Source organism: Martes martes, assembly GCF_963455335.1.
Source record: "Martes martes genome assembly, chromosome: 5".
Classification (NCBI taxonomy): Eukaryota; Metazoa; Chordata; class Mammalia; order Carnivora; family Mustelidae; genus Martes; species Martes martes.
In genome coordinates, this window is record NC_137892.1 from 119,251,137 (window position 1) to 119,323,225 (window position 72,089).

The window sequence follows — 72,089 nt, forward strand, 5'->3', positions numbered from 1 at the left end:
CTTTCTAATCATGAAAACCTTCCCTCTGTCTGTTTTTCTATCAAAAAAATATAGTTAGAATTCCTCCTAAAAACTTGCAAATAAACTGTTTATACAGGGAATTACTTATGGAAACACGGGTATTAACCAAACACAAAAGAGATCTTTTTTTAAGGGATTTCTTCCAGAAGATAAGTATCTTCAAGGAAAATAACCAGTAGAATCGCCAGAACAATTTGTAGCTGAAGGCAGAAATGGCTTCCCTTTATGTGAACAACATTTGTTTTCTTTTCTGTACAAGTTTACATGTTCTGTTCCAGGCATAATCACTGAGCAAACACGTCAGAGGACTGGCTACGTGGAAGAGGACACCGTGGTTATGGGTGAGCGAGTGAGTTCACAGGCAACCTCCTGAACCCAGTTCACATCAACCTGCTTTTTGCAAGTAACTTCACTTCTTGAAGCTTCAGTCTCCTCATCCGTGGAATGAAAATAACCATCCCCAACACCATCGGGTTGTTCTGAGGATTGAACGACGTGTACATCTATAAAGGACTCTGCCTACCAGTCGCGCAGCGGAAGCGTGCTGGGCCCATAAAGGACTCTGCCTAAAGCCTGATGAATAAATGCATGATGTCAAGAAGCCAACAGGCCTCTGGGAGAGGGGACGGTGGCAAAGAGACACCACCATAAATTATTAATTCAAAATAGAAAGCACTCTCCCTGCTAGGAATTAATCCTACAGATAACCCTTGCAAAAGTTCTCCAATATACACATTTAAGAGTATTTATAATAGATGCTATTTTTTTAAAAGATTTTATTTATTTATTTGTCAGAGAGAGAGAGATCATGCAGAAGCAGGCAGAGTGGCAGGCAGAGAGAGAAGCAGGCTCCCCACTGAACAAGGAACCCAATGCAGGACTTGATCCCAGGACCCCAGGATCACGACCTCAGTCAGAGGCAGCGGCTTAACCCACTGAGCCACTCAGGCCTCCCAACAGATGATATTTTTAATGGATTTTTTTTTCTTTTGAAAAGACCACAACTAGGAACAATTAACATATCCATTACGACTGGATCGGTTAATTAAATTATGGCGTGCCCATGTGAGTTGTTAGAATGCGGCTGTTAAAAATATGAAGCGAGCCCTTTAAAAACTAAGGAACAGTACAGCCCTCTTCCCGGCTCCCTCGATTTTCTCTAAGGCTTTAGTTTTATCTTTAATTAAGGAGGAAAAAAGGAATAGCATTCTTTGTTTATTCTTGAAAATCGTTGAATAAAGACATGCATATTAAAAAATGAGAAAGAGGTGTACATGCTCAGTTGATATTTAAACAGTATTAAACGGAAAGAGTGAAGAATAAAGTACTATGTACAACATAAATCCTCATGTCTATGAAAAATAAAAATAAGCACATAGAGTAGGTCACATCTAGTTGGAAAAATCAGGGACTATTTTGCAGGGAACTTGGGGGAACTGGAGATGGAGAACTTGGGAGGGGATGAATTGCAGGATAAGGAGAGAGCGGGCACATGGGCGTGGAGGTGGAAAGACACAAGGAGAGGTAAGTTTGTGGCTCCCGATGGCCAGAGTCAAAGAATGGGGCACAGGTGGCAGGATGTGAGACTGCAGATAAGAATCAGGCTGATTTGGGGCGCCTGGGTGGCTCAGTGGGTTAAAGCCTCTGCCTTTGGCTCAGGTCATGATCTCAGGGTCCTGGGATTGAGCCCCACATAGGGCTCTCTGCACAGTGGGGAGCCTGCTTCTCCCTTTCTCTCTGCCTGCCTCTCTGCCTACTTGTGATCTCTGTCAAATAAATAAAATCTTTAAAAAAAAAAAAAAGAATCAGGCTGATTGTGGGGGATTTTAAGTGGCATATCCAGGCATCTGGACTTTGTCTAGTAGGTGTTCAGATGTTGTAAAGATTTGGGAAGAAAGGAAGGAGAGGATCAGAGATGCGCATTAGGGATGGTCACGGTGAGGAGCATGCAAAGCATGAAATCAGGCATTTAGGAAGCTACAAGTTGCCCCAGCTTTCCCCTGCATTTTATAACTGCCCTATGGATACAGCTTTAGTTTTACTCCCTGATAACAATGTTTTTGCTGCTTTCATAGGAAATCAGTCACATGAGCGGAGTTGGTGACTCCTTTCCAAAATTCCGGACAGATGTTCCACACATCCAAAAATTACTCATCTCCATTCAATAATCAAATTCTGGGCAGATATTTTTCAAAGAAATGTGACTTTGCCTGTTTAATGAAAGGAAGTGAGATCATTAAAAGAGTTCCCTAAGTAATGCATTTTAAATGAAAGGCTTTTTTTAAGTCTTTGGGAAAAGAAATACCAAAAGTTAAATCGAAACACCCAGGAAAAGCTCAAATTAATATGTTAATTCTGTCAACATCCAAGGTTCTAAGTCCAAGCCCAGACGTAACAGAGCATATGGTGATTTACGGCTCCCGAGCTAAAATTTTAACTAAACTTATTGAAATCACAGAATAAATGTCAGAAGTGAAGTTTTCATCACTCCTTCAATGTGAAATATGCAAGTATTATAACTTCTCTGTTTTGTTTTAGAGAGTAGTTTATGATACCTGGAGCCATCAGTGATTTTCATTAAATGTGTCAAATAAGGATGAGCTAGGGAAATGGGTGATGGATTCATATGCAGTGTTTTGTCTTTACAGTGAAAAATTTAATGTCTCTCTGTGGGCATTATGTATTTCCCTGTCTGACAGATTTTTTTTTCCCATAAAAAAGACAATGAACCTTTGAATTATAGGTAAATTAAATTACATGGTTACAACTCGATGAAACTCTTGGAAATATTATGCAGCATCAAGTGCTAAAGATTTAAGTTTTCTGTTTATCTATAACCACTAGGGAAATTGCCATCAGTGCTTTGGGAAAAAAAAAGAAATTAATGTCTTCATATGAATGTTGAAGTAGATCCATAAAAAGGGAATTTTCGATGAGATGCAAAATTATACATATTCCAGTCTTCCTGAGGGTAAAGAGTTTTAAAATCTTTAAACATTAGCTTTGTGTCCAACATTTACTAGGTATATGCCAATCAAAACCACAATGAGATATCACCTTACGCCCATCAGAATGGCTAATATCAAAAAGGTAAGTAACAAGTGTTGACGAGGATGTGGAGAAAAAGTAACCCTTGTGCACTGTTGGTGGAAATGTGAATTGGTACAGCCAATATGGAACACAACATGGAGGTTCCTCAAAAAATCAAAAATAGGAATACCGTAAGATCTAAGAATTCTATCAATGGGTACTTACACAAAGGAAAAAAAAACATTAATTTGGAAAGGTATCTGCACCCCTATATTTATTGCAGCATTACTTTGATAGTCAAGATATGGAAACAACCTATACAGGCGTGTGCGCGCGCACACACACACACGCACACACACATACATATACACACACAGGAATATTACTCAACCATAAAAAAGGATGTGATCTTGCCATCTGTGACAACATGGATGGACCTGGAGGGTATTATGCTAAATGAAATAAGTCAAACAGAGAAAGACAAATACCATACAATTTCGCTTACATGTGGAATCTAAAAAAAAAAAAAAGAAAGAAAAAAAAAGAAATGAGCAAAGGCAGAAACAGACCCATAAACATAGAGAACTGGCTGTATATCTGAACTAATGTAACACTCTGTGTCAACTATACTTCAATTAATAAAAGAGAGACTGGTGCATTTGAGTACATAAAATAAAATTTTCATTTGTCAATTATATCTCAATAAAACTAGGGAAAGGTTTTCTCACGCAAAAACAAAACCATTCTAAGCAAAGTCAAAACACAAATGAAAAATTAGGAAAAGGTATTTCAATAATATTCTGTTACTATTTTTTAACATTTATAATTTTTAAACATTGAGGAAATATTAATAACGTTTATTTAAAGTGTCAGTGTTGGGTTGCCTGGGTGGCTCAGTAGGTTAAGCATCCGCCTTCGGCTCAGGTCATGATCCCAAGAGTCCTGGGATCAAGCCCCACATCAGGTTCCTTGCTCTGCAGGGAGCCTGCGCCTCCCACTCCCACTACCTGCTGCTCCCCCTACTTCTGCTCTCTCTCTCTTTGTCAAATAAATAAATAAATAATCTTAAAAAAATAAAGAGTGTCAATCAATGTTAACTTGGGAAAAAATCAGAGAATATCTCCTTTTTACTTCTAAAATTACATTATTTACCAAATAAACTCCTTATAGAAGAAAAAAAATTGAGGAAATGAAAAAAATTTACAGAGAAGGCAAAAGATACTTTACGAGATGATTTCAAAATGATTTTTAAACATACAAAAAGATGTTCAATTTCACTTTTACTAAGAGAAATGCAAATTTCTCAACCATAAGAATGGCAAAAATCCAACATGTAACATGGTAAATCCATGGGAAAGGGTCACTTTCGTATACTGATGGTGGAAATTCAGAGTAACCACCCCAACAGAGGAGAATATGCACATGTATTGTAAAACTCAATATGTGTTTGTTATTTGATCCAGCAATCATGTTTCTGAAAATACACCTGAACAAATATCTCCAACAATAGAAAAGCATATATGCACATGGTCATTCACTACAGCATGATGCGTAATTGCAAAATATTGACAGTTATCTAAGTGCCCATACAGGTGATTAGTTGAATAAGCTACGGTACTTACACAAATGGGGAACACAGTATCCATAAGGAAGATGAAAGTTCTCCACGAACTGCATGGAGAATAACTATCAAGATACATTTCAGTAAACAGAGCAAAGTAAAAGATTATAAATAATGTGCCACCTTTGTGTAAGAAACAAAGGAAAATAAGAAAACATACATGCACCCGCTTATTTTTCCAAAGAAAATAGAGGAGGAATAAACCAGAAAAAATAAATAACTGCTATCAAATATTGAACTATTTTTAGAAGGTTTGGTTTAACGGAGGTATGGTTCTGAAACTACATGGGCTGTAGAACTAAGCAAATTAGTGAATGTATTTATGATCGGATCAGAGTTCTCACTGTGAAAGAAGGGAGATTAAAATATGTGAAATATGAAAGTGTTCTAAGGACCCTGTTTTGCTTCAAAAATCAGTTTCTTGTACTAGAAGACATCAGTGATTTGTCAAAGTAAGAAACTTCTGGAACTGAACTGGTTTTGAATGGGCTTGAAAGCAATCATGCCTTAGGACCTCTGAGCCACCCAGAAGCCAGATTTTGTTTGTTAAATATCGTTCCCCAAACAGGACTCTTTGAAGAAATATCTGACTCCAGAGCTGGAACATCTGGTACCAGAATGCAGAAAAATATACACTCTGATTTCAAAAAAAATTCATGGAAATAAAGAAATACAACTTAATCGACTTTGCTGTCACAAACTTATCTGGGGGAAATAACAGTTAACTAGGTAGAATTATGTATCTCTTTCTAGAGTACCAACATCATTAACTACTTATGTTGCTGTGAATATTACCCATACATATTTTTCTCACAAGTGTAGTTACCAACTAACACCACACAATATTATTATAATACCATTGAGTGTATTCTTTAAGCTATATCCTTTAAGCCCATAACTTACACATATTCCCAGGTACTTTTAATAAGGTCTATTTTATATTTTTTCCAATTTCTGGGGTCAGCCTATAGTAAGAAACTTTATCATAAAGTATTTGATTGAAGAATTAACTATTACAGAAGAGAAGATAAATGCTTTAACCATTATAATTTATTTTTTTTCCAAAGGTTAAGACATGCACATGGTTCAAAATAATTTTGTAAAAAAGACATTGGTATAAAAATCTCACTACCACCTTTGTCTTCACTGGTTATTTGTCTGTCAACTGTGGGTAATTACTCTCTATATTCCTGAGGGCTATCTTTACAAAATTTCCTTGTCAAGAAATAAGTCAATATGTATATTATTTTCCCATTTTCTTCATAATGGTAGAATACTATATATGTATTTTTTGTACCTTGCTTTCTTTTGCCTAGCAATATATCATGAAGCTTTTTCATGATCACCGTATACATTTCCACCTCATTAAGAAACCATAGTGCTCAAAGAATGACAGACTATAACAAAAAGAACACAAGAATCACCTTCAACCGGTTCCAGCTGGTTGAGTCTGAGACAAATTTAGCATCAAAATGATTAAGATCACTGAGATACTTTAACCTACCAATTATTCTCATTAAATAAGAATCCAAGGGTCCACATTGAAAACAAATAGGTACATTAACAAATAAAAGTCAGGGCTCATCCTTCTGCTCCAGTACCAGCTAATAAATATGGAGGGGATGGGGTTCAGGAAATCACCGTTTGCAACTACATGAAGGTTGGTTCAGACCAGAATCATCAAAGATGAAGGTCTCGGAGTGTCCCTTTGAAGAACGTTTTCTAGGTGCAAGGGGAAAAGCACTGAATATGTAGTAGAGAAATGGATGATACTCTGACTGGTGCCACAATAAATATTAGCCATGAAAGGCAGGTGCACATCATGTGACCCCAATGTGATATGCTGGAAAGAACACATCACATCCATAGTATTCTCACTAGAAATGTATAACATGAATCTTTCTCATGAGGGACCATCTTCAAACCCCAAATACAGAACACTACAGAAAATAACTGTCTGTGTTCATCAAAGAATGTCAGTCGCATGAAAGCCGAAGAAAGACTAAAAGGGACTAAGCAGACAGGACAAATCCAACAATCCAGACTAGATTCTCTACTGCAGGAAAAAAAAAAAACTATAAACGATATTATTGGGACAATACTGGACAAATTGGGACAAATCTGAAAGAAGGAGTGTAGATTTGATAAAAAGGTTGTGTATGAAATTTCCTGAAGTTGATAAATTATATGCTATGATCATAAAAGAGAATATCCTTGTTCTTAGAAAGTAAACACTGAAATATTAAGGGGTGTGACATATACAATCTACCTTAAGTGAAAAATATAAATAATTTTTAAAAATCACATCATTTTCTCAAATAAAAAAGAATTAATAACACATGCAAATGGGTTATAAAGCAAATGGGGAAGTGCTAAAGAAAACTGAATCTGGGTAAAGGGCATACACTTCTTTGTCCAATTCTTACAACTTCCTAGAGATTTAAAATGATTTCAAATAAAAGAAAAAAAAAGATTGTATATTTCACTGAAAGAAATAAATAGTAAGACAAGCCAGAGAAGATTTGAAAGAACAGAGTAACAAGGAGAGTTACACTCTACCTGTATTGAATCTCATTCCAAGGTTCTAAAATATTAGTCTTGTAAAATATTAGTCTTGTACTACTGCAAGGATTGAGGAACAGATCAAAGAAAGGGACCTAACGGCCCCCAAAATGACGCTATAAATACATGTGTTGAGGTTGTAATTTCTATCTCTTGGCAAAGGATTCACACTTCTGATAAGTAATGTTGGAACAATTTTCTAAACAATTTTCTAAAACTGTTCCAGCATTTAGAAAAACAATTTGAGAAAAAAAAATCAAAGCAGGTCTTTTTCTCATAAAATAACCAAAACATATGTCAGGTGCAAACAAGTAAGCAGAAACAAATGACAACACACACACACATAAAATGGAAGAAAAAATACTAAAGAACAACTATCCAACTTAAGAATGAGCAATGTCTTTTAAAGAATGAAGGCAGATGATAAAACTATTAAGGAAAATATTCATCTGACATAGAAATAAGAGATTGTTGTCTATAAAAGAAATACCATAGGTAAAAATGTAAAGGGCAAATAAAAAACTGCAAAAAACCTATCAGTTATGGCTGACCAAAGTTTAGCCAATAGTGATATAATTCCTCATCATTAGATTGAAAAAATTTTTTTTAAATTTTTAAGATTTTATTTAAAACAGAAGGAGAGGGAGAAGCAAGCTCTCCATTGAACAAGGAGCCCAATGCAGGGCTCAGTCCTAGGACCCTAGGATCATGACTTCAGCCAAGGCAGACACCTGACTGAGCCACCCAGGTGCCCTAAATTGGCAAAAATTAAAAAGACAAACAGATAGTGTCTCACTTTTAAACACACTGAAGAGTAAGTTGACACAAAGTACCTTGAATAAAATTTCATATGTGTTAATAGCCTTAAAATATTCTAATCTCACTCTGATTTTAAATCAAACATGAAGGAAGACAGCAACATGTGAAAAACAGAAACGTCCAGCAATTGGGCAATGGAAAAGCACTGCATGGCCATCTACGTGTGGGAATACTATGAAGCTCTTAAAAATCAACTTTCATGTATACTGAATGATATGGAAAATACTCATGATCACTCCCGCCTACCCAGCCCTTGCCTGGCCCTCCCCCAATGTGACCATCATGGTGGCCTCACTTCTGCTGCAGTAAGGACAGTCTGGGGCTCTGAAGAATCAGGGAAGAAAGAATAGGGACTGCCACCGAATTCCAAGAAGGAAAGCCCACCAAAAAAGGTAGTGGAACCAAAGGAGAGAGGCAAACTACTAGCCACCCCAACAGTAGCTGAATTGTCTAAAAATTAGTCTTCAACCAGTTCTCACCCATCAGTTGTGAATCATGGCAAGATGGTAGCAAGCCCCAGCCCCAGTCCCAATGATAGCATGCTATTCACAGATGAAGGGGTTCCAGAATTTTTGTCAAGAAAGACTTTGATAGAATTTCTTCAAAAAGTTCTGCCTCCATTAAGAAAACAGTTCAAATTCAAACTTTTCAGAAGAGCAGGGGAGGGACAGAAGATTCATCGTCCTCTTTGTCCAGCTCCTCCGATTCGGAGTCTTACCAGGAGGGTGCCAGCTCCAAGGTCCATCCTTGGATGATGAGCAGGAATGAGGAGGGCTTCCAAAACTGCAGGCCTCCTGTTCCCTTGAAAATAGAGCTCCCCAATTTGCAGTGTCAGCAAAAGAGAAGACCTGGTCACAGCAGGAACAACCAGACCTCACCCCTTCAAAGAGGCCCTGTCAGGCAAAGAAGAAAGGGCCCACCATGAAGCCAATAGAGGACAGAAAAGACACTAAACCAAAAACCACAACACCCATGTTACAAGCAGACAAAGAATTTATGAAGCAAAATGTAAAGGAAAAAAAATGGAGAAAATACTCAGATCAAGTGAAAAAGATAAAGCCAAAAGCCACCTGAAGTTAAAAAAAAAATCTTACCTGACCATACAAAAGTCAGGTTTGTCTACACAGCCGGATGGCAGCCCAGCACCTGTGCAATTGTCAGAAAGAACCAGAGCAGCAGGACAGCTGCAAGCAACTCCTGAGACCAGAGAGAGACATTTGGAAAAACAAGTGCTGGAAAGTGGTGGGGAGGCAGCGTTTCCTTATTTGAGGAAGAAGGTAAAGGAAGGAATCCTGAAGGCTAAAGAGGACATTTTGGAAGATCAGGTACCAGTACAACATCTGAAGTCAGTTTCTGTTCCTAAGAAGGAGTTTTTGAGGAGAAGACCACGGGCCTGAAGCTTGAGGGAAAGGACAAGATGGCTGAAGAGTCGGTGCCTCACCAGGAACAGCAGAACGACACACAGAAGCCCTCTCACGCTGCCGGCCCCACCAAGCCTTTCGACAACACCATGTACAGGAACCTCCAGCACCATGACTACACCCTGTACACCTTCTTAGACCTCAGCCTGGACCTGTCCAAGTTTAGCATGCCTCAGCCCTCTTCAGCACAGGAGTCACCTCACCACTGAGCACTCCCTTGAGAGACTAAACCTTCCGGTGTCTGGGCAGCAGAAATAAAATCCACTCCAGTGATGAGGAAAAGAAAAAAAAAGAAAAAGAAAATGTTCATGCTCTATTGTCAACTTGAAGACTAAAACTCTTTCTTTATAGATAATAGTATAATTTTTAATACGTTACTTGATTTAAAAATGATTATCTGCCAAAAGAGTATACAACACCTGGAGAACCGTGGTAAAAGGAACAAAGAGAAATCAGACACAAATGTGTAAATAAAAGTATGAAATAGATATGGTTTTTATAACATACACAGTTGACAGCGACATCTCTGTCCTCCAAGTTCCTAATATTTCAGTAAACACTAAATAATTAAACTCCACTTCCTTGCAAGGTTAAATATATTTGAGAAGGATATGTTTTGTATCTATAATTTAAATGGAACCTATGCAGGGGTAGAGCTAGAGTTTATTATAAATGGGGCAATATTTTGAAAGTTACTAATAAGCTTTTGTCTTCTACCTTCCTGTGTATGTGACCTTCATACTAGTCAGTCCAAAGCAACTGCCTGGTGAGAAATCCAGATTTACAGGGAAAAAAAAAAAAAAAAGAATACAGAGAAGGATCTAAGTATTATTCAGATTTTACATATAAAAATCAAATTATGGAGATAAGTTCTCATTTAGTGTATCAGACACTACATCTAGAGAACTCAGCCTATGCATGCCCCTCATGGTAAGGACCAGGGTAGGGACTATTTCTTCGGTCCATGTAGTGGACATTCTGGTTTATGGGACACAGCCTCTGCTGCAACTGTTTGATTCTGCACCTTGAGGTGTGGAGCTATTTTAGGTAAGTTGAGATCTGTGCAGGGTGGTAGGGACAGAGGGCTCTGGCACTCCACTTAATATGATACATTTGAAAGAGATCCTTTGTGATTTCCCTGTAAAATCCTGAAATGTAGTTACATCAAATTAAACTTGTGGCTCAATGTGCTCGGAAGAAAAGTTTAGTTTGCCAGCTCAAAGCACCTTCAGTTCTCCAGTGGCATGAACGCTACGTTGAGAGTCAGTGAGAGGGCAAAATGCCTGCTCTTTTAGGCAAGAGTGAGTTGATAGAAGGCAGCATGGAGACCTGGGGGTCTTTAGCAAATAAGAGCCAACATGGGCCCATCCAGCCATAAAGCTTCACAAAATCTTTACCAAGGCAAGGGAGACCAGGATACAAATTACACTAACCAAAGACTCTAACGCCAAGCCCAGGTAAGTGACTCTAACACCACGCCCATCACAGCAAACCAATAAATAAGGAATTCTGCCTTCGAGACCAAGGGGACAGAGGACCTCTATTTACCTACACTGCATTCAGTCAAGCTAAGTCACTGCTCCTCAACGCATGGTCCATGGACCTGTAGCATCACCTGGGGGCTTATGAGAAATGCAACATCTCAGGCATGTCCCACACCTACTGATCTGTTTAATGCATCTTCACAGGATCCCAGGTGATCTGTAAGCATCTTAAAATTTGAGTACTGAAAGAGGCCACAACTCCTCAACTCCTACCTCCAAGCACTCTTTGAGAAAGAGAAAGGCGGGACAAGGTGATGAGACACGGAACACTATCACCCAAGAGAGATCAGAGCCATTACTGGTTAGATGCAGAAAATATTAACAAAATGTCTAATCTGATTTAAAGCCTATTCCATACTTGAAAGAATATGTTCATGCCCATATATCTCTGTGTTCTTCCAGGGCTGGCCTGTCAGCAAGAAAGGCACAGAGTGTGGTGCAGCACATACAGGTCAGGTCATCAGCAGAATTGGCAGAGATGAGCAAGACCTTGCACAATACTGATCTTGTGCTCACATCGCCGAATCCCCTGGAAAACCCAGACTGAGGGCTGGATTGGCTTAGCATCTCAGGGCCACAGGGCACGGCATTGGAGGAACCTATTAATTCTCCCTTCCGCATCCTGAAGGATATTTCCAAAAAGAGACCATGGCAATCAAATGGAGATTCTCACTTGAGCAAAATCTAGGTTCCAATTCTTCCTCCACTGTTGATGAGCCATGTGGCTGAAGCGTAAGCCACTGAAGCTGTCTCAGCCACAGTTTCCTGAGCTATGTGTGGAGAATACAAACCCACATCCCATCATCCACAATTCTGAAATCAAAAGCTCTAAAAAGAAAAGGTTTTCAGAACATATTTGGTGGCCAACCTGACCAGACATGAACTTGTCTCACTGTAAAACGTGACCTGAACCAACAATGGCACCAAGGATAGTCTTCATTTATTCCATTTACATATGTTTCCTGTGTTTTGTTGACATTAAAAAAGTACATGGTGGAACGACAGAGTGTTGCCCAAGATCCCACACTAGGATATGTATATTGTCTTACCTTTCTAAACAACAACAATAACAACAAATTCTACATTTTGAAACAGATGAAGGGTCTGGATAAGAGATCAAAGCTTGTAAGCCATTATAGGCATTAAAATGGAAAGTATCTAGTCCAATGTCTGGAATACAATAGATGCCGCAAATAAATTAATTTCCTTCCCTCTCCTTCATCCCTAAATCTCTTAAAAGAAAAAAAAAAAAAAGCCACCATGGTCAAGATGCATAAAGACGGATATTTTTGCTCATTACACTTTTAATGTCTTTCTAAAAGGGATTTTTTTTTAAGATTTTATTTATTTATTTGACAGATAGAGATCACAAGAGAGGCAGGCAGAGAGAGGAGGAAGCAGGCTCCCTGCTGAGCAGAGAGCCCTATATGGGGCTCGATCCCAGGACCCTGAGATCATGACCTGAGCCAAAGGCAGAGGCTTTAACCCACTGAGCCACCCAGGCACCCCTTAATGTCTTTCTCATAAGATATGCGGGATAATCATGATTCTGTTTGGTAAAGAAATGAAACACAGCAAAATGAAACTATGTGAATGAGTTACAAACAAAAAACTAGCCATAGCAATATATATCATGAACAGCATTTTCTGGAACGGGCAGTAATGAGTAATAGCTAAGAATATGAGATTTGGTATCAGGCAATTCTGGATTCAAGTCCAGGCTTTGTTTCGGACCATCTGCAGGAGAGCTGCAAGCTACTTTCATAATTAAACTAACCTCACAGAGCCTCAGTTTTCTCAACTATAAAATAGGCATTAAATTTGTACCTCCATCCCAACTTTGTGCCAAATATTAAATGAGATGCTGTTTGTACAGCACTTAGCACAATGCTTGTCAAATCCCTACATGGTAATAGTAATAACTTAACAATCGAAGCAATTGTTATTACAGATTAGAGCTACAGTTGACTAGATACTAAATCACCTAGATTCATTAGACATCAACAGTCTGAAAAATTCTTTCAGTTCCATATTTGATTCTACATTCAACAAAAATATATTTAAAGTTAATTTACACATTAATTGGGTTTTAACACTAACAGACAGGTTGCAAGAGCCGCCTAACATGTTTTGACATGCTAACAGCTACCGGGTATATTCTCACACTAAATTATAATTCTGTAAATATTTAGTTTGTCAAAAGCCACAAAATAATTACTGTATTAAATTTCCAACTGTTAAATCTTAACCTGAAGATTAATATGGTATGTAATAAACAGAGAATCTAATTGCTACTTTATGCAGAATTTTTACAACACCCCCAAAGTTATTGTAAGTACCAGTAATTCATTCCATCTAAACTTGGGAAAAATTAAGAAACCATTGGCGCACATTTGATTTTACACATTAGCACATTCTAATTAAATCTCTCAGAGTCTATAATAATGTATATGGGTCTAATTAACTAACTCATCAAGCTTCTAAGTGGACCAAAGAGTAAAATATTTGAACTTAAGCAAAGCAAAAATCATTAAAGAGGAAGATTTGCCAAAGTTTGAATCTGTAAGGAAAACTGGCCTTTTCGTCTATGCTGATTCTTGGCTTTCTGAAAATACGCATTCCTAGTTAGAGGAAGTGTGAGGATATTCATTTCAAAGGTAGCGGATTAACAATTTAGACAGTTGTTAGCCTATGAATAGACGATGATTCCAAAGTTCAAAGAGGTGTCAGAGCCATAACTCAGAGGATAGACTGGGCCAGTTCAGTTGAAGGGAGCAGTTAAGAGCCTGCCAAGAAGATGGCAATTCTTAGAGATCTATGTCAAAGACAAGAGTCTAAAGAAGCAAGTGGATTATTGCGGCATCTGCGTCAACCATAACCTCCTTGCTCCTTTATTCAAATAGTTATTGTGTCTCTAATGGGTACTGAACACTTTACTAGCAATGAATACCCAGGAGGTCTGGGAGCAGGGACTATGAAACCAAGCCACAGGAGCCAAAGACACAAGCATGAACCTCCCCCAAAGACTGGGAGGTAGGAGGCCAGTCATGAGAAATATAGTCCAGCAGCAGAGGAATAGGCTGGGGGCACCCATCCAAGGTACTATATATGTGCAGGTTCCTCGAACAGCAGAGTTCAGGCTAAATCAGCGTTCCCAGCCATGGAGACTGGAGGCTCAAGAGGCAGGGCAGTCTGGTAAGGCATTGCATTTTGTGAACTCCACTGGTTTGGAACCCACAAGGACATTTTACCTGTGAAAAATCCACAAACATATATATCCTATGATAAAACTTGCATAGTAAGCTGGTAATGTTGTTAATGAACCTTCCCTGTGTTTATAAGGGTTTTATTGGGGGTGGGGGGTATAAGTGGTATTGTGGGACACATCCTCTACTTCCTGCTGAAGAAACCTGACAGTGGGTTGGGGACATCTCTTCCTTCTCTCCAGTCACTGGTCAAGATCCAATATCCACAAGAGTTCCAGGCTGATCTCACACCCTCCCCTCATTCCAACATTCTTGTTAACCTCCAAAGATGGTCAAAGTACAGTTTCCAAATGTTAAAGATGTGATTCTCATATAGACATAGAATTAACATATACTAAAGGCATCATTTAACTCAGTAATGAGAGGACAAGCAAGATGGTTGCTATAGGTTGTTTCCTCTAAAATGATATCTTGAAGTCCAAACCCCAAGTACCTCAGGAGGTGACCTTCCTGGGAAACAGGGTCATTGCAGGTGTCATCAGTTAAAGTGAGACCATACTGTAGTAGGGGGAGCCCTTAATCTACTGTGACTAATGTCCTTAAAAGAAGGCAATCTGAAGGCAGAGGCGGAATGTCAAGCAACAATGGAGGCAAAGATTGGAGTGACATGGCTCAAGCCAAGAAACACCAAGGACTGCTGGGCACCCACCAGAAGCCAGTAGGAGGCAAGCAAGGCCTTCATGACAGGTTTCAGAAGGAGCATGACTCTGCTGACACCTTGATTTGAGACAATGAAAACATGATTTTGGTCTCCAGACAACAAAATTCTGTTGTGTTACGCCTCTCAAGTTTTGGTAATCTGTTATGGCAGCCCTAGGAAATGATCTATCAGATAGGCTGGTTCAAAGATCAATAGAGAAATTAACCATCATTTTGGAAAAAAAAAAAAATCTTGGAAAAGCATTGTAAAAGATACAAAATTGGAGGGCACCTGGGTGTCTTAGTCAGTTAAGTATACAACTCTTGATTTCAGCTCAGGTTATGATCTCAAGGGTGCTGGGATCAAGCCTGACATTGGGCCCTGCACTCAGTGGGGAGTTTGCTTGAGATTCTCTCTCTCTCTCCCTCTGTCCCTCCCCCTGCTTTGAGGACATGTTCCTTCTCTCTCTCTCATAAATTAATTAATTTAAGAAAAGGTACAAAACTGGCTCATGTCCTAGACAGCAGTCAGATCATCACCTTGGGGAGAGAGAAAGCATCTCTCTTGGACAAATGTCTACAAGTTATTACATAACTTCACCAAGCCTTAGCTTTTAATCAAATGCACAAGCCAAGTCGAAGAAAAGGACCATTCCCTTAGATAACTCAAAAACCCATGGGTGGCACATTAAATAATGTTCCAACACGACATATTAAAAGGGCTTAATCCCCACTCTCTTCCCTTTTGATTGATCCCCAAGATTTGTACTTTTTTTTTTTTTTTTTTTTTTGGCAAGTCCCTTCCTCACATGCCTGCCCAGTTGAATTTGCAGGTTCACTAGTGTGCTCTCCTGGCCATGCCTCACCTACTTCCTGACTGTTTGCACGTGAAGTTTGTCATCCTGCCCACCATCTCTAGAACTCTAGTTTTGTCCCAGTTCTGACAGTAATCAAGCTCTTCCCATTTTAATACAGCAGGGCTTTAATGACTCCGTTCCACCGCGCTGCCAGCCTGGAGGCTTAGTGCGATGCAGCTCCCTTCAGCAGAAACGAAACAAGTTCCTCTCACAGAATCTTGAAAGAGGTTCAGACAACTTTAATATGAAAACGTAACTGCTTTGCTCTTTGACGCACCAGAGAGGAGAAATGAAATATTTTCCCTCACCTCCTGGGAGGGTTTGAAGATTAAGCCCACCCTGCTTTCCAAGAAAAGAGACAAGAGATTCTACCTTGGTGGGAATTTGGACTCGAGGTTTAATAGGCCAGAATGGTCTTTGTGAAAGCAGAAGGACCTATGTGCCCCCCATCCCTCCATCCCACCCCCCGCCGTGTGGCGAGAGAACTTACCAAGAACGGAGGTGCTGCAGAACAGAAGCAGGGACTGGAGGTCTTCTGCCAGGCCAGGGGTCAATATTTCAGTTAAAGGATTGGTGGGGGGAGGGCAGGGCATTCTGGGAAAGAGATCAGGGCAGGCAGTGGAAGGGGCCCTTCAAGGGGGTGGGTTCTTAGAATAGAGGCTATTGATTAACCACTGGGAAACTATTTCAATAGATCTAAAAATGTATGGCTGGATCAGCATGCACCTGCAAAGTACCAGCCCTGAAAGAGACAAAGGTTAAGCAAAAATAGGAAAAAAAAAAAAAAAAAAAAAAAGACTTGGTGTAACTGAGAAGAAAAAAGGACAGCCTTCCTGGATTACCCCCAGGACAGCCAAGAATCCAAGAGATGGTCTCAGAACCCTTAACTCTTGCGGAGAGGGCATCAGAACTACCCCTACCCCACTCCCCATCCACAAATTTCTGGTGGTTGAACAGCGCAAGTTGGAGAAACCACCCCCCCCCCCGGGAGAATGGTAAATGACACCCTAGTAAAAGATATCCATTTTAAAGCTTAAAATAAAATAGAATCCATTCATTTATCTTCCCCCTCCCCCCCACCAGGCAATGCAACTCACATTGAAGGGTGAAAATCTAGGAATATGTGTTTCTATTTTATCTCAGGATGGCAGAAGTTAGGGAGAATGATTTCTCCTTTCTAGCGTCAAGTGAGCAGAACCAAATTTTTCCTGGCTCTCAGCTATGGTAAATGATTAGATACATGGCCTGGATCTGTAAAGTGGTGCAGTTTCATTTCCTGAAAGGAAGAGAGGTTTAAATCCACCAGACAACTCATTTGTAACAAGCTTGCAAGTGCCCAGGAGAATGCAGTAACTATCCACCTTGCTTGAACAAGTCAGTGAATGAAAGAAAGGCTTTTGACCTCCAATGAAAAAAAATTAAAGGGATTTGTCACTTTGATTTTGGTTCTGAATTCAAAATCAATGCCAAGATAGAAGATGCCATAATGCATAGAAATGCTGCCAGTGAACTTCTTTAGAAAATGGGATGAAATATTAGCTGTCACTGGTGAACTTGGGGACTACACACAATCAGTAGGGATCCTTCATTCCAACGACAATAACAACATAATAATAATAGCAGCTCACACTGAATGAATGTTCAGGCTGTGCTAGAGATGTGCTAAGGGATAAATCTGCCCTCTCTCAAAAGATCTTCACGACAGCCACCTGAGTATTTCTATCCTGGTTTACAGAGGAGGACAGTGTAGCTGTTGCCCTCAATAAATGGAGAAGCTGGAATTCAAACCCAGCCCCACCTGACACTAGAGCCCATGACCCAAACCACTATCATATCACCTAATAGTCATCATCACTTAATAGTCATGAAGTGCCATCATATATTACTTAACAGCCCAGAAAAAAAGTGGGGGGACTTTGAGTCCAAGAGATTTTGTGAACCAGAGAAGATGCCCCTGGGCATTTAAACACACACACACACACACACACACACACACACAACACAAACAACCCCCCCAAAAAACAGCAACAAGAAAAAAACTGAAGACTATTCTTGAGAGCTACCGAATTTTTATTGTAGTGTGATTTGATTTCCTTCCTTTCTTAATTCTGTTAGAATACCCTCAGTGAAATATAGACTAGGCGGAAACTGTCCTGATGCAAGCTGGAAAGCAAGATCAATCCGGAGGCCGTTAGAAGAAGGATGAAGGGCAAGTGGCGGAATGCAGCCAATGCCAAGAGAGCAGCAGGGCCCTTCTCAAGTGTCTCCGATGTCCTCAGTGTCAGTTGCTTCCTGAAATGCTGTAACTCTGGAGTCAATTTCCCATTATCCGCCTGTGAATTCCCCACTCTGCAGATTTATCTTGAGGTCTTTGAAGCTTTATGCCTAAAGCAGCTCCAGTCTCCACAGAGCCAACTTCCGAGCTGCTGCTCCCATCTGCAGTGAGGTTCACCCCTGGATGGAATGCCAGCTCACGAGGCTCTGGTTCCCCTAATGCTCCAGTTACCCCCCTCCCCAAGTGCAAGCAATGGGCTTTTATCTCTGTTTAGCTATGTGCCACGTGTGCTCCCAGAACCAGGATCGGGAACGCGTACAATCTAGGAAATGGGATTAATTCAATTGGGTTGGAGTCAAGAACGTAGGTATTTTAGCTTCAGAGGTGGGTTTATTCACCCAGCTTATAGAGCATAAAACGGTTCAAAATCCTTTGAAAAGGGAGCATGACAGAAAAGGATAAAAGAAGAGCAAACGCCAAACTTTGTTTTATGTAAGTGTCATTATCTTTCCTATTAAAGATGGCATGCAGGACTTGAAGGAGCTCGAGCTTTCTACTGAAGCTGATCTGGGCATGAGCTGGGATTCCACCACTCACTGGCCGGGTGACCTTGGGCCAATTACTACATCTTTCTGCGACTTTCTCAGTGTGCAGCAGGAACAGGAATAGTACTGACCTTACTGGTTGTTGTGATCGTACAAATACCTCAGGTAAGACTGGGAACACTGTATTTGTTTACGAGTAAATTGCAGGAACATTATCACAATCATTAATAGCAGTCACAGCAGCAGCATTACTAGTCCCAGAAATGGTGGTGGTAGTACTAGTAGTAATAGAAGCATTAACAGAGTAACAGCAGTGCTGTTACAGAAGGGAGCAAGTTACAGGTGCTGGATACATTTTGAATAAGAGTTACCCCCCTCAAAACACAAATATTATGTTTAAGAACTACCCATATTTGTATATTTTTAAAATATGCTTTGCCTCTAGCTATGAATATCAAATAGCATCTTACCCTGAAATAAGGACTGGCATAACTAATTAAGATGCTTTCCATTTATTTATTCTTTGAAGATACTAATTCAAGAGAATTACTTCATCTTTCTCTTTCTTAATCTATTTAAGCATGCAAAACAAAAATGGACTTCCCTGAGACCCTAATAACTTGAAATATAAGATAAGGCCACTTGCTTTCAAATTAAAACAAAATCTATCTTTCTATCTATGTTCCTAATACAGTGACTAATGGAGCCCTAATGCTTTGATCTTCCACTTGAAAAATATCAAAACATCTTTAATATGCATATCAAGGCAAGAGCTTGTGGGGTCATCCACAGCAGGTTTTCCCCCCTTATAATAGTAATTGGAAAATCTATGGGGCCCTGAGGATCGTTATTTTAAAAATAATTCTACCTCTAACAAAAATCCACTAGCTTATCCTTAGTCACATTTCGAAATGAAATTTAGATATTAAGTAGTATTGATTTCAATTTAAAACCTGCTTTGACCACCTCTATATCAATCCCACTGACTTGGAATGAGAATCCGTGGAAATCATTAAGTCATTTATCTTGTCAAAAATCTCGGCAGTGTGCCCAGATGTATCAAATGCTGGACAAGGCTACTTTCAGTTCCCATTTCCACCCGGTAACTGACTTCCTGTAAGTCCTCTGGCCAGTCTCTGCCCAGGTCAGACATCTCGGAGGAGGAGGGAAAGGGAATTTGAAAATACGCATCATCAGAACCGATGAGAAGGACCTTTCAAGATGGAGGTGAGATGGGGGGTGGGAATCACATTTCCTTCCAAGCTATGCGAAGACCTCCCAAACCCTTGCTCACGTTCCCTGGAGTTTTCAACGCATACTCCTTCCTGTCTCTATTCGGCAAACACTCATGTAGCTTTTCTCTCATGCCAGGCACACTACTAGGTGTGGATGACAGCAGTGAACCCACACACAAGAAAGCCCTGTAGAGCTTACAGGCTACTGGGGGAGGCAGGAAGTAAACAATCGATTGTGCAAATAAAAACACAAGTGTAAGTTATGACACCTACGACAGAGGAAAATAATAATAGATGCTGTCACAGGGAAGAATGGGGGAAATGATTAGAGGGGAGGAAAGGACATTTAAGCTGAATTATGGGGGAAGTGGAATTTGTCTGGAAAGGAAAAGCATTCTAGGCAGAGGGAACCTGTATGGCAAAAGATCAGAAATCAGGAGAGGGTTGCTCAGTGACTCCGCCGGGATGACATCATCCCATGATGAGGGTGTTTTGCGGGGGGGCACACTCCTCTGCAGAGCTTCCTCGGTCATGGCAAAGACTGTGGAGTTTATTCTAAGTGCAACAGAATGATTTTAAGCAGGGAAGTAACAGAAGTGAAATAATAAATATCGAATAGAAGCATACAAGAGTACCCCACTTGTTTTTGTTTTTGTTTTTCTGGAAAAGCTCTAGGATTCTGCTTTTCCTCTTGCTGGATGGTCTACAATTTGTAATCATGAGAAGTTCCCCTGGATCTCCTGCAGAATCAGCCGAAGGGGTTGCTACAAATGCAGACTCTCCCTGTTATTGAAAAGATTCTTTGGGTACAAGTCTAGGAATCTGCTTCCTAAAGTCTCATGACCATTCCAGTGTACTCTGCAGTGGCGTGGGCCCAGCAAGTACCCCACGGGGTGGGCACAGAATAGTCCGCGGGACGCAGGGCATACTAAGGGCAGGCTGGCCTCACAGGAAGGAGATGACAGAAGCCGGAGGGGCATAAGCAGACAAGAAGTGCAGGTGAGGCCTGAACGGGAGAGGTGCGTCTCTCCTCGGTGAGCAAGGCAGGAGCACAGGACATTTCATCCCCAAAACACAACCTCTAGGCTACCCATCTCTATGAGTCTGCTGGAGCTGCCATAACGAAGTACCCTAGGACTGGCCGGCTTGAACATCAGGAAATTACTTTCTCGCAGCTTTGGAGACCAGAAGTCCAAGATCAAGGTGTTCTCAGGGTTGGTTTCTTTCGAGGGCTTTCTCTTTGGCTTGTTGATGCCAAATTCTCCCTGCGTCCTCATGTGGTCTTCCCCGTGTGTGTGTGTGTGTGTGTGTGTGTGTGTGTGTGTGTGTGTGTCTGTGTGTCTGTGTGTCTGTGTGTCTGTGTGTGTCTGTGTCCTAATCTCTTCTTCTAGTAAAGGCACCACTGCTACAGGATTAGAACCAACCTAATTCACCTCATTTTAACTCCATTCCCTCTGTAAAGACCCTGTCTCCAAATGCAGTCATGTTCTGAAGCACTGGGGTTAGTACTCCAACAGAGGAATGTGGGGTGGGGTCAGTCGGAAATAATTTTGTCCACAACACCATCTGAATCCTCTTTCCCTTTATTCCAAGCTTAGACCCTATACAGTGTCCTCTGTGTCTTTCAGTTTGGGGATTTAATGTCAGGGAAACTAGTCATATCTACTCATGTAATTTAGGCTCCTTAGAAGTACCGAGGTACTGAGGGCCTAACAAGGGCCTAGGGATTTTTGACCGGTTATCTTCCTCCTCAATGGGCCTTCTGGGTCAGCCATGAGGATATAGCTCTGCCTTTGTCCTTGCACATGGTATTTATGTGCTTTTATTTTTATTCAAACAAATCAGCTACTTCTGCTGTTTCTTTATTAATAATCATCTATTCCTCAACTCAATATGTTGCACTTAAAAAATGTAATTGCTGGCCAAAACAATACGTTTATCTAATAGAAAAATAATACTCAGCTGAAGCAAATTAAATGTTCAGTAATACCTCCTACAGAACGTCAGTATTTGGAAACTGGATTGTTAATTAACAAGAATATTGTTTAAATGGAAAACATCAACAGTTCAAAATTGAGACTATGAGCTAGAGAGACACTACTCAGACCCCAAGTTGTCCTCAACAATCTGAAAGTAAAATATAACATTTTTCCATGAATCAATGGGATAGAAAACAGTTTTCTAGCTAAAAATAAAATGTTTCTGAATCACTGACAAGATTTTGAGATCCAGCCAGTTCCCCATAAAACAAAGTAGTCTCTATTTCTTGACTTAAAAAGTAGTGACAAAAACTTCTCTCCCTGTTCAACTGCATTTCATTTGAAGGTTTCCCTCCCCTGCCCCAGTCTCAAAATAATTTACTTTAACAGCTGTTTCAGATGTTTCATTCTACACGTAGACTGTCGTGGCCTTCCCCAAATGTCACATGTAACCGTTTATATACCAGCTCCCACTCTCTGTCACTGGCATCCAGAAACAAGACCATGAGAAGAGCATCACGTCAAATGCCAAGTACATATCTGATCCTGCAGTCTGCCTAACAGAGCCCGTTCCTGCTGTGTTATTTCCGCAGGGCATCTCAGCGGGAGGCAAAGACAAACAAGCTCCAAAAGTTCGCATGAGAATTAGCACTAGCTGGATTCCGAGCCACCATCTCTGACCCAGGGGTCCTCAAAGTCGGGTCTCTGGATCCACAGCCCCATCACGGCCTGGGAATTTATTAGAAATGCAAATTCTCAGGCTCCATTCCAGGCTTACTGAAATGGAAAGTCGAGAGGTGGGGAGGGCAACCACCTGTGTTTTAATAAGCCCTTCGTAGATTCTGATTCTTGTTCAAGTTTTGGAACCACTGGCCGAGTCCAAAGTTAGAGCCCTCATGTTCCCCAAAGGCACATCTGTTAAGTAGGGGGGATGGGATGGGAGTAAGAAGAGTGGGGAAAGGCAGGAAGGGGAGAGGGATGACAGAATATGGACCCAGTGAAGAAAACCAATCAGGGCTCATTTTAAGCTTCTGGTACTGTTACCAAGAGGAGTAACTTTCTCTTAGTTGTTTCATATATTAGAGCCTCGTATATGGCTTTGTTGAAAATATCAGTTTCCTGCTAAGTTTTAAATCTAAAAACCACCATTACAGGAAGATTTCCCTTAGAACAGAGAAGGAGGTGCTTCAGGTTTCAGAGGTCCTCTGCTGAGCCCTCCTTCAAGGACATTCCTTTTCACAGGGCAAGGGAACATGCCCACTTGGGGCCCAAGACCTTCCAGACTCTGCTCTACCTCTGGGGTCCTGGAATTGCTTGCCCAAATATGCCCAAGACCCTTGCCCAAGCCTGTGCTGCTGGTCTCTTGTCCAGGACCACTTTCTGCAAGGTGGACTGGGCCACCTATGTGTGCTCTAGGCCCAAGAGATCATGTGTTGGAAGTCATTCACTTTTTGCTTTTTAAATATTCTGTATATTATGATATTTTGACATCTTTAAACAACTTTGTCTGGAGATAGACTATCTCTCCTGAGGCTAGCCAGTTCCTAGAGATAACAAAGGGCCCAGCCAAGAGCATGTCTTTGATGTGCAAACCAGCCCATCCTGAGTCCATACTCCAAATGCCTCCTTATCTAACTCTTACACACTAGGCCCTATATCATCCCAGGCCCAGGTACCAGGCGACTAGAGGCCATTTCCGTAGTTTAGAGCCCTCGGAAATTATTCAGACTAGCCAATCCCGAACTGTTTCCCCAGTCCTGCCTTGCCTTTGCTAAGAAAATTCCAAGAAAGGCCATGTTACTCTAAGCTCTCTCTCTCACCCCTGCATTCTGCTTCCTGACCACCATCATGTGTTCACCTGTGGCCGTGCAGAGCCTGGGGTGACTCTCTCTCTGGGCTCTGAGAGCATAATAAATCTTGCAAGCATCCCTCTCATATTCTCCTGTGGCCCAACAAACTCTACCTCACAACAGCCAACATGTGTTTTCTTACAACAGGGCACCAAAGAGCAGCTGTGTAGAGGGAAGTGGGGGCAGGGCTAGCAGAACCTAGAAGCATGGTGGACTGGGGTGTTCACACATGGGCATACAAGGTCCCTCACAGTGTGGGAAGTGCCCAAGCTGGAAAGAGCAGCCTGGGGCCCTGGGCGGAAGGAACATGCACCACCATGGTCCAGGCTCCGAACTCCAGAGTCCGAGAACCCTAAATCTAGACCTGGTCCTTCAACTCCTCATGAAGACGTTATTTGTCCAGGCGGAAAGATAAAATCAACTCTAATGAGCAGTTTGTTCACTTGACTTATAACTGAATCTTTACACACTTAGCGGGTGGGCTTCCGTTGGTCCTCTGCTTCAAGTACCCCAGGGTTAGGAGAGAATTGGCTACCGGGTAGGAAAAGTCAGTGTGTTTTCGTTGGTTGCTCATGATGCCGTTTTGTTTTGTTTATTTGATTTCATTTCATTTTAAGCAGTAGCAGAAAGTTTTCCTGTCTGTCTTGAGGAAGAGTGAATAGCAAGAAGAAATGAAAACATTTCGGCGATCCGCCTGTGCCATTTTACTTCTAAGGAAGAGTAAAAGCACTTTTGTGTTGTCAAGGATTTAAAGTCAGGTTCTAATGAGTTAATCAGTTCTTCAGAGGACCCGGGGAATTCCATTACTAGAGCAGGGATTCTGTCTTGTTTATCACTATACCCTCAGAGTCTAGCTAAGAGCATTACACAGAATAAGTTCTTTCTCTTTCCCCTCCTAATCCATTGTCATCATTATTCTTATTATTTCAATCACTTTTGAGATATAATTGACACGTAAAAATGTGTATATATACAACTCATGAGCTTGTGAATATGTATACACCCTACATACACAAAACTATCACCTCTATCAAGGCCATAAACCTTTCCATCACCTCCAGAAGTTTCCTCCCACCTCCTTATATTACCATTATTTATGTGTATGTGGTAAGAACATTTAACAAAAGATCTGCCGTCTTTGTAGATTTTAAGGCTATAGTACAGCACTATTCCCTAGGCACCATGCTATCTAGTGCATGTCCAGAACTTATCTTGTATAACTGAAGATCTGTAGCCTTTGACCATCACCTTGCCATGTGACCCCTCCTCCCAGGGCCCGGCAACCACCATTCTATTCTCTATTTCTTTGACTTTGATTATTTTAGATCCCACACATTTAGTGAGATCGTACAATATTTTGTTTTTCTATATCTGGTGTATTTCCCTGAACATAGTGTTCTCCAGGCCCATGCATATTACTGCAAAATGGCAGGTTTCCTTCTTTTTAAAGGCAGAATAGTATTCCAGTGTATGTATATACCATAGTTTCTTTCTTTATTCAGTGATGGACACTTACTTAGAGGTTGTTTTCATATCTTAACTACTGTGAATAATATCACAGGTACCTCTTTGAGATCCTGACTTCAATTCCTTTGGATATATGTCCAAAAGTGGTACTGCTGAATCATATAGTAGTCCTTTTTTTTTTTTTTTTAAAGATTTTATTTGTGATAAGTAGGTTTCCCGCTGAGCAGGGAACCCAATGTCAGACTCAATCCCAGGACCCTGAGATCATGACCTGAGCCAAAGGCAGACGCTTAATGACTGAGCCACCCAGGCATCTCTCCCATAGTAGTTCTATTTTCAATGTTTTTGAGGACCCTCCATGTTGTTTTTCGTAACAGCTGTAGCAATTTATGTTCCTACCAACAGCACGTGGTATTCCCTTTTTTCTACATCTTTGCCAACCCTTGTTATCTCATTTGGGTTTGTTGGGTTTTTTTGTTTGTTTGTTTGTTTATAATAGTCACCCTAACAGGTGTGAAATGATAGCTCATTGTCATTTTGATTTGCATTTCCCTAATCATTAGTTATGTTCTCAATAAATGTCTGTTGAATAAATTTAAGAAAAACAAATCACTGAAGGAACCAGTTTAAAAAAAAAAATCAAATTTCCCAAATCACATTAAGCCACCTTAACTATCATTTATTGATCCCCCACTGTATGCTGGGCAAGAGACACCCAGATAGAGAAGGCACTAAGCCCAATCTTGAAGAATTTAGTTTAGAGGCGGGACAAACACACAAAATGATAATTTCCACAGGGGCTGGTAAAGGCACAGCTGTTTATCTCGTCTTTCTAAGGCAACTGCTTATCAGAGTTTTTGTATTTAAAATTTATTGAAAACCCCAGGGTAACATTTCCAAAGGGACTAAGCAGGCAGGGCCCCAACTGTTGGTAAACTAGTCTCAGCCACTAAGATTTCTCTTTATCCAGCAGAAATCTCAGTTCATTCACTCATTTGGGGTATGGGATGTAGTGTTAGTTGCAGGGGAAGGTATAAAAACAGAGATACCACATTTCCATGCAGAAGGCTTATTTTACATTATTCACTTACTTCACCTCAGGAGTGTGAGCCCACAGCTGCACAGAAGACATGGTCACTGCTCAGATTTTACTTCTCATGAGATCTCAAAGAAAAAAGAATGTCTGTACTTTGTCCACGGTACAGCCATCTTCCACTGTACACCCTGTCATTAGGGGATCCCAGTAAGTAAATGGTGAACAGTGTGAGCTGGTGTTTTTCCTAGGCTTTCTGCAAAATCCCAGGACTTAACAAGGCTGATAGGGTAGAGAGGCATTGTATACACACTGGCTTGTACACCACAGGTGTTTTCCAGCATGAAGCCCTTCTAGGTACCGTCATCCAAAAGGCCAGACCTGCAATTTAAGGTCCCTAAGATGGATCAACAGCACAGAGGAAGACATGCCACCAAGAGATAATGAAATGAGTGGATCATGTCTCACAGCGATGCCCTCAATGAAAATCTTTCACATTTTTCTGATTATAATGTAAGCCAATAGAAGATCCCAGCACACAGAGAGAAACTGCACTCATCAGCAATTTTCTCAGGAAACACCCACATGGAATTTTAAATAAGCTTTGAGTTCAAAGCAAAATTGCCTTTTCCTAAGTGATTTTCTTGCTGACAAAAAAAGGTATTTTTTAAATTATTTTTAAGATCAGACTATGTGTAGGTAACATGACCAGATTTGTCACCCCAGGGGACATAGCTGATTAGCTGACATTAGAATTCTACATTTGGACAACACTTGTTGATTTTTTAAAATGGAGGAAATTATTTTTGTGAAATTTGCTTATTATTATGTTAAAGTGCAATAACTTCATCACTTTATAGAATTATTATGCTACATAGAGCTTCATATTTATGAAAAGCACTCAGCGTCTTCAGTGCCTGAGGCAATGACAGTCATCGTAACACATAAGACAATCTAGTCCTATCTCGAGGCAGCCCCTGACACAAACACCATCAGCTGTAAGTTTTCTTCTGAACCATATATTCTCAGATTTTGCATTATGAAGTCATCTGTACTGTGCATGGATGATAGGAAAGTTCAAATATCAATGTAAGACCCTCCAACAACTGACATAATCAAGGGAGGGCTCTCTGTGATGGAACTGTAGAGTTTGTTTGAAGAGCACTTCTCCATCATGTCTTCCGATGCTATTAGGGGAGGTAGGTTCATTCTCAGTACCCCTAATCAGAAATTATAATATTCTCCTCACAGGGCATGTCTTCTAAGAGCCGAACAAACAACATATATTTTGGAACACTGTGCATTTGTATGTAGGCTGAAGCCAAGCTCCAGTAACGTTAAGACTTCTTCATGAAGCATACACAATGGCCTTTCTGGCAGAAAGAGTAAATTCTCAGCTAAGAGCTGAGAGGGCCCATTTAAAATGAAGACAGGAACAAATTCCCACATGGTCTACTTTCTGTTATCGTTCAAGTGTACTCCATGTTGAGTGGTGCGCTCCACGATGAAAAACTGACTTCCAGGAACATTGTTCTAACTCTTGGATTCCTGAGCAGGCTGATGATAAAAATCTGAGGGATACTGAAGTCACTCATGCAAGTCTCCCAAACTTAGCAACCCAATACATAATATCCCCAACTCTCCGGGTAGAATGGATAAAATACTCTGGCTCTTTCGCTATCCTGGGAGTCAGCACAGAATAGTGATAATGAACAGAGACTCTAGGCTCCACCCCTTACTAGCTGTATGACCTTCCACTGTCTTGCAGTGTAGTGGGATTAATAACAGTATTCATCTCCTTGGGTTGTCATAAGAAGTAAATGAGTTCTTATGTGTTTGTACTTAGTATAGTACCCAGCACACAATCAACATTCAATAATGGCTCAACAATTATTATTATATTTAGTAGGACTATTTCCCCCATATAATCACTCTTCTAACAATCTCTCAACCACAAAGACTGGCAGGTCATAAATTCTAACTCCTTCCAAAATCACGGATAAAATATCTCTATTTGCTATTAAAAATCTGGAAACATCAACACCAAGGCAAATTTGTCCATATATCTACACCTCAGATTTACCTTCTGGCAGCCCTTACTTTTCCAATGCCCCATAAATAAAATTAAAACAAACCCATCCATTAAATAAACATACAGAGGACAGGACACATTGCTGGCTTTGAACCCATTTTATCCTTGAATGTTAATAGACAGGGACAGACTATGGCTTGCTATCATGCAAATAAAGGTAGTTAAGAACTCAGCAGACCCCGCATCTTTTTCAGGCTACTGTTAAAATGTGCTGCTGATTTCCTCCTCTGGCGCACAGGGGGCTTTCTCAAGTTCTTTCTTTATGAAGGAGGCACTCTCACTCTTCAGGTACAGACAGATTGCTTTTAGGTAACAGGGATGGACTACAACCACAGTGCCTAACTCTCCCCAGTACAGTACCTATAAGAAGACTGGCTGAGGCATGGGCTCAGTGTAACTTTTCAGGACCAGAGGCTCTGGTACAGAGGATGAAGTTTGGGTTATAGGCTCAGAGGGCTTGAATGCAAACCCAGGCTCTATACCCCAATGGCTATGTGGCCTTTGGTAAGTTACTCTCCATCCCCCAACTCTCCCATCTAACATATGACTGTAAATGAGCATGGCTCCCACAGTCAACCTGAATCCAGTGAAATGTTCATCACAGCTCAAGGTGTCAAGTCAGTGTCAAAGAAGTTCCGGGGTCTCACCCATATGCTTCAGACTTGTTGATGCTGTTGTACCAAGATTCCCATGATGGGCTGTATTAGCATAATTATAAAACAGTTATTGAACCCTGTGTGAATTATATCCAAAGTTCATTTGAGGACAGAGGGACAAGGAAGTGACTACTAATTGTGTCTTACAAATAAAGACACCAGGTGGTTAGCTGGTTAACAGTAGGGCTAGAACTTAATTCCAACCATTGTGACCAGAACTTTTTTCATCAAAAGAAAACGTGCAACTTATATCTTTACCAAATATGACGTTGCTTCCTGCCATTAGTAGTCAGAGTGGTGGCTCATTGTCCTTCAGAGCTCACATCCTAGAAGATGTAAAATACAGATGCGGTATCAACCAGCACAATAGGAGTAGTGCTCAGGGATGGCTGAGTGGCTCAGTCAGTTAAGTGTCCGCCTTCAGCTCAGGTCACGATCCCAGGGTCCTAAGACTGAGCCTGGCATTGGGCTCCCTGCTCAGCAGGGAGTCTGCTTCTCCCTCTGTCTGCAGCTCTCCTGCTTGTGCTCTCTCCATCTTTTTGTCAAATAACAATATAAAATGTAAAAAAAAAAAGAAGAAGAAGAAGAAGAAAAAGAAGAAGAATAGTGTTCACGTGCATATATTAGGTATTACTCAGTGCTCTACATAAGATGTCTCATTTCATCTTTACAAGATCCCAATGAGAAAGATGCTGATGGGACCATTTTCCAGATGAGAACACTAAGGCTCAGAGAGGCTAATGAGTTCCCCAGTGGCAAACATTCAGAAGAGCCAGAATTTAAATCCAAGTCTTTCTGGACTCCAGAGGTCTTAATCAAAATATATCAGGTCTCACATGCCTCTAGTGTGTGGTGGTCCTTTCTATTCTCCCACTGCTATGGTCTCCATTACTTCTCAGGAAAGATACATGGAGTGAACACCTTGGGGCAGAATGTATTTTCCAAAGATGGATCGCTCTTCTATCTCTCCTGCCACATTTGCCTTTTGCACTGTGACCTGATACTTTTCTCATTTGATGGTGGAACCTGTGTTCCTTCCACTGAACCACTCCTCCTGGGTGGACCTTCGGTCTCATTCAACCAGAGTGAGAGCATGACAGAGGTGATGCTGTGTTACTTCCAAGGCTAAATCATCAATGGCCGTGTACTTACAACCGCAGAGGATCCACCAGCAAGATATTCTAACCCAAAGCCAACAACCAACACTAGACTTCAAAGTGAAGCCACACTCCGATTGCTTTAAACTGTATGCAGGATTTGTTTTAACCAAGTATTTAAGATACATAGACATGGAAATGACTGTCCTTCAGGGAAGAAGCTTACACTCAGAAACTGCTAGAAATGGGAGGTACGGTCACACCGCGCTGGAGGGCCACATGGGGAAGCCCCAGAGTTGCTCAGGTGGCAGAGGGAGTGAGGGGGAAATGTGAGTAAGAACTTCTATTGTGGTTTTTGTGCAGAAGGAACACGGCAAGGCTGGGTAAGCAGGCTTAGAATTGCCCAGTTTGAGTGACTGCAGTGGGCTCAGGGCTATAAGGACTGTCTCTAGTTGTCTGATCCCCATGCCTGAGCTGAGACTTTGATAAACCAGGTGGTTGGGGGTCAGGTCTCAGGACTGGTTTGTTTGCATATGAAAGGGGTACTCTTGGGTGGGACAAGTGTTTGCTCCCTCCAGCAATGAGCTCAGAGGGGCAGGGAAGGCCTTGGATGTCAAAGAGTCACAAATATAGAAGTTAAAAAGGCCTGATTCCACCTAGGATCCCAGCCCCAGCCATCATTTCAACCCCAGCTTACAATCCTTCCAGGTGAGGCTCCAGATGTTTTACAGCACAAGGAATGGAGCCTCCTTTTGCTCTGAGTTTGGAACCACAAGTAAAGTGGTGGTTTTAGGCCACTGTGTTTCAGGGAGGTTGGCGATGCCCAGTAGACGACCGATACAAAGCGTGGGCTTGTGTGATAATTCCAGTCAACTCTAGTTCATTTTACCTCATACGAGGGGGAATTCCTGATTATTCTGATTATTCTTGGCATTACATTTGCACCAGTGTGTGCTTAGGAATGATAGGAAAATGTGTTTAGGTTACTTCCCCCTCTGTTGAAAGGAAGGATTCACAGAGATGAGTGATGCTAATTTTTCAATGTTCTCATCAAATCTTCCCTTACGAAGAGCTAAACTGCGTTCCTAAATCTGCAGCTTCGGGTGGTGGATCCTGCCCTTCCTTGACAAAAAGAACAGAGCTGCCCTCATTTGTATAGTAACTTGTACCCAACCAGGAGGATCAGTTCTCCAGAGGGTGCACAGAACAGTAAGAAAGAGATAAGCAAGGTCTCCAGTGCTCTGTTTCTATCTGATTCAGTTTGTTTTTTTATAATGACAGAACTCTGGTCTTAATTTGAAAGTAGCATCCAACCCAGAAAAAGGCTGGTGGGCGTGGGGGGGAATCATGTAATTTGTGGGAAGACGATGAAAATTAAAATTCGGAGGCATATGCCAAATTTGAAAGGAAACTCTGAGGGCTTTGAAGATTCAACCACAGGGAGGTGGGAAAGTGACACAACAGTGTCCATGTTCACACAGAGACAGAAATGAGGCAAGGCAGAAAAGCAAGAGAGAAAGTTGCAATCCGTATCCCCCAACCTCCTCAAAAAGCATGTCTCTGGAGAGATCAGAATTCTACCCCTTATGCAAGAGGGACTTAGCATAATAAGAAAACTTCCTTCTGAAGTGACCTTAAGTGACGACAGCCACAGGGTATCCAGGCCCCAGCCAGAAAGCAACGACGGCATATAACAATGGGCAACTTCTGTTTTATTTCAACAATATGTTAGTTTATGCTTAGTGGCATTTTTGATCATGAAATCCCTAACATTGTTTTTGGGTTCAGAACAAAGAAGTGTGAGTCAAAGATGACAGCAAAGTGTCTGTGATTTTATTCATATTTACGATAGTCACTCAAAGAATTTTTATTGAGCACCTAGTAGGTACAGGGCACTGCAATATGATGGGGATTTCACTGCAACACAGGCAATCTTCCCAGAGAACATGCTGCTCCTGGGAAGTAAAGGAAGGTCTGATCCTCTCCAGAACCAAACCATCCGTTTGTTCCTTCACAAATTTGAACTGAGACTCTGTTATGTGCCAAAACCGTTTAGGTTCGGTGATTCTCAAAGGTTGGTGGGTCATCTGGATCATTAGGAAATCTTTCTGAAAGGGATCTATAAAAAGAGACTGGCTCCTCCTTGGGATAGATGAGACAAGCTATAATTTTCAGAACAGTGTTCTTCTATATCAAGAGGAAACCAAATTATTATTATTATTAATAAATAATAATAGTAGTAGCAAAGTCTAGGTTAAAAAATAGAACTTTTCAGCATGGCGATGATAGCTAATAATACTGTGTTATACACTGGAATGTTGCTAACAGAGTGGATCTTGAATGTTCTCCCTACGGAAAAGAAAGGGTAATTATGGGATGAGATGGAGGTGTTAGCTAGTGTTACAGTGGTAATCATTTTGCTATAAATATTTTATGTACATATAAAATCAACATGTGGTACACCTTAAACGTGCACAAAGCTATATGCTAATTAGATCTCAATAAAGCTGAAAAATAAGTAAATAAAAAATAAAACTTTTAGATTATCCCATACCTAAAAGGTCCCTGAGGACTGCTGACCACATTTATTCTTCCTTAAAATCTGTATCTCGATTTCCTTGGCCCCAAGGCCCAGCTGCGCCCTGCCTGCCTTTCAGCCTTATCCCCCTCTTCCTCTAGCAACACAGGCCTCCTTTTACTTCCTCTGAAGCGCTAAACTCTAAGCACGAAGCTCTGAAGCACTAAAGTAAAGTCTTAAGTCTTTGTTCATTCTGGAACCTTTTCTCTCACCCATGATCCAGCCACCTGTCTCCCCTCTCTTTAGGTTTCAGTTTGAGCCAGAATCGTTCTAACCCCTGAGATTAGATCATCCTCTTACTGTACTATGTTGTCATAGGGCCCTGTATTTCCTTTATATTTTTGTCTAACTTATATTATGATGGGAATACAGTAATTATTTGCCAAGGGTTTTTGTTTTGTTTTGTTTTGTGTGGTTTGTTTTTGGTTTTGTTTTTGTTTTTTGGGGAGAAAGAGAGAGAGACAGAGAGCTAGCAGGGAGGGGCAAAAGAAGGAGAGAGAAAATCCCAAGCAGTCTCGACATTCCTCTCAGAGCCAAACATGGGGCTCGATCTTATGACCCTGAGATCATGACCCAAGCCAAAATAAAGAGTCAGGCACTTAATTGACTGAACCACTCAGGTGCCCTATTTGTGGAATTTTTTGGTCCGATGTCTGTCTCCTCCAACAAACTCTGAACTCCAAAATAACAAACACCACAGCTTATAACCTACTTATTCCAGAACTGGAAATAGCACCTAGCCTCCTATTAGATCCTAAATAAATAGCTCCTGAATGGATGGAAAACAAACACCAAAAACCCTTCTTCTTGTCCCTCATAAACTTTCACTTGTTTTCCAGACTCAGATCAAATTCTGTCTTCTCTGGAATGCTTTTACTAGCAATCTTCTATATAAAACCTCAAGTCCTCTAGGGTGAGACCCTGAGTACAGGAAAAGAATCTAAAATATCTATTTAAGGGCAGAGCCTGCCACAATCCCGGACATTTTGGTAAGAGCTCAGTAAATGTTTGATACACCTAAGACAGCAGTTTAGATGTTTTCAACTGAAGAACAATTGACAAACAATATTGTCTTAGTTTCAGGTGTACAACACAGTGATTTAATATTTATATACAGTGTGAAATGCTCACCACAATCATATAGGTACCATCTGTTGGTGCCCGAAGTTGTTCTAATACTGTTAACTCTATTCTCTGTGCTGTAGACAACGAGGAGCCAAGGCTATGTTTTGACATATGAAGTGTCAAAAGTCTAAAATCATCAAACCAAAAAGCTTTTGCACAGCAAGGGAAACCATCAACAAAATGAAAAGGCAACCTACAAAATGGGAGAATATATTTGCAAGTGGCATATCCGATAAGGGGTTAATATCCAAAATATGTAAAGAACTCATACAACTCAACACCCAAAAAACCCCAAATAATCTGATTTAAAAGTGAAATGAGGACTCAATAGGCATTGCTCCAAAGAAGACCTACAGAGGGCCAACAGACACAGGGAAATACAAATCAGAACTGCAATGAGAGATCACAACTGTTAGAATGGTTAGTATTAAAATAAATAAATTTTATTTTCATAAGGATGTGAAAAGACAAAAAGGAATCTTCTTATAATGGCTCTTAGAAATGTAAAATGGTATAGCCCCTGTGGAAAACATGGAGATTCCTCAAAACATTAAAAATAGAAATACCGTAAGATCCAATAATCCCACCATTGGGTATTCATCCAGGGAAAACAAAAGCATGAACTCAAAAAGATATATGCACCCCTGCTTGTAGCAGCATAGTTTACAACAGCCTGAACATGGAGGCAACTTAGGTGTCCATCAACAGATGATTGATAAAGAAGATACGGTACACACACACACACACACACACACAAGCGGACGTGCGCAACAGAATATTACTCAGACATAAAAAAGAATGGAATCTTCTTATTTGTAACCACATGGATGGACCTAGAAGGGATTACACTAAGTGAAGTAAGTCAGACAAAGGCCAATACCATATCATTTCACTTACATGTGGAGTCCAAGAGAAAAAACAAATAAACAAAAAAATGGAAATCGACTCTTAAATACAGAGAAATGGTGGTTGCCAGAGGGGAGGGGGTTGGGGAATGGGACAAATAGCTGAAGGGGATGAAGAGGTGCAAACTCCCAGTTAGAAAAAGAAGTCACGGGGATGTAACGGACAGCACAGGGAATTTCGTCAATAACACTGGAATAACTTGGTATGCTGACATACATATGGCAACTGCACTTATCATGGTCAACATCACAAAACACACAGAACCATGGAGTCACTAGGTGGCATACGTGAAACTGATAGAATACCGTATGTCAAGTATACCTCATAAGTAAGTAAATAAAAATTTAAAAAGTCAAAATATTTGTCTGTGTTGGCTGACACTTAACATTTCAGTGTATGCAGCAAGGATGAAAAGCAATGAACCATACAATCATCTTTTTTTTTTTTTTTTACCACCTCAGAGGTATTTCCAGTATTCCATAACCGAATATAAAGAAAAGTTTCTGAAGGAGAGGTAGGGAACAGTTAACATGAACAGAGAGTCTAAAAGAATGCTTATCATCACACGTTGACCCTCACCTGTGAAAAATAATCTTTATTCAAAAGAGTTTCTACCTGGGCACTGCTTTTTTCCCCTTCAGCAAATCATGTAATCTCTTCTTAAGCATCTTAATCACACTTCCTGCTCCCTCCTGAGCTCAGGGTTCTACCCCAGAGACAGCAATCTTCCCGGCAGCCCCCCCTCCCCCCCCACTGACTGTGAGCTCCCTTCAGTGTGACCCTTTGAGTCTGAATTCACACTCAGGGTCATGTGCCTCCCTGTGCTGTTTCCAACAAACAGCTTGGTCCTTAAGAGATTAACCTGTCAATCCCAGGAAGATGCCTCCTACTCCCTTGGCACAGGTAAGCTGTACCAAGCAGCGAAAACCTTGAAATGGAACTCGGAAGTATCAAACCATTTGCAGGTGTGTGTGTGTGTGTGTGTGTGTGTGTGCGCGCGCGCGTGCCCGCGCACGTGCGCGCACGTGCGCCTTTTCATATAGTGCATTCCCATGAAATGGCATCTTCTTGGCTCAGATAATGCTCTAAAGAACATAGTGCGGTTTTTTGTTTGTTTGTTTTTTACATTTGGGTAGCATGTTATACCTTCAAAGGCTTTGTACAGATACTAAACAAAGACAAAGAGAATAACAGCACGGACCTGAGAGGTGACTTAAACTGTGGTTCTCGACGTGTGGGTCCAGAAGCAGAAACATCAGCATCACTGGGAAATTTTTAGAAATGCAGATGCTTGGGTCCTAGGCCTGAGCTACTACATCACAACCTTTGGAGATGGGTTTTACAAGTCTCCCATGTGATTTTGAGATATTCTCAAGTTTGAGCACTGCTCTCTTGAGACGGAAGCAGAGAAGATTTAGTGCAGTGGCGAAAAGCACAGAAAAGGGTCACTAAGCACTGGGGTTGAAATCTGGCTCCTCTATTTACTCCAGCAAATTATTTACTGACATTGCCTCAGTTTCCCCATCTTAAAACTGAGAATCATAACCATAATCATAATTACCACAAAGGGTTGTTGCAAGAATTAACTGCTAAGATGCACCAAGTGTTTGCTATAGCATTCAATAAATGTTAGCCAGTATTGAATGGGGCAGTCCATTAAATGTTGAGGCTGGAAACTGGGCAAGGCCTTATGGCTTAGAGGGTAGAATACGTCTCAAACCATCCATGACTAAAAAAGATAGAAGCCAACAAACAGGTAAAACGATAATGCACGCATTCATTGCCACAAGTCTTATTTTCATACTTGATTCATGTGGAAATCCCACTCTATCCCAGAAACATCAAATTACCTATTATAATACCATATAAGATCATACGTGTACTTTCCTTCCCTAATACAGATAGATGAATAAGAAAAATTGATAGAACTTTACATCTTTACGAAAGCATGGCTATTTTTCAAATCTTTTTATGTCAAATTCAGAAATTCTGTGGCAGCCTTGTTTCAGCATCACTATTGATATTAAACACAATGTCGTAGCTGCAGGAAAAAACCGGGGATGATTTTGAGTCAAACAGCTTAGGGGAAAGCAATGCTACATCGGAGCCACTTAGAACCCTTAGTTGAAGAAATGGTGAATCCTGTCCATTGCACATCTTGCAAGCATGCCTTTTTTTTTCTTTCTTGCTACATGGAAACGAGTCAAAGGCATCAAATGCTGCCTCTGACAGCTGTTGTCTCTCATTTTCAACCTGACATAATGAGTTTCAAGACTTCAAGGCTGCTGCCCAGAAGTGGTGGTGAGGCCTGAGTAATTGGTTTGGAAGAGTGGAGAAACTGAACAAAAGGAAGGAACAAACATGGTCTCATTTTCATTCTCGAGCTATCAGTCTGGCATTTATTTACTCCCGGTGGAATTCTACAAGTCAAACCATGATTCTTTCTTCATGTTGCAAAATATGCAAGGGTATTTTCATCCTGCCTTTTACAGGCCCAGCCTAACAACACAAGAGATGAGGTGGACATACAGGGGCGGCTAATCAGACAAATCTCACTCACCACCTGTTGAGGGTGTGATATTATTTCTTGCTTCTTCATAAACTGAGAACATTCTAATTATATTGTTATGTTTATTTAAAGCTACATCGTCTAGTGACAGAATGCAAAAATAAATTCCATTGCTTTTGAATCCTATGCTATCATTCCAATAATAAAACTTAGTAATTTGTGCATTAAAATTCCACTGGGCAATATTAAAATCCACAGTATTTAATTAGGAAGTAGGTTTCAGGATGACAGAGTGAATGATAACTTTAACCTAGCATGATAGAAAAGATAGCAATGACACTAAGTAAAACCAGGGCTTGGTGAAAAATGGATCATTGCCCAAATCGAGACAGCCATGGAATTTCAGATGGCCCATGAGCTAAGCGTGGTTTTCACGTTTTTAAATGGTTAAAAAAAATCTAAGAATAATATTTCATAGCTCAGGAAAATTACATGAAATTTACAATTCATTGTCCATAAAGGTTTTTTTTTTTATGTGTTTTTTAAAAGATTTTATTTATTTATTTGACAGAGATCACAAGTAGGCAGAGAGGCAGGCAGAGAAAGAGAAGGGAAGCAGGTTCCCTGCTGAGCAGAGAGCTGGATGTGGGGCTCCATCCCAGGACCCTGAGACCATGACCTGAGCCGAAAGCAGAGGCTTTAACCCACTGAGCCACCCTGGCACCTCCCATGGTCCATAAAGTTTTATCAGAATGTATACATATTGTCTATGGCTACTTCAACATTATAATGACAGAGACAATACAACCTACAAAACCTAGAATATTCACAATTCGGCTTTTTTTTTTTTTAAATTTATTTATTTGTTAGAGAGAGAGAGAGCGAGCAAGCACAGGCAGACAGAGTGGTAGTCAGAGGAAGAGGGAGAAGCAGGCTCCCCGCCAAGCAAGGAGCCCGATGTGGGACTCGATCCCAGGACGCTGGGATCATGACCTGAGCCGAAGGCAGCTGCTTAACCAACTGAGCCACCCAGGTGTCCCCACAATTCGGCTTTTTATAGAAAAAGTTTGCCAACACTGAGTTAAATGAAAAGCAACTGACTTCAGTGGGCTCAACTCTTACTTCAAGTCCCTAGATGGATATTTTGCTTAGGATTAGTGAATCAACAAAACTGACAAAGATTCAAAATCCCACTAGAAGGAAGAAAGAAGTATCTTGGCAGACAGTCAGTAAGCAAATACTCAACATTCTTACATATTTAAAAATGGGAAGAAAGCGATAGGTCTACTGGTTCCATATTTCACTAGTAAACTTCTACTGTCGATTGGAGAAAAAAATGCACTCTTCAAGAACTATAAAAATTATAATAACATCAACAGCTAAAATAATTGAATGCTTCTGGTGTTCTGAGTGAATGTGCATTATTTCTCTGAATCCTGACATTAATCTTGTGATATCATCATTATCATTCCCATTTTACGGAGGAGAAAACTGGAGCTTGAGGAATTTACATAAACTGCCTGCTTAATGATTAGGGATCATTCTTACCCCCACAAGCATTATCAAATCTTCAAAATATTGCTCACTCCATCTCTCCTTTCTTGGACAACAGAAAATCTAGAAGTACAACAGGATGGCAACTGAAGCATGAAGTCAGTCTGACCACTTGAGAAGAGTAGCAGACCTGCTATGGCTGGCAGAATTAGTGCTCTACTTCTTATGTAGCTCCTCTCATTTTCTGTTTACAGAACTTGACCTCATTCAAGGTGGATCTATACCGAGTCCCAAGTGGGATACATTTTCCAGATCTCCCGGACAGCCAGAGTGACTTTGGGACATGATTCCAACCAATGAAATGCAGGTAGGGGTTTCATGGGGACTCCTATAAAACACTTTTTAAAAATAAAAGGCAAAAATATAGTTGGAACCACTGCTGTTTTCTCCTTCTCTGTGCTTTAAAAGTGGAATGTGATGTCTGGAGTTACAGCAGTCATATTGTGCCCATGAGGCAACATGAACAGGCATAAAACAAAAATAATTGTAGAGATGCTACTCCTGAACTAATGACAGCACTTGCCATCTCCACATTTCTTCATGTAGTTGTTACTCGTCACCATTCCTAACTGATAGAGATACACAACAAAGAAATATAAATTGAACTCATCCCTGCATTCAGTCCTTCCTTTTCCCTGGATGGACTGTTTCCAGCACACACAAAAAAATTCAAACTCACATGATATTTTATAACAATACATATATAAACTCTATACTTAACCCAACTAAGCTTTTATTAAATTCTAAGAGTCATGCATTTGTTCTTTTATTCCCTCACCCAAAAAAACACTCTTAAGAATCCATTAGCATGGACCAGGCACTGTGGCAGAAGCTTGAGGAAAGGAAAGCATCAGAACTCAGGGAGAGAGGCATTTGCACCAGAAAGTCTAATTGCCTGGGATCATTTCTGCTATCATCCATTGTGGAAGGCCGTTGGAGACAATGGCACTGTGGGGTCCAGTCCAGCTGGATATAAGGGTAATAACAGAAGTTGCCATTATTTTTATTGTCATCATCCCACCAGGATGCTAACAACATGTATTTAAATATTGATGAGGGAAGGAGGTATGCCGGGGGGAAGGCAGACATGAACCAGAAAAGGCCATCCAGGAAGATGATTAGGAGTTTGCTGGAGAAGAAATGAGAGAGAGAGAGGGGAACATTTTGAGCATAGATAACTGCCTTATGGGCAGCGTTGGGCAGAGTGGCCAGATGGAGTAGAGACTGGGGTGAGCGGTGAGCTCTGGCAGGCCATGGAAATGGAAGGCCAGGCTGGAGCCAGGTCAGGAAGGGCTTCATAAATTCCACCCTGAGCCTGGTGCTTGACCCTGCGAGCGAGAAGTCTCGGAAGGGCTGTAAGTAAGGAAGTGACGTAATCAGGTCTCGGTTTCAGGTGGATCATCGGCAGCAGCACGGGAGAGGGGCTGGAGTTGGCGGAAGTGCAAGTCACAAGAACCGTGAGAGGAGAGGTTATTTCATAAACCAGCCACCGGATAACGAGGAACCAAGCCAAGACAGAGACGCCAGAGCACGTGGAGGAGGACAGTTTTCGAGGGACATTTTGGAGAGTGGAAAAGGATCAGTGAGCTTCAGAAGGTTAAGAAAATCAAAGACGCAAAATGGACTCAATTTGTTTTGATTGTAGGGCTGAGGGCCTATTAAACGCAATTACCAGAGACAGGAACATTCGGGAAGTGTGTTGACCCTGCAATTGCACTGCTGGGTATTTACCCCAAAGATACAGATGTAGTGAAAAGAAGGGCCATCTGTACCCCAATGTTTATAGCAGCAATGGCCACGGTCGCCAAACTGTGGAAAGAACCAAGATGCCCTTCAACGGATGAATGGATAAGGAAGATGTGGTCCATATACACTATGGAGTATTATGCCTCCATCAGAAAGGACGAATACCCAACTTTTGTAGCAACATGGACAGGACTGGAAGAGATTATGTTGAGTGAAATAAGTCAAGCAGAGAAAGTCAAGTATCATATGGTTTCACTTATTGGTGGAGCATGACAAATAATATAGAGGACAAGGGTAGATGGAGAGGAGAAGGGAGTTGAGGGAAATTGGAAGGGGAGGTGAACCATGAGAGACTATGGACTCTGAAAAACAACCTGAGGGTTTTGAAGGGGCGGGGTGGGAGGGTGGGGGAACCAGGTGGTGGGTATTAGGGAGGGCACAGATTGCATGGAGCACTGGGTGTGGTGAAAAAACAATGAATACTGTTACGCTGAAAATAAATAAAAAATTAAAAAAAAAAATAAGTGAAATTTCAAATTATAAGAATATGGTCTCTCTGGCAGTTAGCTGGTTCTGTCAAGTCCTTAACCAAAGTCTCCTAATTCCCCTCCACTGTAGTCAAGTCTGCTTTCTCTTGGGACATCAGTGCATAAGAAAAAGGAGTGGCCGTGTTCTGTTCTGAACAAGCCCTTACAAACAGCCGCACCTTAGTGAGATATAGGACTTCCAGCCGCTTTACCAACAATTTCATTAAGATTCTGCGGTCAGGATACATGGTTCGATCTTACTATTATCCACCCCACCAGCCTGCTGCTGGCATACCCAGTGTAGGGCCTGGCAAATATAAGCACTCCAAAATTGGTTGTTCCTTTGATCTGATGTGAAATCGTACTCTTTAAGGGTCAACTTTAAAGTCTTTGATGATCAGTGTGGAAGCTCCAAAGAGACACTGCGGAAGGAGTGTCAGAAGACAAGGCCTGGAGTTACTTAGATAAATCTAGGCTCTTGGTGATTTGGTTACTCTGTCATAGAGAATAAAATACGGCATCCCATAGCCTGAGCCCCATACTTATTCAGTGTCTCTACCCCTGGTCTGTTCTCAACCTTTGACCCAGCTCTGCTTGCTCTTCACAAGGTGTATCCTTACCATCCCTCAAAATGGTGCATCAGTGTTGCAAGTTTTTCTAGGGCATGCACAGAATATGAGCACCAACCCTGGTAGGTTTGACGCCCTGCTCATCCCAGGCCTCCACAAATCCTCCTGCACTTTTTGGCATCCTTAACCCCCACTTGTTCTGTGTTCTCGCCCACCATGTCCCATAGGCTCCCCACAACCCTGGTTTCATGCATCTTACTCAGTGTCACAGAGGCTAGGGGAGTGTGATCATAGTGAAGTAAGTTTGGTAACTAATTGTTCTCTTTAATATGCTAACATGCACTGAAAATAATCAGAAGCAGAAGAACCTTTATAATATTTCCCATCCTGACCTGATAATGTCTATTTTAAGTGAATGCATCATCTCTAGGATGGATAAACAAAAGAGTAAAACAAAGAGTATTTTCCAATCTTTGGTCATAAGATTTCATACAGGAAATGAATGAATGGATGAATGAATGAAATTAACAAATCAATGGAATGAACAAATGACCTCTATGTTTTCTCTGAAATAATTATCTCCTTGTGGTGCCTTCATATTTTACTCCTGACTGCAAGAAAAGAGGAAGAGCATCAAAGGTTTGAGAACACAAGGGAGAAATTCTGAAGTGTCCAAAGTAAGGAGATTCCTTTTTCGAGAAGGAGTATTTATTGCCATGGGCAAACACCCAAGGAAGTATTCACATGAAAGAGGGAAAGCATTTACAAGTAAGTAAGGGACAATTCCAAAAGGACAACCATCGATTGAGGCTGGCAGCTGTCTGCCACGAAACACACTTTTCTCCTTTGTCCATTTCTTGAATCTGATTCAGCCAGCACTCCTGCTCCACAGGGAATGAAGGCGTTAATGTGCACTGTTACCACTCAAAAGTAATGGAGTGAGAATCCCATTATTTCGAGTTGTTTAAAGCCATGAAGTCCCCAATTTCATGAGCTCCATTCATAGGGAAACTACCAAATTTCTATGGCGCCCACAGAAGTGGCAGGAAATCCACACAAATGCCTTCCTACCACAACTGCCATTACGATGAATCATACAAATGTATAGGCACTTGGGATTTCTGGTAAGCAGAAAAATGGCTCCCCAAATGTGTCCATGTCCTCATTCCTAGCAGAGATCAATGTGATGAGATTATCCTAGAATGTCCTGGTAGGTCCACTTTAGTCACATGACCTCTGAGAACCAGAAAAGGATGGAAAAAGAGAAAGTCAGAGAAATGAGGCTGAAGGGGAGGGCAGGAGATAACCACCGCAAAGAGAAATCTCAGTTGAGAGTGACCTCTGGCCAAGAGCCAGCAGCCACACACAACTGAATTGTACCAACAACCTGAACAAGCCTAGAAGCAGATCCTTCCACAGATAATGGCCCAGGCTGCCAACACCTTGACTTTGATCTCATGAGACCCTAAGCAAAGAACCCAACTGAGTTACCCTGTGCCTGGGCTTCTTGACCCATAGAAACAATGGGACAGTAAATGGGTGTTGTTTCAGGTCATGAAATGTATGCTAATTTGTTACTGCAGCATTAGAAAAATAATACAGCATTTGTTCACTTAACCTCATTTTACATTAAAGTGCCAACATTGTGTAAGCATATTTTTGATTCACCCACCCCAGTATCTGTTTTTGAGCAACTCACCTACTCTGGGCAGATACATGGTGACAACCTTTACAAGAGCTAAGCTCACAGTGATGAGCCAAACCAGGCATCTCTTCCAGGGCTTTCATGCTGGTTCGGGACTTAAATATTAAGCAACGCTCTTCACATAAATACATATGTAATATTAAACTCTGATCAAGAAAATGGAGAGGCGGTGCTTGGTGCCAGGAGAGCCTCTACCAGAGTTTCTGGTGGGAGTGTGCTAATGGAGACTTCCGTACGGTCTTGACAATGAAACTGAGATCTGCAGTCTAGGCAGGAAGGATGTGAAGGTGCAGGATTTGGGGTCAGAAAGACCAGCAAAGGCACTGGAGCGAGAGGGAACATAAGGCGTGTGAGACAGTGAAAATGCTGGGGTAGCAGTGTTGGGCTGAAGAAGCAGGCAATAGCCAGATCGTGAGTGCTTTGTGACTCATTCTAAGGGATTTCCATAAAGAAAAAAAAAAAAAACATGCATAATGCTTAAAAAAAAACAACACCTGTCATTTAATGCAATAGAATTACTTGATGATTAATGAGAACAGAAACTGCTACATACATGAAATGATACTCAGGCTCTCCCCGTGAGCTGCAGGCTTTTAACATTGTAATCTATAGCTTAGGAAAGTGAGTACAAGGCATGCCTTCCAAACTTCAGATCACTGACAGGTTTAGAAAAAGCCCTAAACCTGGCATAATAAGATCTGAGAAATGTAGAGAAAGTGATTTATTCTCTCTGAGACTCAATTTACTCAACTGCAGAATGGAAATGATACTTATATGCAAATAGGAGACACACAGTACATACTTGCTGAGTAAAAACGTAAATAAATCCCTGCCCTACTTGAGTCAGGATCAAATGAAAACCAAGTACCTGAATGTGCTCTGTGAAGTGGAGTATGTTCTACAAATGTGAGTAATTACTGTTACTAGCAAGCCGACACTGTCTTCATACAAGGAGAGATGGCTTGTGTTTCCAAAAAGAAGAGTAGTGCTAGTGATACTAACAAATGGACAGGAACAGGTCAGTGAAGAAGGTCATGGAATTTTTACCCACTTACACCTGGACTAGCAGCCACCAGCCATTGACAGATTAGGGAGATGTCAGCAGAGAGAACAGGAATCAGACCAGACGAGGAATCCTGAGCCCTAGGTTTCTATGGAAAGCTGCTCTAACTAGAACAGTACGAGGGCCCAGTGACTCTGGGGGCTATTAATGCAACATGTGGTTATCATTAGAGCCAAATCTGCCAAAAACTGCAATCAGCACAAATTCGACATTCTTTTAAAACATAATGTTTTTATGTCTGCCGGAACCATTCCTTCCTTGGAAACCTGAGAAAATTTTGTTTCTATGGGGGCTCTCTTTCCGAGATCATAAATCTGGCTGAGAATGAGCACCTGTGTCATTCCATATCACAGAGAGAATAACACAGTGCTGAAAGCATGAGCTTTGAAGTCCAAGAGAACCGGGTTTGAGTCACAGCCCTGGCGGAGAGTAGGGACGTTGCTTAAAGACAAAGACTCAGTTTTCTCATCAGCAAATTAGGAACGGTAAGAGGACCTAACACCCATGGCTGGGCTCTGTGCAGTGCCCAGTGTATTAAAATATTTGGCGCACACTATTATCACTGTTGATCTATAGTTCCTGTGAGAATCTGAAAGTCTGAATCACTTTAAGACAAAAAAGAAACAATGTTTCAGAAATGCAAGCAGTCTCTCACTAATTGTTCAGCAGCCTATCTCTTTTCTCCATACTACTAACAAGGGAAAAACAAAATGAATTGAAATCTACCTACAGAGGATTTCGTAAGGGAGCTATCTGTCTTCACTGGGAGGTCGAAGGGGGTGTCTGTTCAGGGCAAAAAGGAAACAGCAAAACTCAGGGTTGTGTTGAGCATGGAAAGCAGAAGATCCTTACTTCAGAGACCAATCTCAACTGTTGGCATCTGAAATACTGTGGAGATAGGAGTCATCATAATTTCAAAAAAGACTCACCCTGAGAAAGCTGAGCAGACAGAGTCATTCATTTGCAGTATCTCATAGATGTGGCCTCAAAGCCAAGCCTAGAGTTCAGGCATGTGGTAATTAGGTCTCTAAATTTACTCAAATGACTGGGAAACCTGTCAAAGAAATTCTTACCATGGGCAGTGTTAATTACACACAAAACGACAGCTCAGACACACGGCAAGACAAGCAGTAACCTGGAGAGAGATGGCCAGAGGAAGGGCGGCGAGAAGCCATGTCCAGACCTGGTCTCTGGGCACCTCAAACCCTACCATCCCGCAAGCACAAACGAGTCTGGTGGGGTCAGAAAAGAGTGCTTTCAGTGTCCAAGTAGATGTGGGTTAGGTTCACTCACAGAAAGCTGAAATGTACGATAAAACCAGCCACTGAGAACTTTCTAAGGTTTGATCTACTTACTCACCAAAGCAAAAAGTTCTTTCCAGTCTATTTCATGCCATGTGTTCATCTAAACATGTACTGAAAAAGGGCATGCATCAAACACAAAGCCCGGCATGGAGAAATACACAAAGCCCTGTCCTCACGCCGCTGAAAGACTGAAGCAAAACAGAAAACAAAGAGAAAAACACCCAGAACTAATGGTCATTTTAAACTGTGATAGGTGCCTTCAAGGAAAAGGACAAGGTACTGTAAGAGACAAACGGGTTTGGGGCAGAGGACATCATCTGGACTGGGAGAGAGAGGGAAAGGGGGTGATATTTAAGCTTCAGACTAAAGCAAAGCAGACATTCGGTATGTTCATAAAGAGTGGAGGAGAATTCCAGGAGAATGAAGGGTTTCAAGGTCCCCCATTCCCTTTAGTTCCCCTTTTTCTGCCTTTCCTTCATTCCAGCCAGCCAGCCAGCCCCGCATGGTTTGAGAATTATCCGTGAGCTCTTCTAAGTACTAAGGAGGATGTAAAGGAAGCAAAACCTTGTCCTTGCCTTCTAAAAAAAAAAAAAAAAATGTTTCTTTAAATCTCAGGGGGCAGCAAAGCCTATGTGCACGTGAAACAAATGATAAATAGTACTGAAGAAGGTATGACAGGGTGGCACTCCAAGAAGCAGGTTTCCACCCACGAGGAACCCAGCCTCCAGTTCTCTTTACTTGGGCGAAGCCACACAGTCTCTCTGCGGCTCTGACCAATCTCCTTACTCAGATCTAACCCTCTCCCCAGCAGCCTGGAGCTTGATTCCCTCTCCTCCATCTGCTGGACTATGGAGATCCCTCCTCCTCTTGCCACACCCCTCCAATGAGCCAGACAGAATCCTCCAGAGATGAACAAGGATCCAGACTGAGCTTGAGTTTGCTCTGCCCCTTTGGGTTTTGTGAGCTGGACCACTGGCTTCCCATATGGTGCCATCCTTAATGGCCGGTTCCCTGCAGCTGACCACTCTTCTTTCTCAGTTTAGAGACCATTTACATTCCAGGGCATCCAGCATGTGGTACCGATATCTTCTGGAGGAAATAAGTTTACCAGTTTCTGTGTTTCTTTGGAGAATTATTTTTGCATTCTCCAACCGAATATAATTAAGTTTGTTTTTTGTTTTTTTCCCAAATCTGAGTAAGTTTTATAGAGGCCCAAAGGAATTATGAAAACAGGGATCACACTTGCAGTCCATGCACTAAACCCATGCCCTCGAGAGGTGTCTGTGCAGTTGATAAGAATCCTGAGAGGTCCAAACCAGTCACTATCACCAGTAGTGCATGTCCCGGCCATAATCAGTCTCAGCTGAGCCAGCTTCAGGGGGACCCCAGCACCAGCAAAGAGCATACCACAATGGGTGCTACCAGATCCCCTTTTAGGAAGGAAGGATTTATTCCTCTAGCTGCCAGGAGTGATGCCAGCCCTCAGCTGTAAACCCTCTCTAAGAACTGTCTTTGTGAGTCAGCCTACATCCAACACCTGGTCCAGGCAGGGGGATAAAAGGCTCAGTTTCCACATCTCAACTAGGGATAATTGTAAAGAAACACCCCAGCTTCACAGCTCCCCATGGAGTCAGCAGAAGTTTCTCGAAAATTATACTAGATCCCAACTGCTCGTTGCAATCCTTTCAGTGTTGAATGGTTTCTTCTCTCTCCTACAGGTATTGATTCTGCAGCCCTACTCAGGAAAATCCCCACATGCCAATTCCCCATCTCAGAGTCTGCTTTCTAGAAAACCTGAGCTGTCCTAACCAGAGACTGTTAAAACAGACATGTGGATTCTCCCATGGAATTCATCACATACCTCGGGCATTTAGTAAACCCTGCTGTGTGCCGAGCCTTGTGTCGCCTTCAGAAACAGACAGCTCCCCTCTAGAACCCGGAGTCTTTTTCACAGGTGTACCTCCATTAGACATTGGTCTACAAAGCCTAACACACTCGTTGTTATTCCAAAGAGTTTGATCTTTAATATCCATGGTAGTTGCAATGATTCAACGTGGACCATCTGTTGTTGTGTCAATCTGTTCAGGCAAGAGAGTTAAAATCCTGGGAGAGTCTGGAATCACAAGTTTCTTGCCTTCAAAAATAATGTGGCAGCATTTTCAGCCCAGCTGTGAAGCCCTGCCTGCCTCAGAAAATACAAGTCCCCGAGGAGACACCCTGTGCGACATGCTAATGAAATCAGGAAGAGGCCAGCTTTATGACCGAATGGGCCATCTGAGAGGCCGCGTTTTTTGGTTTGTGGTTTTTGGGTTTTTTTAACCGGGTCTTTAAATAATGATTTTCTTGCTGTAAATATACTGTCTTTTTTAAGGCAGCTGTGGAGCTCTATCATTTTTTTCCCTTAACTCTGTTTTCATAACTCCAGCTTTTTTCCCCCCTCCTATTATCTCCAAAGAAACAGTTCTGCTCCTGAAGATTAACTTGGAAAAATAATGGAAAATGCTTGTATTTCTACAGGTCTGCAGATTCACAGTAACTCTGGTTTGAGAGCTTCATGAAGGGGGAGTCAGCAGCGCAAGGCCAGGGGTGCTGTGGACACCAACGTGAGGGCTCAGTCAGACCAGGGCAGTAAAAATCAACATTAAGCCTGGCTGTATGTGAATTAAAAGCAGGAGTCGCCATGCACGATAGGTGACTGCATTTCACTGGTACAGTGATCGTGCGTTGTCCCTCCGGCCGAAAGGGAGTCCACCAACACAGCAGTCACCACGTCACTGAGATGTTTGCCATGATGTGTGTTTTCATTAGTTCAAAAAATTGTAATTGGCCCAAGGAATTTTACTGTTGGTCCTTTTCTCCACACCCACCCGCCAACCCGACACTGCAGACACCTGGAACTGGTTTTAGCCTTCTGACTGAGAGTGGTTTTCTTTTCTTTCTTTCTTTTTTTTTTTTTTTTTAAGATTTTATTTATCTGACAGACAGAGATCACAAATAGGCAGAGAGGCAGGCAGAGAGAAAGGGGGAAGCAGGCTCCCTGCTGAGCAGAGAGTCCGATGCAGGGCTGGATCCCAGGACCCTGGGCTCATGATCTGAACCAAACTGATCTTTAGCCCACTGAGCCACCCAGGTGCCCCTGAGAATGGTTTTCTAAAGATGCTCAAGAATCTGCGTTTTTTAGCAAGCACGATGTGATTGTTATGCACAACAATATTTAGAACTGATTAGTCTGACAAGTGAAACCACAACTGAAACCCCCAAATACAAAGGAACAATATACCATCTCCCGGTCTTCTCTTAGATGTGTGCATTCTGACCCTTTATAGGATGAAGACCCTTTATAGGAAAGAGGATGAAGACATCCTCTTTCACCTGTAACTCTTCACTATTGACTTCCTTGGTTTCCTGGCCCACCAGGCTCCAGCTCTGGACTCCTGGACTCCTCCCTCCCTTTCCTGGCAGCCATTCTGGACTAGCTTCTCGTCCCTCAGATCCACACACTATGACACCAGTAAGAGACAAACTCTGGCCGCAGGTAATGGAAGAGCTGAGTCCTGTTCCAGCCCCATCACCACATCAACAGAGACAAATGCACTCACTCCCTTACTCATTTACTCCTTCACTTATTCAATATGTATTAACTGAGCACCAGTTACATGCCAGGAACCGTACTATGCCCTGAAGATACAGAAATTTAAAAACAAAGAAAGAAAGAAAGGGAAAAAAAGGCTTGGAACTCGTGTTATATTTGAGCAAACTTTAAAGTGATTATGTAACGGTTGTTTATTTAAAGTTGTGAGTGCTCTGAAGGATTTTGACGTCATATGGGAGGTATATACAGCAGCGGATCTGCCTAGATTTGGAAGAGACAGTACAGTCCCAAAGAAGTAACACTTGACAGGAACACTAAACAGTGGGTGAGAATAAACAACTTGGCCAAGGGCAGGAGATGTGAATGGCGTGGGGCCAGAGGCGCTGTGAACGTGGTTGTCTGCATAGGAAACAGTGTGTGTTAAGCCCCTGGGGTGAGAAGGTGCTCAGCCCAGCGGCTGGAAAGCTCAGGGAAGAAGGGCAAGAAAGGGCCTGGCAGCCTAGGATCATGCTTGATCTTTAAGTACATTAAAGACCGCCTTCTTACTCCCTGAACCATATGACACCCTGAAGGGGGTGGGTAGGAAATCCAACCTGCCTTTCAAGCTACTCTGCTTGCACAGAGGAGATGAACAGGAGGGACCACAGGGAGAGCTGGCAAAAAGCAAGTGAGGAATTGAGAAGAGTACAGGTGGAGGTACAGGGAGGACTCGGGAAGATGAGGTGGTTGATGAAAATACGATAGATGGCGCCCAGAGAATGATGTCATACTCTTCCCGGGGACCATGTGAATCCTGATTCACGGTCTCTCCCCGGAGAAGAGGAGGAACAAACAACACTAAGTGCATGTATTCCAAATGGCACATGCTCTGCCTGTGTCTCCAAGCTTTCATCGACAACAAGAGTACAGATCTTCTTGGACTTAGAGGGTGTGATGTCTGGATAAGCCTAGCACACGGTGAAAATATTGTAAGTCAAAATGCACTTAATACACGTTACCTACTGAACATCAGAGCTGAGTCCAGCCCACCTTACACACACGCAGGACGCTTAGATTAGCCCACAGGTGCACAACGTCATCTAACACAAAGCTGACTTTGTAATACAGCATTGGAGGTCTCGTGTAATTTATGGAAAGCAAAAAACAGAACGGTTGTACGGGAGCAGCATGGTGGGAAGCGTATTGGTTGTTGACCCCCGCCCTGCAGTGTGAGAGAGGATCATACAGCATGTATCACCAGCCTGGTGAAGGATCAACATTCACAGTCTGCCAGGACGCCTGGGGGGCTCAGTCAGCGCACTGTCTGCCTTTGGTTCAGGTCATGATCTCAGGGCCCTGGGATCGAGTCCTGCATCGGGCTCCCAGCTCAGCGAGGAGCCTGCTTCACCCTTTGCCTGCTGCCCTCCCTGCTTGTGTGCTCGCTCTCTCTCTCTCGCTCTCTCACAAATAAATAAAATCTTTTTAAAAATTCACAATTTGAAGTCTGGTATCTACGGCATGGTATCCTTTTTGCACCATCATGAAGTCGAAAAATCATAAGTCGAAACATCAGGAGTTGGGGACAATCTGTACTTACAGTGTAGGAATTGGGAGGGAAATGAAACAGTGACTATATCAGCTACTGGGAATAGTGTCTGGCAGACCATGAGCTCCTGTTCCTCTGACCTCGTCCTGCCTTGGCTCCCGGGGCAGAAGGAGCCTTGTATGGCAATTCCCAGAGTGGGCTCTAGAGACACTTCTATCTGAATCCAATCTGCTATTTAGTTACTAGTTACTATTTAGCCATTTATATCATTTTAGCTCTACTTTTGAAAAAAAAAAAATTTAGCTCTCGGTTTCTTCTTTCTTTCTTTTTCCAAATATAAAATGTTGCTAATATCCAAAGATATAGAAAATAATGTTTCCGGGCACCCCGTGCTCACTCCCAGATTTAACAACTGTTTACATGGTCCTTCAGATATATTGTTAAAGAAATAAAATGGGGTATGATCTTGTTAAAGAACTCACTCCATTAATTTCCATTTCCTTCCTTCAGGGAAGTGACCATCATTCTGAAATTGGCACTTCTCTCTCTCCTACAGGTTTTTTTTAAAATACTTGTACTACATATGCAAATGTCCATAAAATATACACGGTATTTTTTTTTTTGGTATGCTTAAAATTTTCATATAAATGGCATCAAACTGAACTAAGTAGAATTTATCCCGGGAATGAAAGGATGGTTTTAACATTTAAAATTCTATTGCTAGAATTTATCACATAAACAGATTAATAAGGAAATAACACATGATTATCTGGATATAGTGCAAGGATTTAATATATATTTACCACCCCTTCATAATAAAAGTATCTTCAATTTGCTAATACATCATATTAGGCCAGGGTTTCTTAATTTGGGCATTACTGACATTTGGTGCTAGAGGATTCCTCATTGGAGGGGCTATGTGTATACTGAAGAAGGTTTAGCCTGTAGCATCCTCCCATTCCTTACAATCAAAAATGTCCCCAGACATTACAAATGCCCCCAAGGAACAAAATATCCCTTGAATGAGAACCACTGTGTTAGGCAAGTTATTAATCCTCATGAGATTCCATTTTCTCACTTAACTAAATGGAGAAAATAATAGGACCGACACTACAGGGACTCCCCAGTAACATGATATAATGTATTTATCATATTTGCTGGAAATTTCACAGTAAGATATCAAGACATGTACTTGTTTGACTGTGGTTGTGGTGATGGTGAGGATGTCAATGTTGACGAGGGCAGAGGGGCATTGCTGAAACACACACAAACGTGTTTTTGTTCTCAGGATTCTCCTCTTTCTCTGGGGCCCTCTTCATTCATCACTGAGGCCTTCCACAGTCATTTCCTCCAGGAGGGATGACACAGCACAAATGTCCAGAGACCACGAAGATGAGTCAACCGCCAGCCCCAGGGAAAGACGGTGTCTCATGGACATAGAAAATAGATTTAAGGGGCGCCTGGGTGTCTTAGTTGGTTAAGCGTCTGCCTTTGGCTCAGGTCATGACCCCAGAGTCCCGGGATCAAACCCAGCATCTGGCTGAGCCTGCTTCTCCCTCTCCCTCTGCCTGCTGCTCCCCCTGCTTGTGCTCTCTCTCAATCTCTCTCTCTGTCAAATAAATAAATAAAAATCTTTAAAAAAAAAAAAAAAGATTTAGGAGAGAATGTGCTCAATTACAGAAAAATTCCCCATTGGGGTCTAGAACTGACATCCTGGGCTGAAATGGAAAGAATGGGTATTCCTAGGAAGATAAGAAGTCAGAGAGGTCCTAGATAGGAAGATCAAACCTGGAGGGGTGTACCAAAGGGGTAGGAGCCACTTCCATAGGCCTCCTGTCTTACGGAGCCCATCAGGGGTCCACTGTCAGCCCCCCACCCTCCACCACTACCCAGGGAACAGGCAAAGTCCCACACCTTTTTTTTTTTTTTTTTTTTAAGATTTATTTGTTTATTTGACAGAGAGAAAGAGACAGCGAGAGAGGTACAGGGGGAGTGGAAGAGGGAGAAGCAGGCTTCCCACTGAGCAGGGAGCCTCATGCTCGATCCCAGGACCCCAGGATCATGACCTGAGCTGAAGGCAGATGTTTAACGACTCAGCCACTCAGGCACCCCAAACTCCACATTTTATCTACTCTGTCACCATGAACAGTACTCATCATCTGGCTAAGGCTTCCAGGAGCTGGGTTCCCAGGCTGTGTCCCGCAGGGAACACCACACTGACTCCCAGCACACCACGCTCTCACTGCTACTGGTTGGCCAGTGGGAGCCGCACAGATCTGTGACCTGGACACTGCAGGACAACCCATGTATTGTCATCTGTGGAGACACCCTTCCTAGACACCTGGATGGCCCCTGATGCCCTGGAGAAAGAGTGTGTGAAGAGAAAGTCACCCTGCACCTGTACCTCACCTTTAGATGGGACACAAGAGAACCAACCCAAGACTCCCATGTCACTTTACAGTGTTGTAGAAGTTATTATTATTTTTTTAAGATTTTATTTATTTGCCAGAGAGAGAGAGAGAGAGAGTACACACAAGCAGGCAGAGCAGCAGGCAGAGGCAGCGAGAAGCAGGCTCCCTGCCGAGCAAGGAACCTGATGCAGGACTCGATCCCAGGACCCTGGGATCATGACCTGAGCCAAAGGCAGTGGTTTAACCAACTGAGCCACCCAGGCGTCCCTGTAGAAGTTATTTTTTATCAGTATCATTCAAATCTGATGCTGGGCAAGTAACATAACACGCCTGAGTCTCAATTTCCTCTACTGTACGTGAGCCTGAAATCACTTAGGTCTAAAATTTCATGATTCCTCTCTCTCGACTTTTGCACAGATTAACTGTTCTTCATAAATATGTAGTAACTGTTTGAGAAATATTCAGATGTCATCAGTTTTAAGGTGCGAAAGATTGAGAGGTAAAAAATAAAATAAAAATGAAAAGTTGGGCTACTTTAGCAGACAGCAGGAATCGAGCACCACAGAGAACTTGATTATAAAATGCCAAATTAATGGCAGTTTTACTCAGTTTTTATTCACCTCTGTCACTTTCTTCTGCTATGATTTTTAAACGGTGCCCAAATTTGAGGCCAGAGCACACTGACGTTAAAACAGATCACCCAGATTTTGACAATCAACAGTGAAATGAATGTCAGAAATGATCAAATAAGTGCTCTTTAGGTAATGGCACATGCAGGCATGATCTCTGTTTCATGGATGAAACTGAGTCTTTGAGAAACCAAGTAACTTGTCCCACATAAATATTAAGTAGAGAAGCCAGAATTCAGGGCCAGACCTGCAGGATTTCAAAGACCACACTCATAATCAGAGAATGCATATTCTCTTTCCCTAACTTTCAGATTTAGCTGGATGGCCAAATACCAAGGCTTTCCTTTTTTCTCACGCCTAATCATTTTTTAAAAAGATTTTATTTATTTCTTTGAGAGCGAGTGAGGGAGGGCATAAGCAGGGGGAGGGGCAGAGGGAGAGAGAGAGAAGCAGGCTTCCCACTGAGCAGGGAGCTCAATGTGAGGCTTGATCTCAGGACCCAGACATCCTGACCTGAGCCAAAGGCAGATGCTTAACTGACTGAGCCCACCCCCCGCCCAAGGCATCCCTCTTGCCTAATCATTTTTATTCCAATTCCCTTAACTTAGAAAACCTATCGCCACTGACAAGTTTGGGTTGACCCTACAATTTCACTCATGAGAGAGAACATCTGGGCAAAACAAAAGCCAGAAACTTTCCAAGACCTTCAGTTACACCTATACTATTGCAAATGAGCCACTGACTCTCCCTTAAAAAACTTCTCAGGGTATAGCTGGATTCAAAGGGGACTATATTAAAAAATAAGTCATTCATTTCTCAGAACCAATTTTAAATGGTTAGAAAATGAGAAAGTCTGTGCAAATATGCTATGGGTTATTAAATCCTGGTTTGGACTACACTGCAAATGGGTGTGGGTAAATATCAGCCAAGTAATGGTAATTACTCAAGTCTGACGAGGCCCCACACCGTCAAAGCTCCATGCTGAGTAGATTTCCACCTTGAAATACTGTATATTCAGGCTGTTTCTGACTTTTCACTGCATAAGGCCAGAAACTAAGAAAGCAAAAGGTGACCTGTTTGACTATAGAAACATTTTTAAATTGCGATGGCAAAAGAGACCACAAACACAGTTAAAAGACAAAAGGACAAATACTGTTATGCTGAAAATAAATAAAAAATTACAAAAAAGAAAAGACAAAAGGACAGAAAGGAAAAGATTAACAACATTGGTGCCCCATGGAGGGTTCATAGCTATAATATCTAAAAATGTCCATCAAAAAATAAAATAACCTAGTTGAAAAGTGGAAAGAAGCATAAATATGACACAAGAAATAGTGACCCAAAACCATACGAAAGTTTCCTGAAATTACAGTTTATCCAATAAATCCAAATTAAAATAAACATATAATTGTTTTGTCTTTCACATTAATAAGAACTAAAAATGGATGCTACCTGGTGCTGGTAAGAATATAAAGAAATATGCACTCTCACACACTACTGATGGAGGGTAATTTTGTAACAGCTATGAAATCATAAATGCGTATCTACTTTCTAACTATTACCATGTCTGGGTGTTATTCTATGGAAATACTAAATATCTGCTTAAAGATACAATGTTCAAGAATGCCTATTATGATATTAAACATCTTGGGAAAAAATGAAATGGCCATTATTAGGGGGTTGGTTACAAGAATTGCAATTCATTCTTAAATAATACCACATAGCTGTAAAAATAATCAGGTACATATGGGGCGCCTGGGTGGCTCAGTTGTTAAGCATCTGCCTTCGGCTCAGGTCATGATCCCAGCGTCCTGGGATTGAGTCCTGCATTGGGCTCCCTGCTCAGCGGGAAACCTGCTTCTCCCTCTCCCACTCCCTCTGCTTGTGTTCCCTCTCTTGCTATGTCTCTCTGTCATAAATAAATAAAATCTTAATAATAATAGGTACATATCTACAATAGGTAGATATGTTGGTATGGAAAGATGACAATATACTGTTCATAATATAGTGTTAGGTAATAAAAGTTGTAACACTATCGTATTTCATTAATATTGATAACCAGAATAATTACAAAAATAATAACCACTGCAAATAGTTACTGAATAACATTTGAAAGGATATAAACTAATCTCTAGTGGTAGTTATCTTTTGGAGTCATGAATAAAGAGAAATTTCATGTAAACATTTCTGTATTAGTTTGTATTTGGAATCAGCATGTATTATTCTGTCCTCCAACTAGAAAATGTCAGAAAGTATGTTTAAAAGACTTAATGATATAATCATTCACCCCAAAGGACTTTAAGAATAGGCCAGTACAAATAATTACATGTAAATTGAGACAATGATGATTCCCCCTTTAACCAACTTGAAAGTTCAGGATTTCTGCATAGGACGGGATTTGGGACAGTCATCTGTGTGAAGGGGGTAACTGAATCAGCTTTAGTAGAGTGTTTTTGTTTGTTTGTTTATAAGAGTGAAGAACACATGATTAGGGAATGATAAGCTTGCTTTACCATTTTAAGCCACTTAGATTTTTCTAGGTATCACTTTAACCCGTGTAAGAACAGCATGAAGAACTCCTGCGTTATTTCCCGGGAAAGCTATGCAAAGCAGATGAATCGACGCAGGTTAAAACAGTTTGTAAACCGAAGGACACTCAATGGGTATGAAGGATTCTGTGACTTTGGAAAACTCCCAACTAACAGCATATCAGTATTTCCTCAGAAGATAAATTAGTTATTTCAATATTTTCCCTGCGACCAGTACATCTAAATCGCACCTGCGAGCATGTTTCTGGTCTCTGGATTAGCCACAAACTGCTCATCATTGTGGAACAAACTCTTATGAAATGGTAGGCTGATTAGAGGAAAAGTGGAGCCAGACACATCCCAATGCCTGGAAATTATTGTGGGAGGAACGGAGAGCGTTATCCCAATACTAACCACACAGTAAACACTGCTGCTCCTGCTCTTACTTGGGAAGGAGCTGTCACTGGTATCAGTCACCTCCTTTAGATCCTGTAAGAGACTATGACCCTTCCAAAGGAACCGGACAAAGACAGATTAGAGGAGTAGAACTTTGCTGCACACAGACCTGGTTGATGAGAGATGTGCCGCGGGGAATATAACTCACGGCAAAGTAAACACAAAGCCGGCACTTACTTCCACTTTCTTCCTTTCTTCTATTAGAGAAAGGTAAGAATGAAACACTCACTTCCTCAGTCTTCCTCAGAGCCAAGGGCAGCCAGGGAGCACTGCTCTTCCCAACTACAGGGGAAATCTGTCCAGTTCTTTCTTTCCTGAGAAAAAGGACAGATGGAATAGGTGCCTCCCCTCCTCCCTTACTCCTGCCTGGGATGTGGACACGCTGCCTGGGAAAGCTCCACTAAGACCACCAGGAGAAGGTAAGAAAATCACCGAGCTGCCAGCTTTGATGTCGCTGAGCTGCTTAATCAGAGCTGAGAGCTGCCTCCTTCCCCAGAGTTCTCGTCATCTTAGAAAAATCACCTGCTGCTTGTTTAGGTCACTGTTCAATGGATGCTTCATTACTTGCTACTGAAAAACATGTCTGATACATACTTAACCTCCCTAAGCATCAGTGTGTGTGTGTGTGTGTGTGTGTGTCTGTGTATGTGTGTTTATAATCTATGATACATTCACATCATTCAAATTATTGTTCAAGTCCCAGTGCTCAGAGAGGTGCCACCCGATAACCCTCTAGAATTAGCATCTGTCATCACTGTTTGCTTTATTTTTCCTCATATCAATTTATATTAAGAAAAATTTAGTATCCGGTTTCTATCTATTTGTTTTCGGGGACTCTCCATGAAAATGGATCTTTCATGAGGCCAGAAACTGTATTGTGCTTATTGCTACAATCCAGCACTTAGAATTGTGTTTAGCACATAAATTGCGTTCTACGAACAATTGTCAACTAACGGATGAACAAAGTAGTGTATGTAAAATGTTTGGAATATAAATGTGTTAATAAATGACAGTGGTTTCTTTGTTGCTGTAAAGTAGAGAATAATGGTAATTATAAAAGCAGCACCCACCGGGAGACACAGCTTGAAGGCACAGGTCCTTAGGTCCACCCTAAGAGACCGAGCACACACACACGCATATCAAGACACTCAGACGTTCACAGCAGCATTTTTTTTGGTAATAGCAAAATAATGCAATTCAAATGTCCACCAATATGCTAAATAGATTGTGGTCCACCCATATCATGCAATAGTAGGGTCATTCTGACAGAGCATGTGTGAGCAGAAGGGCAGAAAGGGGTGAGGACTTAGAAAGGAGGGGGAGGCGCTTTTAACAGATCACCTTTTGTCCTGGGTAAAGGGAATCTCTCACACCCAGACTGCTCTAGACTGAGACAGTCACTTCTTGACTGTTTTTAGGCTCTGTCTTGGAACGGCTGAGACTTAGGGTGTCGTCAACCTAATCTGTATTACGTGTGTGTGTCCTGTTAACTAAGAGCCTTACAAAAACAATGAATAACCTTGCACTTTTTCAAAAGGAAGAACGACTTCCTTTGGATAGAAAACAGAAAAACTAAATAATAATAATAATATAAATAAAAAATAAAATAAAACAGAAAAACTGCCATGGATCTTTGAGATGATCCAATCTGGCTTCCTTTTTATTATGGAATCAATTTGTAACATTATTATATTCCTATTTAGTATTATGCAAAGAGCAAACATTGTGAGATTAAAGTAAGTTGGCCAACATCATAAAGACAATGTTTGGAGTAATAATACTTTCTAGACAATATAATGTTGATGGCCCACCGGGTGACAGGGTCTGTGCTAGCTCTTCTCATATTCATGGCCACTGCAAGAGGCAGGTTATGGTTAACCCTGTTGTAAAGAAGCTTAGAAATAGTGAGGGACCAGAGACCTCAAAGCCTCCTGTGTCTGGGCCAAGGGTTCAAACCCAGGCTATTCGGCTCCACATCTCATTCCCATACATCCAGTATGTGATCCTCAAGCCACACTTTCTCTGCCTAATACACAAAAACAATTCAAACTCAATGTCCCTTGACCATTCTTAAACACATACTCATTTTCACTCTCATGGAAAATGATCCAGAAGTTGATTACCACAGATTCTTTTATTTACTTTCTTTTAAAATAAAATTTCACAGTCCTCTCACATTTGAAGTGTGCATATTCAGCTCTGCAGGATTTCTTACAGGCAAATAAACACTTGCAAATCACCATTATGTTTTTATTCTAATGTAACACCTTTGCCCAACAACAACCCCATGAGCCAACATTCATGTGTTTTTGCAAATTTTTATCTGTTAGCACTGTCTACATAAACCATTGTTAGTCCATCATTAGGATGACCATCCAGCAGGTTCCAATAATGTAATGTTGCAGTAAACACTACATGTCTACACTAGAGACTTAGTACATGTATATGCATAAAAAGACACATACACAGATGTCCATGGCAACATCTTTTTTTTTTGTAAAAGGAAAATAATGCAATTTAAATGCCATCAATATGGTAAATTGCAGTACCTCCATAACATGGAATAATAATCAGCTCTCAGAAAGACTGACCTAGATCTACATGTACTGATGTGGACAGAGTGACAAAATATAGCATTAAGTGAAAAAACAAGCTACAGAAAAATAGAATAAAATACGATCCCATTTACTTATATAATCACAAATCAAAACTATACATTACTCTCTGTACCAATTTATATATGTGTATTCATGCAAAAACTTCTGGAAAACACACACACACATACACACACTTAACTCGTATTAATGGGGCAAGGAATAGGTTGAAGGGGAGGGATGCAAGTGTAAAATTCCTCTGTCCTTTATTATGAGAATTTTACATTCCATTTTACATTCCATTGGTATAGCAAAAGAAATTACTAAAACCATTAGTAGCTCAAAAATAGATTCGGAAAGCATCAACACACAGAGTACAACTGAAGCAAATCCCCCACCTAATTCCAAGTGTCTTTTCATGAGAAATGTCTCAAATATTACTGATAGACTGTTATCATTTATGAAACCCAACCATTTATTTTTAAATTTAGAATGACCACAAAAAAATACTCATTTTGATCAGCCTCCCACGGTACCTTGGCTCTGCTTCGTGAACGTGAGGATTACCTGCATGACTGTATCACATAAAAATGATCATCAGGGGGTGCCTGGGTGGCTCAGTGGGTTGAGCCTCTGCCTTCAGCTCAGGTCATGATCCCAGGGTCCTGGGATCGAGCTCCACATGGGGCTCTCTCCTCAGCGGGGGGCCTGCTTCCTCCTCTCTCTCTGCCTGCCTCTCTGCCTACTTGTGATCTCTCTCTGTCAAATAAATAAAACAAAATCTTTAAAAAGGAAAAAAAATGATCATCAGCACCACCTTATCCCACCACCCCATAACACTGAGGCAGTTATCTGTTTGTGAATGGTCCCAGGCAAAGAGATTATAATTATTTACATCCCTCCTTGAAAAGAAAACAATAACAGTCCTTGGAAAGCTAAAAGGCAATGAAGAAAGAAGGCGAGACAGAGAAATCACTTCTGACAATGTTCAATTATGAGGAAGAAGAAAGGTGTCTTAGAGCTTTCCTCCTTAAAGTGTCCATGTGACTCCTCTTTCCAGAAGCTCCACACCATCTCCACCAAATTAAGAGGAAATGGGTTGAGGAGATGGATGCAGTGAAAGCAAATTGTCCATTCCCTCCTGGCCGCCTCAAAAGTCATTACTGAATGTATTCCATGGGATAATAAATAAAACTGATTGGGTGTGTGGTTAAGAACATTAGAGAAACCTGGAGCGCCTTTAAAGAGAGTTGTGCTGAGAGAGGAGAATTAAAAAGTGAGGCATTTCCACACTTCACATTTAAATGTGGTGGCTTGGGAGAGAAACCATACTTGAAATGGATAGGAGTAATTTTCCATCATTATAGACACCTTAAACAACCTCTGACTGCTCCTACCCTCATCTCTTAGCATCCTGGTAAATTGCAGTTATTTGTTCCAAACAAACAGAAAAGCCCATGGTAAAATGGAGCAATTTAAGGCTAGAAGAATACGACACCTGTAATTCAATTTCATGGCAGCTGGTTTCACAACATGCTCCTCTCCTTCCGTGTATGACATAGGACATGTCCCTCCAAGCGCAGCAAGTCTTCCCGGGCTAAGCCCAGGGCTCAAGATGAGAAGTGGACCTTCCCCGGACAGAGGCGCTCATCACAGGCGAGGTGTAACTCAGCCTCGGTTCCCGGGGCAGCTCGACCTCCACTGGGTGCTCAGACGAGCGACAAATTCATACTCTCTCCGTGTGTGTGAAACGAGCAAGTATTCTAGGAGAGAGAAGTGCTCCGGGAAGGAGTGCCCACCAATGATCACAGCCAAGCTCCAGTATGTAAAATGACAAAGGCAGAGCTGCACAAAATACATTACAGATATAGATCCAGATATAGGGACAATTAGAAAACCGAAACCTTCCCTTACGAAAGAACGGAAAAGAAAACACGAGACTGCCAAAAACAACCACCGATTAAAACGTGTTCAGTGGACAGAATCACAGGAAGTTAACTTTTGGTGACCGTCTGCTGTAGTCTGGGGCAATCGGATGCAAGCTGGTGTTAAGACTGATGTAGTATTTACTTGGGGCCACCCTGAGTGAGCATTTACCCCCATGCCAACCAACTTCAGCAAATTCTCCCAACGCCAAAAGGTGAGAACTACTATCATCACTCCCGTTTCAGAAATGTGAGAAATGAGGTTCAGAGAAGTTTCACACCACACGGAGTCACACAGCTGGTCTGAGGTTGAACAGGCAAATCAAACCATGGTGGAGTGACCTGGAGTCTGCCTCCCAACTTGCTGATGTGGTTTGCAAGACTGTTTGCAAAGTGCTGTCATGAAAACTTTTGGCCGCTGCCTTACATTATTTTTTATTTTTTTCAAAGATTTTATTTATTTATTTGACAGAGAGAGATCACAAGTAGGCAGAGAGGCAAGCAGAGAGAGAGAGAGAGGAGGAAGCAGGCTCCCTGACTAGCAGAGAGCCCGATGCGGGACTCGATCCCAGGACCTCGAGAACATGACCTGAGCAGAAGGCAGAGGCATAACCCACTGAGCCACCCAGGTGCCCCTGCCTTACATTTATAAAGTACTATCCCACACATTGCTTTCTTTCTTTATGGTTTCAACCCCATTAGTAAGCAAGGGTATGAGCCTCATTTTGTAGATGACCCTGAGACCCAAATAAGTCAAGAGACTTGCCCCAGATTTCACAACTGGCAAGGGAAGATACAAAAGTAGAACTGGGTGGTCGGGGGCAGGGGGCAGTGCTGTGTGGCTCAGTCGTGGGATCGAGTCCCACATCCGGCTCCCCGCTCAGCGGAGAGCCTGCTTCTCCCTCTCCCTCTGCCTGTCTCTCTGCCTACTTGTGCACTTTGTCAAATAAATAAACAAAATCTTAAAAAAAAAAAAAAAAAGTTGAACTGGGAGCTAGATATCAAAATTTGCCTTCTCTATAGCTCAGACTGCAATGCATGCTGACATTCAGGAGGCTGACATCATGCTCGCTTGACTTGGTGAGCATTTATGGACAGGGCGATGGTTCTATTTGCATTTGACAAGAATATATGGAATGCAGGACTTCCGGATGCTTCTCTTGCATCAAGAAATTTCTTGAAGTTCGTGTTTTAGTTGAGTACATGCTGTTTTAGGAAGTTTATAAGATCTGCAAGCATTTGATGATTGTTTTTTAAAAGGTACTTTTATTCAAAGATGCAAATCTATCATCTCACAAAGAGATCATTGGACAGAGAAATTCCCTATGTCTCCAGTCCTTCTACTCATATTTGTTACCATCAGCTAAGAGATGTGGAAAGAGAATTAGAGTGAGACACAAGGAAGAACTTCCCTATTTTGATGGCTGGGGATGTTATCAATTGGGCAGCATTAGCCACAGACAGGATCTGAACTGTGACAGTCCCGGGGGCAAAGACCATCCTTAGGAGGGGAGCTTCCTCTTTGCTGGAGGTGGACCGGGATCATGGATAGATCAAGCCCTTCTGATACTGACAAAGTAGGCTAAGGACTAGGATGCATTAGAGGAAGGAGCTGTGAACCGTGTGTACCATGGAAGTCTACTTAAAACAAAAGGAAGGATGCTGAAGCAAGGTCTAAATTCAGATTAATAGAAATCAGAAAGAATTACGCACCACCACACAACTTTTCCTGTTGTACAGGACAGAGATGCACCAAGTGGCGTGTCTGAGCAGTAGAGAGTGGGGACTCTGGGCCCATTTCCTGAAAGCTGCCCTCAAGAGTTTTCACTTTTCACTTCTTGCATTCAGGCAGCCAGGAACAATTCCAGAACTCACTGGTCTGCGCAGAGAAGTCTGCTACAGTGCCCTACGGCTGGGTATTCTGGGGGCCCAAGAGGAATATGAAATCTGTACTGATAATCACCTGTGTGAGTAGCTGGGGTAGGCTGAGCATTCGGGCAGGGGTTGAATGGCCTTTCTTTAGCAGAGCTGGGCCAATATCCCAGGTCTTGGCCCATCAGCAGAAATGCAGGAGTTCTGGCCATGTGACCTAGGGGATTTGGGGTTTGGGATCCTAAGTTCAGCATGCCATCTGAGCTGTGTCACAGACTCCCTGTGCATTCCTAGTTCCCTTCCCGGAGGCCCAGCACTCTGATCTAGGGAATGAGGAGCCATAGGAGCCATAACAGAGTGTTTATCTTGATAAATCTCTATCTGTTGCTGAACATAAAAGCCAGCCCAACGTCGATACCAAGAAGTGTCTTTCTCTGCTTTCCTCCCCTTCCTCCTCTTCATGGTGAAAAAGATGTTTAAGCTGGAAAGAAACGCCCAACTGTCTTAAAGGGGAAACACCACCCTGGTTATAAAATCACAGCAAAGCAAAAACAGATCTAGATGGTTTTCTCTGACTATAGGAATGAGGAGCTGTCAGAGAGCAGATACCTCCACAAACAGCTCCGGCAGAAGTGAGGTCAGGCACGATGATTGTCGTGGGGTAGGAATTAGGAACAAAAATCCACCATCTACGATGACATGCACCAAAGCATCAACATTTGGTTGCTTCAATTCCAGGTGATTTTTTAGGCTCATTTTTTTTTTAAGATTTTATTTATTTATTTGACAGAGAGAGATCACAAGTAGCAGAGAGGCAGGCAGAGAGAGAGAGAGGGAAGCAGGCTCTCCGTTGAGCAGAGAGCCCGATGTGGGACTGGATCCCAGGACCCTGAGATCATGACCCGAGCCGAAGGCAGCAGCTTAACCCACTGAGCCACGCAGGCGCCCCTAGGCTCATTTTTTAATATGAGGAAGATGAATGATTTATATAAAATAGAATAAAACACTAAATTTTTAGGGATTCGTTGTTGTTGTTGTTGTTAACAGAGCACCTACTGAATCCATCACTGCACTAGCCAAGAGGAGAATAAGGAAGGCTGGGTTCTCCCTGGGTAAAAGATCACCGTTATCAGTCATCAAATTCTGTACAGGCCACTCCCTGCGTCTCTGTGTGCTTAGCTCCAGAATGAGAAGGTAAGAGCAATGATTGTTTTTTCATCATATAGTAGTTGTGAAGATTAAATGAGACAATACATGACCTACAACTAGAACAATGCCTAGTATGGAGTGAGTGCTCAAAAATTGTCATCATCAGGGGCGCCTGGGTGGCTCAGTGGGTTAAAGCCTCTGCCTTCGGCTCAGGTCATGATCCCAGGGTCCTGGGATCGAGCCCTGCATTGGGCTCTCTGCTCAGCAGGGAACCTGCTTCCTCCTCTCTCTCTGCCTGACTCTCTGCGACCTCCATCTGTCAAATAAATAAATAAAATCTTTAAAAAAAATCATCATCATCATCACCACAGTTATTGTTCTAGATCATCTAGGGAGCCAACGAGGGCAACTCTTGACCAAACAAAAAGACTCAGGGAGACATCCAGAGTGTAGGGGAGTTAAAGAATTTTTGTCTAATTTTAACCAGGTATGGTTATAACTAGACAATTGCTTTAGGGAGATATCAAAATAATATGGTAAAATTATAAACATAAATTTCAAAGCTTGTTGAGGAAAAGCATGTGCCTTAAGATACTAAGTTATTCCAGAGATAATACCAGCATTAAGAAAAAGAATTTTTTTTTATTTCTTTTTCAATTCAAGTCCATAAACTTTTGTTGAATATGTATGATAAGTTGGCTGATGGGCTTGTTGCTACAAAGGATACCAAGGCAAGCTTCCATATTGCCTCACTGGGGCATAAGGCACTCTTGTCCATCTTCTGTCCTTGAATGTGAGCACTGATTACTGGAAACGGTTCATATTAGTTCAGGGCCAAACCCAGGCAGGTGACTAAGCTGGGGAATAAAACTGAGGCCTGCTCTGAATGGAGGCAGATTTTCTTGTATGTCTCCACACAATTCCGAAAGTCGTTTTCAATGGGCTTTTGCAACAGAGCATTGACAGCGTTGCTGAAATGAGACATGGATCACTAAGGGGGCTACACTGAAAAAGACAGCATTATGATTTCAATATGTAAAACCTGGTGGTTTTTGTCAGAAATCAGTCTTTTAAAACCCTCCCCTGCAGCAGAGCCAAGATTTCCCGTCCCTTTGTGTCTTCCCGTGTCACTTATCACAGTTTGGCACACACAGTACAAGCTCAATCAAGTACCTATTCTACCAACTGTGAGAGATGCCCCCAGGTGGTGACCCGTGCCTTTTCCCCCCTAATTTCTCTGGATGGTTCAGGACACTTTCTCGTTTCAGCTTTGCCACACTCAACTGAAGCATAACCCATTGCTTTCTGCTACAATTGCATTTCCTGCTGTTCCCGCGACTACCTCCAAAGGCTTCCTACAAGGCAGGCTGGCAGGGTTCCTTCGAGGTACCACAGCTGTGAAGAAACCACTGGAACAGTATCAAGCGGAGGACACTGGGAGTCCTCACTAGGATTCAGTTTAGTGGAGGGACTGGAAGAGTCATGTCAGTGTCATTTGAAGGCCAAAGCCCAGTTACACCCTAGCCTAGGAATAAGGTGAGGACGCTGCAGGGAATGAATGATTCAGAACCACCTCCAAAGGTAAACACACTTTCCAGGTGCTCGGAGACACCTGACAGAATGATTTACCTCAGCTCCATAGGCATCATTGGGTTTACGGCCAGTAAAATACAGTGATTAAAAAAGTCAGCTCTTGGGGCGCCTGGATGGCTCAGTGGGTTAAGCCTCTGCCTTTGGCTCAGGGCATGATCTCAGGGTCCTAGGACAGAGCCCTGCATCGGACTCCCTGCTCAGCAGGGAGCCTGCTTTGCCCCTCTCTCTCTGCCTGCCTATCTGCCTACTTGTGATCTCTCTCTCTCTGTCAAATAAATAAATAAAGTCTTAAAAAAAAAAAAAGTCAGCTCTTAAGCAGATGTGGGTTTTAATTCCAACTCTACCGTCTGATTGCTATGTGACCAGGCACAAATCATATACCTCTGGAAGCCTCAGTTTTCTTATCTAAACATAGGGATTTTAAGAGTCCCTACCTCATTAGATGTCACAATCATTAAATGTAATTAAGCATTCGACATATAGTAAGCACTTAACAATAGCTGTAGTTATCACCATTAATACTGATTAGAAAGTGTTCAGACCAATAAAAAAAAATGTTCAGATCATATTTGCTTACCCCCTTCTCTATCAATCTATTAATTATCAATCTATTAATTATCAATCTGCATGAAATTTTTCTTCATAAGAAATATGTACCTAGGGGCGCCTGGGTGGCTCAGTGGGTTAAAGCCGCTGCCTTCGGCTCGGGTCATGATCCCAGCGTCCTGGGATAGAGCCCCGCATCGGGGTTTCTGCTCGGCGGGGAGCCTGCTTCCTCCCTTCTCTCTCTGCCTGCCTCTCTGCCTACTTGTGATCTGTCTGTCAAATAAATAAATAAAATCTTTAAAAAAAAAAGAAATATGTACCTAAAAAAAATAGGTACCTACCAAATATATGTGCATAAAGCCTCTACCATATCACATAACATTGTTTTCATGTGTTTAAAAAACACTCTTTTCATTGAAAATCTACACTTGTCCCAAAAGGCTTGGATTAAAGCAAGGATCTAAAAAGTGATTCTGCAACAGACAGACCTAAAAAATACCCAAACAAGACAAAATACCCACATTTGGTTTAAGAAATGCCTTAGTTGCCTACTTTATGAAGTAACTGATAACTCCTGGTCTTTATTTCTGCCCAGCGGAGAGTAAGGCTTGCCAGGTGATAGGAGGCAAGCAACATACAGGATGGCTAATTGGGTTTTTAATCTTCACTCGTCTTTAGCAACACACATTCAACAATGCTTATTTGTGGGTCACCGTGTGAAATTGCCAGCCAATTAAATGCCAAAGAGAGCAAGTGGTTACCTGAATATTTATAGTGAGATTCATACTTTGTTTTCGGGGAAACATTTTAAATTATTTCCCATTGAAAGTATACAAATTAAAGCTACTGTTGAATTAAAATAAGAAATGTAAATACTCATCAGCTGTGGAACATCATTTTTAAAGACTCACTGAGATGTAATTGCTCAAAAATTAAAATAAAATACATGGAATAATAAAATAGAAAACGAAGATAAATTTTAAAGCAAATAAAGGGGAGCATATTTATTTGTGTCTTTAAGCAAGGCATAATTCCCCAAATTGTGGCTATTTCACAAAAGACACTAGAGGGAGGAAACTACAGCAAGCAAAAGGGAAGTTGGGTTGCTATCTGATAATCCTGATACATGAATTATAACATCAAAAATTTCAGTTAGGGAAACTGATAGAAAAAAGTTATAACTAACAACTGTGTTCCCGAAAGTTCTAATTATTGATTTCTTACTTAGCTTTTCTCCAAAACCATTCTTAGCCCTCATCCCAATTTTGCCATCATCACACACTCAAAATGCTTGCATCCTCCCAAGGGAGACGTGGAATCCCAGGTTATAGTAAACGGAGTAAGGGGCCCCCAGACCCAGTATGGAAGTCGAAAACGACTCTTCGTTGTGAGTGTCAGCTTCAGCATTTGGGGACAGAAGCTGGAGTTTCCTTAGGTAGATTATAACTCTGTCCTATCAGGAACCTTGTGTGAGAACATTTAGCTATCCAGATATAAAGAAAGTACCTACTTACATTCTTGTGGAAGCCTTTGGTTGCAAAGCAACCCAAATGCAGGTGCCCTAAGATATCAGGCTTTCAGCTTAGTGAGCTAAAATGGGTTCATCTTGATCAGGACTCCCTCCTTCTGGCCACATTTAATTTTTTCCTGACTGTGAATTCTGACTAGACTGTATTGAAAATTATTGTTTGGGGTGAGTGGGGGGTCGTGTCCAGGCCACTACTATTTTCATCAGAGGACTCGCTGCAGGAAGATCACGAGGCTGGAGCCTGACAGGAGACAGACGCAGGCCTGACCTCTCTTCACCTCGTGCTGGGAGAAGGTCACAAGGCTGACAAGGGCCTGGCCTTGGGGTCGGACTGGGGCCAAGACTACTGGTGTCCTACCCCTGCATGAGGGAGAACTCAGAGGTAAGTGAATGTTCCATCAGCTCCCGGGAGGGCCTCCCCTGGGCCTTAGCAGACCAGGTCAAGAAAGTGACAGGGTTCCCCAGAAAGAAATGGATGTTCTGACAGTTGCGGAGCAACAAAAGGGAGGTGGGAACAAAAGGGAAGAGAGACGGAGGGAGGGAGAGGATAGAAGGGAGGAAGGGAAAGAGAGAAAAGATGAAAGAAAGAGAAGGAATAGAAGGGAAGGGAAAAAGAGGGAAAGGAGGGGCTGGGAGGGGAGGGGAAGAGAAAATCAGATCCTATATTATGTTCTGGAAACTGCCACAAAATCATTGTTTCTGATCCACAATTGCTGACTTCTGTTTGTTTTCTCTCTCTCTAGTCCTGGGGTTAGGGCAAGGATTTTGGAGTTGAATGTCACAGTCTGAGAGTCCAGATGAGGGCCTTCTGAAACCGACTACGGCGTGACCTTGACAGAATCAGTTAATCGGAGTTTCGGTTTCCTCAAATGAAAAAAAAAATCTGTTTTACTTAAAGCTGTTAGGAAGAGTTAAACAAATGAATATATATCATGCTTAGTATACTTTCGGATACATAGCATATTGTGCTAATAGAAAATATCTCTATTATAAGTATACTACTAACACTTCCAAATCACATTTTTAAAAAATATCTCCTAAAACATTGATGGCATACATAAAACGGTACTCATCATTTACTGAAATTCTACCAACCAGAAATTACTTGAAAGGCAGCTCAACAAATTCTTCTCAAAAGCCCAAACAAGGAAAACAAATATGTCTTTCTACACCATAAAGTTGGACCATCTTAGGACAACAAAGACCATCCAAAGAGAAAGATTCACCAAGAGAAGTCAGTCCCCGCCCCCCATCATAAGCTGTATGAAATCCGGGATGTACTCAGAAAGGCCACTGTCATGCTCCCCAGGCTGAACTCAGGATTAAAGCTTAGAGAAACCCCAGGGTGGGAGCTGTCGACGGAGACGCACAGTGCGGGGCTGGCTCAGGGCACCCCGTGAAGGGCCTGGCTTGTAAATGTAAGGAAGATAAATGAAGGAACAAAGGAATAGGAAGAAAAACTAGAGGTGACAGAGAGAGGCTGATCGATGCGCTAAACTATGTCACATTAAACTGAGAAATGAGGCCAGGGACCCATAAATGACCTCACTGTAGCTACGAGGCACAATATGCGGTCCACAGTTTGCGGCACACTTGCATTTTGGCTGACCTCGAACTACATTCACTGGAGTTCTGCTGTGGCAAATGAAGTACAGAGAGAAGAAAGGGTGAAGGATATGGGTTTGGAGAGTAAACTCCCACACTGTGGGAGCACCAGGGGACAAGCCAGGTCCTGCCATGGGACTGTGCAAAGAACTTGGCTTCAAGTTAGGAAAACTCCTTCTCCACACAGTATTTATTTATCAAAATAGCCCCTCATGCGTATGTATCTTTCTTAAGCGCCAGGCACAGGATTTCTCCATGCATGAGTTCCTTTCAACCTCACAGCAGCCCGTGGAGGCTGATACAATGATCTCCATCCCACAGAAGACACTGAGGCTTGGACTCACTAAATGCACGGTCTTTGTAGTAAACGGTTGAGGTCAGACTCAAACACTGCTTCCAAGATGGATGTTTTTAACTATTTTTATGATTGTCGCTGTGCTTACATACAGTCAAGAGATATTCACTGTCGGCCTATGTTAATTGCGATAACATCACTTCCTTGTAAGTAGAAGACACTGGTCTGACTCCTCAAGGTGCACAAAGTCTGGTTGGAGACTGGATGCGAGAAGTGGATGGAAGAAGCCAATAATGGTGAGAAGAGGAATGTCTGAGTTTCGGCCTGGGTTTATTCCCTGTCTCTGCCTTTCCCCAGCTGTGGGACCTTGGGCATGCCCCCCCTTAAGGCCTCAGTTATTTTATCTGTAAAATGGGGATGACGATAATAATCATATGTAGCTCCTTGCCTTTTGGGAGGATTAGTTTAGTTCCTACATGTAAAATACAAGAACAGGAGCTAGCCCAGGAGAAGCAATCAGTGAATATTAGCTTTTATTAATACCAAGCTTCAGAGTTTATTTATTTATTTTTTTAAAGACTTTATTTATTTATTTGACAGAGAGATCACAGTAGACAGAGAGGCAAGCAGAGAGAGAGAGAGAGGGAAGCAGGCTCCCTGCTGAGCAGAGAGCCTGATGCGGGACTCGATCCCAGGACCCTGAGATCATGACCTGAGCCGAAGGCAGCAGCTTAACCCACTGAGCCACCCAGGCGCCCTAAGCTTCAGAGTTTAAAAACTGCTTCTCTATACATTGTTCACTGTAGCCTTCACGACAAGCCTGTGAGGCAGGGAGGAGAGATCGGAGCCTGCAGGACTGCCTAGCAATGTTAACGTCCCCGCTCTCAGAGGACTTTCATCATTTCTCTCCTCTCAAGCCCATGGCCCCTCTCAGTTACTGACCCTCCTTCTTACTTTACTAAGAAAAGTGAAGTCATCAGGAAAGAACTTCTAAAAATTCTTAATATCATATTGACCTACCTTGCCACATCTGTACCCATTCTTGCCTTCCACTTAGCACAGATGAAGAGTTCATGTTCCCAACTGTGCTATAGGCAGAATACTGGCTTCCCAAAGATGTCCTTGTCCTACCCCTGGACCCTGTGAATATGTTATATTATGTGACAAAGGAGAGCTGGGGGGCAGATGGAGTTAAGGTTATCATTCAGCTAATCTGAAAATAGGGAGATCATTCTTGGTTACCTGGGTAGAGCCAATTTAATCACAAGGGTCCTTCAAATAGGAAGGAGGAAGGTCGAAGAGCCAGGTCAGAGCAATCTGATGGCAGAAGGACTGGCCCTACTCTTGTCCTTGAAGATGAAAGAAGAGAGCCACCGCAAAGGAAGGAGGACAGTCACTGAAGCTGGAAAACACAAGGAACTAGATTCTCCCCTGGAGCCGCTAGATAGGAACGTGGCCCTGCTGACACCTTCATTTTGGCCTAGGGAATCCCATTTCAGACATCTGAACTCCAGAAACGTAATCCTGCCTGGAGGCAAGGGAACCCGGCTTTACAGCTCCGGTATGAACTAGTGCTAACATGCAGGCTGCCCTAGGAAGGCAGCCTGAGCTTGGAGGAGGGAGCTCTCTTGCTCTCTTTGGTCAAGAGCATTTCCCAGAGGATTCAGCAGAGTTTCCAGAAGCTTTGGGAGTGAGTGCCCTGGTGATGAAGAGAGACTCAGCAGCCAGAACAGGTACCTCCCACGAGCCTTTCCTCCACCTGCAACGCTCCCCTCAGATACAGGCAAGCCCCTCTTTTCAACTCCTTCAGACCTAAACCAGATACCACTGCACAGTGATGCCTTCCTTGACAACCTTACTCAAAAAGGCATCACCTCTCCACTTCAAGGGTTCTCTATCCCCTTCCTGATCTACTTTCTCCATAGCACTCATCCAATATATTCTAAAATCTTATTTTTGCGTTTCTAATCTCTCTCCTCGCACTAAGTTGAAATCCCTGAGGGCAAGGACTCTTGTCTGTATTATTCACTGCTTTATGCCCAGCCCCCAGAACAGCACCTGGCCTCTAGCAGAAATGCAATAAATATTTGTTGAATGAATGGAACAGGCCAGTAGAGGATGAGAGACACTGAGTACTTGCCCAAGGTCACAAACAAGTGTGAAAACTAGCAAGATTCCGGACAGAAATCAAAGGTTTTGGACTCTATGCCTAGTGCTCTAAAATTTCACTAAACAACCAAGGTATC